This window comes from Emys orbicularis, chromosome 1 (assembly GCF_028017835.1).
Source record: "Emys orbicularis isolate rEmyOrb1 chromosome 1, rEmyOrb1.hap1, whole genome shotgun sequence".
NCBI classification, from domain to species: Eukaryota; Metazoa; Chordata; order Testudines; family Emydidae; genus Emys; species Emys orbicularis.
Window position 1 is genome coordinate 208,390,983 of NC_088683.1, and position 72,089 is coordinate 208,463,071.

At 43.2% G+C, this 72,089-nt stretch overlaps 1 protein-coding gene across 1 annotated transcript; it reads right to left on the reverse strand.

Moving 5' to 3' along the window:
* Positions 1–878: 878 nt before the first annotated feature.
* Positions 879–47,214, reverse strand: C2CD2 (C2 calcium dependent domain containing 2). The gene is made up of 14 exons (XM_065417489.1): positions 46,852–47,214; positions 43,812–43,910; positions 35,365–35,484; positions 34,421–34,525; positions 30,208–30,333; positions 29,760–29,880; positions 26,602–26,710; positions 22,954–23,015; positions 19,589–19,716; positions 18,914–19,085; positions 15,373–15,486; positions 11,322–11,449; positions 9,828–10,137; positions 879–1,591 (listed from the first exon to the last, which is right to left on the reverse strand). The coding sequence occupies exons 1-14, from the start codon at positions 47,116–47,118 to the stop codon at positions 1,365–1,367; spliced, it is 2,088 nt and encodes a 695-aa protein (XP_065273561.1). The 5' UTR covers positions 47,119–47,214; the 3' UTR covers positions 879–1,364.
* Between the last annotated feature and the right edge of the window lie 24,875 nt (positions 47,215–72,089).

Here is a 72,089-nt window from a genome sequence, read left to right on the forward strand (position 1 = left end):
GTAAACAGGCATATATATGAAAAATATGTAATCTGTAAAATGTATCTAGATACAGAAGTTTTAGTCCCCTCTTAGGCAGTTTAACTAAGTGAGAACTACAATTTTTCTTTTATCAGATATTAAAGAAAGGAGCTAACTACAATATCTTTTAAAACACACAAAAAACCCAAACAAACCAAAAAAACCCTTACCATATGACAAAACTTGTAAACTTGTAACTGAAGGAAGGGAAAGAGAAACATTTCAAAAATTCTGTTTTCCAGGCTACTGGTAACTAGCAAATCAGACCATGAACTAATAAAAATCTAAGTAGGATTAAACGTGATCTACACAACATATATTGCTCCTAACTTTGCTTTTGATATGGTTGCTAGTATACTTGTCTACAAAAGTACTGTAGATAAGGGTATAGAGTCCCCAAAATAAAACTGTTGCATTAGCACTTATAGCTTCTCATATAGTGGGGGAAATAGAAGTAACAGTAAGACCTTTTAAATACTTTGTTTGCAAATGGGAACAAAGTAAACCTAGAAAAAAAGGGGTTTTAGCATAATATATGCACATACTTAAATATTCTAGGATACAGATTTGCATAATCATCAATTATTATGGCTAACATCAAAGGTAAATGTCTACCTACACTGATTTAGCAGTTATTACAGCAGGTTGTATTAATCGGCATTTAATTTCCTTTTCCAGAAACAAACCGGTTTCCAAATTATAACAGGAACCAAATCAGGGTCTCTCGGCTTCCACTTTCAGCCTGTCTAGAAACCCAAGTTGAGATCTGCATTGCTACTATTGTTTCTTATTACAGAAGCACAAACCACAGTGGTACGTTACCTCTTTACAGTGGTCCAGTCATCTACCTAGAAACCAAGAAGTCATGTTGGCTAGAAGTTAAAAGTAAGCTAGATTTAATATTCTAAACTTAAAAAAAGGTGAGCCTCCCCAGTCACACCACTTCTACAGTCCAACCCACCTTCTCTACCCCCATCCCTCCCAAAAATAAAAATCTTATCACTAGGAGTGGTAGATTCAAACCTTCTGCAAATCAGGATTGAATGCAGAGTGACAACTTGGATTGGAGTGGGGGGGGAAAACATGTTGTCATCATACAATCAACACTATTTATGCATAGGAGTAGGCTGGTGTGGACAAGAGGATCCTTCTTGCTTAAAGGCTTTTAAAAAAAATAAAGTGTTTTGGAAAAATAAAAGCCAAGTTTTGTCTGCTTATTCTGGAACCACTGCATTTGTGAATATCATTTTATGCATGTCACAATCTTTGTTTACATCTTCTAGTATTGTTTTGTAAACCGCTGATCAATTGATGAGCAAGTATCATTTAGAGAGCTTTAGGTTTTATACACATGGCTCCATGGAAGTGCCATTCAGCTTGTTCTTGCTTTTGTTCTTAGAAAGAATTTTCTTGTGAAGGATGCGTGTTAGTGTTGCTCCCTTCCTTCGGGTTTCATCAGATGTTGGCTGCTGCAGGTAAACAAGGTCATTGTGTGACTGGCTCATTCCTGGATCCTTCTGATGATGCCGCCGACGGAAAAACAGCTTTGCACTTTTTTTCAAAATTCCACCTGCAGAGGTGAACGAGATGGAGAATTTAGATACAAATATGCTTTCCCCGATGGATCACCATTTTATTTTGTTTTAACATTCTATTAAAAAAATCATTTTTAGTGTGCTTCCAATTTTAAATTATGCCCTCTGAAATACTTAATGTGAAAGACAAGTTAGGAAACCAAGAATGTTCTGTACTGGAGCAAGAATATTATGAACGTTCTCTAGGTTAGATAACATCAATGCTCTATCAAAGTTCTGTTTTGTAACTAGTCACAATAACTTAAGTTTGCCTGTACACGATATGTGCTGTCAACTAGATGCTCACATGACAGAATGCATCTACACTGTATGCTACTGTATTTCCAGCAACATGCACATACATCCTCCCTCCGCCCCAAAATGGAACAATTTTGGGAAAGTCTAGGCTCTTAAGTTAGTGAAAGAGCAAGTGTGTGTATATATATTCTTTCACCTCCCCTCAACTCCATGGAAATAGCGCTTTTCATTCTAACCTAATCACTCAAATTCATGAGGACCTACAGCAACTATAGATCTCTATCTATGCACAGACACTTACAGGTAACACTGGTCTACAATTTTTGAGAAGTCATCTGCTTCAGAGATAAAATGTGCTATTTATTATGTATTTTGATGTGCTGAATTCAAATATGACCATTAAAACAACTGATTGGCTACTGTTTCTAAGATATTTAAGTTGTTACATTTTATGTCTATGTATATTGAGTAGAGTTTTAATCATAAATTGTAAACCTAGGTCTTTTCATGTGTTTATGGTTGCTTTACATGATAATATTTCACCTGTCCTGTTTATGTAACACTTTAAAAATCAGCAAAAGGGTTATATAAATAAAATTTATTATGAAACAAAAGGCAAAAAACTATTATGTACATAGTTTAGTCCTATTCAGTGTCTACTCGGCGCTTCTTGGCTTGTCTCTTGTATTCATTCAATGGAGCATCTCTTGTCACTGTCCAGCAATAGTCTGCAAGCATTGATGGGCTCCATTTGCCCTGATAGCGTTTCTCCATTGTTGCAATGTCCTGGTGAAATTGCTCGCCGTGCTCGTCGCTCAATGCTCCGCAGTTCGGTGGAAAAAAATCTAGATGAGAGTGCAAAAAATGTATCTTTAGTGACATGTTGCAACCAAGGCTTTTGTATGCCTTGAGGAGGTTTTCCACCAACAACCTGTAGTTGGCTGCCTTGTTGTTTCCGAGAAAATTTATTGCCACTAACTGGAAGGCTTTCCATGCCGTCTTTTCCTTGCCACGCAGTGCATGGTCAAATGCATCATCTCGAAGAAGTTCACGAATCTGAGGACCAACAAAGACACCTTCCTTTATCTTAGCTTCACTTAACCTTGGAAATTTTCCACGGAGGTACTTGAAAGCTGCTTGTGTTTTGTCAATGGCCTTGACAAAGTTCATCATCAGACCCAGCTTGATGTGTAAGGGTGGTAACAAAATCTTCCTTGATTCAACAAGTGGTGGATGCTGAACACTTTTCCTCCCAGGCTCCAATGACTGTCGGAGTGGCCAATCTTTCTTGATGTAGTGGGAATCTCTTGCACGACTATCCCATTTGCAGAGAAAACAGCAGTACTTTGTGTATCCAGTCTGCAGACCAAGCAAGAGAGCAACAACCTTCAAATCGCCACAAAGCTGCCACTGATGTTGGTCATAGTTTATGCACCTCAAAAGTTGTTTCATGTTGTCATAGGTTTCCTTCATATGGACTGCATGACCAACTGGAATTGATGGCAAAACATTGCCATTATGCAGTAAAACAGCTTTAAGACTCGTCTTCGATGAATCAATGAACAGTCTCCGCTCATCTGGATCGTGAACGATGTTGAGGGCTGCCATCACACCATGGATGTTGTTGCAGGCTACAAGATCACCTTCCATGAAGAAGAATGGGACAAGATCCTTTTGACGGTCACGGAACATGGAAACCCTAACATCACCTGCCAGGAGATTCCACTGCTGTAGTCTGGAGCCCAACAGCTCTGCCTTACTCTTGGGTAGTTCCAAATCCCTGACAAGGTCATTCAGTTCACCTTGTGTTATGAGGTGTGGTTCAGAGGAGGAGGATGGGAGAAAATGTGGGTCCTGTGACATTGATGGTTCAGGACCAGAAGTTTCATCCTCTTCCTCGTCTGACTCAAGTGAGAATGATTCTGGTGCATCAGGAACCGGCAGTCCTTCTCCGTGGGGTACTGGGCGTATAGCTGATGGAATGTTTGGATAATGCACAGTCCACTTTTTCTTCTTTGACACACCTTTCCCAACTGGAGGCACCATGCAGAAGTAACAATTGCTGGTATGATCTGTTGGCTCTCTCCAAATCATTGGCACTGCAAAAGGCATAGATTTCCTTTCCCTGTTCAACCACTGGCGAAGATTTGTTGCACAAGTGTCGCAGCATATGTGTGGGGCCCACCTCTTGTCCTGATCTCCAATTTTGCAGCCAAAATGAAGGTGATAGGCTTTCTTAACCATAGTGGTTATACTGCGCTTTTGTGATGCAAAAGTCACTTCACCACGAACATAGCAGAAGCTATCTGCACTGTTCACACAAGTACGCGGCATCTCTGCTCACTTTGGCTAAACAGAAATGTGTCCCTTTGCAAAATCAAACACGGACAAATAAGAGAGCACGACACTGTATGATTTCTAGAGCTGATATAGGGCAATTTGTTCAGCAGAGAGATGTAAACTTCGTTATGATTGCATCATCCATGACTTCTAGGAATAACATAATGCAATTCAGATCATGTATGACGCAATACCAGCTTCAGATTGCATCATTCATTCTTTTGCCTAAAAAGCAAGTACTGTCCAAACCCAGTCATAGATTTATTCATAGATCCAGTCAAAGATGTATTTTAGTCATTTCTGGTTTAAATTGAGATCCCTTCCCTTTATAACTCACTTATCCTCCGCCATTCCCAAGTCAAGGGTTGTATATACTGACCAATAGCATATCTTGAAAACTAGAGCCAATCAACAATTTTAAGCATCATTTTCGTTCTCAGTGACCCAGAATTAGTAAAGTTTGACTACATTTATTTCAGAAGCATTTTGGCTGTAGAGCAGTGGAAAAGCCAAGGAAGAAAATATTATCTACAACAAAAGCAATGTAGGCATTCACTGTTATTGTTAAGAGGAGCACTAAAGAGAATGTGTTTTCCTTCAGTCCTCGAAAAAAGAGCATGGTTGAAAAGGACAGAGATGCTATTACAGAACAAGGTACAGATGAGAATTGTTTATATTGGAGATCCTTTGAATTCTCCAGCTTTTCAGGGCCAATCCACGAGTATTGTAGACTTCCCTTCCATTTGCTTAGTTTCAGTTGCTCTCTTAAAGCCCATGATACATGCATAGCATTCATTGTGGGCTGCAACATTCCAGGATCTTTGAGTTCTCACATCTCATTCAGGCTGATTTAATCCTTCCAATACACTAGGAAATACAGCATGTGGTATGGGGGAAGAGATATGAAATGAATGGGATGACATGTTCAGAAATACACACACACTCTACCCTCCTCCCCCCAGATATCTAGTGCACAGATTGCTGCTGAAATAGCAAGGAAGCTGGGGGGGGGGGAGGAGAGGAGGGAGAGAGAGTATACAGCTAGTTTATGCACAAGATGAAGTTGGCATTTAAATTCCAAGTTCAGGATCCCCATTGGCATCTGTAAATGCTAACTTATTCAGAGCACTACATTCCATGTGCCTGTACAAGTCAGTGTGTGTATTATAGGTGGAGCTGGTACCTACAGTTAAGTTGCCTAACACTTGCCATTATAAAGGTCCTTTTGTCAGATGCTTATAACTTTGCCTAACTTTAGCTGACTGGGCATGGAAAGTGGCTAAATTTCTTCATTTTTAAAATTTCAGCAGAAAGGATTCAGCTGTTTCAGAAAACGAGGCTAGGGAAACATACATTGTTTTTCCCATGATAAAAACATTCTTGCAAGTGTTTCATTGAGACGCTCTAGTGCCTTTGCATTTGGCAGGGAGCCTGCTGCCAAGGATGTGCCATTTGCTGTTTCCATGAGGGGGAAAAAAAAAGCCCAAATCTGGACTAGTAATAAATCTTTGAAAAAGTCTCACTTTGCACATGCTCAGAACAGACTTGTTAGAATTTAGCCGCCAAACTCTTCAAAATCCCTCTCCAGTTTGTCGTCAAGCAGGGTTGTTAAAATGAACAGACATAAGTAGTTACGTAATAAATTAATACTCCAATTACATGAAAAATACTTTTAATAATACAGTCCTGATTAATGCATGAAAAGGCAACCGTGTCATGTGTTATGCGGTCATGCCAACTACAGCCTGTCTCCCCTCAATAAACTTGCATCTCCCCTCAAACTTGCATATGTAACACAAATCATCAGTAATCTTTACTTTCTGTAAGAAAATGGATTGCTTTTGGGAGCCAGCAGTCCCCCACTTCTAAGAATTCTCTCTTCTGTAAGTGATCCTGTTTTGTGTGTGCACATAGCCTCAACTGTGAGGCTGAAGCATGCAATTAGTCAGTGTCTGATACAAAACCCTGAAGTTAAGAGGAGAGGTCAGCCTACATTGGTATTAAAAGGAAGGTCTAGCAATACAGATTTAAAATGACAAACTTGGTTTTGTGCACAGTGGGGTGGTGGCATTTTCATCTCCTCCTCTAGAGGGTTCATGCAGATTGGAAATTGGCAGTTAAAGTGAAGAACTTGGGGGGGAGTGCAGCTTAGGACCCCAAACAGTGAGCATCAAGTACTCATTATCTTCCTCTCTGGAGCTCAAACTAGTACAAGAGAACAAAATGTGGTCTCCATTACTAACTTGCCAGTGCTGTACAGTCACAATAGCTTGTATCCACACCACTATCTAATCTAACGAGTCTAGCTAGGTTCTTTTATTGGCACCCATCACCATCTTGATGCCATTCGCTTTGCTTTGCTGTCATTACCTATGAATACATAAACCAAGGCAGACAGGGAACTTTTTACATTATACTGTCCTGGAAGTAGGATATGGCTACCATTATTGTCAATGGAGTCTCCTGTCAAATGCATCATATTAAGACATACCCTAATGAAATTCAGTGCAATATCCTTACAGTTAATACCAGATTAGTTGTCCTGTACAACAACATTGTTCCCCACTCCCACTCAAATTGATTATTGAAGAATTGTATTTAGTACATTTTTTGTTTAATTAATGAGTTTCATATCCCATGTCTCCATACTATTCGTGGCTTCGGACTAAAGCCCCTCCTTCTCCCAGTTTTCTCTATTCCACAAAAGTAGCTTTCATCCAGGAAGTGCAATATAGTTATTTAATACATGCCTCTGCTTTCACTCTGGTACTGCTTATACTTTAATGTTCAATCTATACTTCTGGAAGCAGGAGTATCTTTCTTTCAGGAGGTGCTGCTGGTGAAACAGCCAGGTTAGCTGGGCAGTAGGATGGAAGGACAAGTGACTGGAAACAGGTGAAAGCAAATACAAAATCAACTTGTATTCTCATGCAATCCTTTTGTTATTTCTGGCAAGAGAAAGGGAGTGGGGCACGTAGAATCCTTAGCAAGCACTCTGAAGGAGTTCAAGTCACGTTCGAGTCTTAATTGTTTTGCTTGGCTCCATAAAGGCAAACAAACGTGCACTACGTATGTAATGAATAGTACGGTTTTTGAAACGATATTGCAATATTTTAAATATAAAGATATTATAGCTCAAATAATTGGGGATTGTTAGGAAAGAGTGTTAGAAAGCCATAAACAATTTGTAAAACACACACAGTATTCATGTATGGGTATGTAATCATCTGTAGTTTGTACGTGCATGTCTTTGGTAGGCTCCTACAGGGATGAATGCCATAGAAATACAGCGAGATGTCAGTAAAATTGCAGTAATTATCCAAGTTTCCCCAATCTGTTATCTTCTCCCCCACTCCCCCAAATCAATTATTTGTAAGGGTAACACACTTACAATTAGAATGACTTGCTACTACAGACTAAGCTACTAAGAACTCTCTACATAAACAAAGGTATTGCGGAGAGAAGGAAAAAACCCAACCCTGACACAGGGAAGAGAATAACAGGTGAGAAAACAAACGAAAGTTTTGCTTCACTTTTGCAATAAGTGTCTCACAGTAAAGCTACATTTTCTTTAATAAAAGTAAAACAAAAATAACTTACTGTGTAGGCAATTAATTCAGGTTGGCATAGTAGTCCTCTTAAGTTTACAAAAGGCATGAGTAAGAAAGATGAAGTCAGAAAGGTAATAAGAGGTAAAAAGCAACACAGGCAAGAGCAAAAATAATAATGAAAGACAGTACAAATTGTGAACCATTAACATTGTACTTGAAGGATTTTTTTTGGTTAAGTAGAACATTTGGCAAACGCTTCCCCTGCAAAACGAATGCAGATGTGAGTTTTTAAACAACAAACATCTTGTACTAGCATAACTTAGTGGGGGGCGGATGAGGGAAAGAGGAAATATTCCTGTCTTACTTCACAAAAGCCATGATGCTGTCAGAGAACACAACATACAAGATCCCCACAGTTAGACTGTGAATTTCTTTTTTCTGACAGGCTTTTTGTGGAGTGTGACACAAACATCCTCACAATATGTAAGAATGTGACACCTGATTTTTTTTGCACTCGTGTATTGCATCATGAACTCAGAATGTTTCTACTGAAGAGTTAGGAGATGGTGAACACAATTATTTTAAAAATAGAAAAGAGAGTAGCATTTAAGTCTGAGCAGTCAGATTCTACAGAGAAAGAAAAGGAGTATGTTTTTATTGTAACTGCATTTTTAACAACAACCCCACCCAAACAGCTACTCAAATGTAAGTCTTTGTTTTCCGAAGGTAAATTTTGAAATGAGTCCAGAGGCTTAGTGACAGTGTATCCTGGAATCACATATTTCCTAATATTCAGGTCTCAAAATATGAGAGAGTTAAGCACAGGCAAAACCCACCCTCTATAAAAGCACTTCTTAATGGCCAGCTTATGGACACATTTGCCAAACTGCTCATTTACCTTGACAGCTTCAGGTAAGGTGCTAACAATAAGTGACTGCCAGGAAAGACAAGATGGGAAAATCATGACAGAATGGGAGAAACCTCAGCACGTAAAGATCCACGTTATATTTTACAGCAGAGATTATGAATTTAAAGCATGAGAGATAAAAATTTTGTGGTGGGGTTTTCAGTACTATTCCTGAAGGCCATAAAAAAAAAGTCAGAAAAGGTCTTGAGGGGGGATGGCATACATAAGAACTTTGGCAGCTACTGGACAGTGGCCCTTAGACTTGCCTCTCTCCTACACTAGTAACAGGCAAGTGGGTGAGTGGAGTCCATTGAACAGAATGTCCCCAGCTCACCTCCCAGCTGGTTTCTTTCAGGTTCAAAATCCCACCAGCCACAGAACAGAAGCAGTGAGACTCAAATTCGTCTCCAAAGTTAGTATGAGGACAGGGAAAGAAAAATCTAATGAGCCACAAGGCACAAGACGTGCCCAGGTCATTTGCAGCCTGCAGACACACTCAGGCAAGTATCAGTTATGATAACAAAACAATTTGTCCCTCATTTAAAGAAAACAATCACATCCTGTGTGTCACTCTCTTTTGTAAAGATCTGTATTATTGAAAAAGGCAAGAGGGGAGAGGGACAAACTGTTCAATGGGTAGTTTAATATGCACAAAGAGTAAAAAGTTTATCAGGGACACAAATATCCTTTTGTGGGGAGGGTCAGGGGGAGGGGACAGAGGGAGGTTGTGCACAGAGGGGATGGTGGAGGGGATTGTGGATTTGTACTGTTTTCTCTCTTTATTTGGGCCCTCACTACTCTTGATCTTAATTTACCAGAAAGAATTTGCATCAGTGAATTTGCAGTTTGGTCACTGATCTCCTCAGAGAAGCCAGATGACTGAATGGATTTGGAGCAATTTACCCTCTCTCTCCTGGAACAAGTCTTTCCATATCGTGATGGAGAGGCACAGTGCGGGGAAGCCTGTACTGTATTTTTGTGGTTAACTAGAGGATTTCATTCTTCAGGGTTATGAGTCAGGCACTTTTTACCAGCACCAAATCCACTTGGAAGTTTAAGAAGGTAAGAACAGAAAAGAATCACCCGATAGTGCTGCTTGACAAAGACACTGAAGTTCAGCTATAGAAATCAGTACTTTGATACAATACTAGGCAAGTGTCAAGAGAGCTCATATACCTTTAGATTTTTTCACACTCCCAGATTCCGAGACACTTAATGAACTCCCGGACATCTCTTCACAGTCCTGGTCTGAGTGCGCATTGCTGGTCCATTGTTGGCTGCTGTTATCCAAGTCCCACGCATTATGGCTATTTTCCTCTGGGTCAGTGGCAGGTAGCATTTGTGAAGCAGCTAGTGGTAGTTTTTTATTGGGGACTTCTGTGGTAGAATCCCCCACCATGGAAGGGGCTTCCTCTTTACATGAGTCATCCATGGCTGCTGCATAGTCCATCATCAGTGCAGCTTCACTGTCCTGAGATAAGGAGGTCTGCCACAGAGAGAGAGAGAGGGGGGGGAAAAAAAGACACTATTTGCTGGACAAACCAATCTCCACCCCAAGGGTTTATTAATTTTTTGCACCCTGTTTGCATTGCCCAGATACTGCCAAAATTCCACAGTATCACATATTCTCTTTGCTCCTTTTCTAAGCAGAGCACAGAGCTAAATTAACTTTGGTTTTAACAAAAGGATTAGGGCTTGGTTTAAAAAAAGATCCACTGACCAGTAGTGATTACTGCAGTGGAAGACTTTCCTTTGCAAGTAAGCATCTGTGTGGAAGGAACTAAAAAGGTATCAACTTCCAGAAAAATCTAAGCTTTGGTTAAAAAAAAAAAAAAAGAAAAGGTTTTAAGACCTTATGGTGGCAAAGGAACCTTTATGAAAGTCTGCTGCATTCAAGTCTATGTAGTGCCTCGTTCCCATTTTGCAGACAGTTTCAATGCTGCTGCTCCCAGCTTTCACAGCACAGTGCAGACAGACAAGGGTTATGTTAGCTTGCACTGCTTCTCCTCAGAACCCTGCAAGTAGCTGTGAAAAGTGACAAAAAACGGCAGTAAATTTCACTGCACGGCAGCTTGGAAAAATGAGAAGCAGCAGAGGCCTTGGAGCTCTTCAGTAGGGAGAATGAACAAGATGGGGGCTGGGGGAGAGCAGCCAGAAGGCTATATGAGGATAGGGAACATAAAGAGACAAAAGCTTCTTCTCTTTTCCAGCAGCTGGAGAGAGTGGTGGGACATTTAAAAAAAAAAAAAAAAAAAATCAACTACCTCTTTTACAGGGAGCTTAGTCTGAAAGATGAAGCCCCCATGCCCAGTCTAGGGACTGTAGCCCGGTAGCAATTCCAACACCATCTCCTTGCCTCGCAACTGGAATTCTCACCAGGCTGTTGAGCCTGGACATGTCCTCCCCAACCCTAACCACAGCCCCATCTCCCAAGATAACGGCCTCTATCTAATAAAGTTAGTCGTCTAGCTAAATTGTGTCTGATTAACTCTCTGCTTTTAGGCTTAACTTGCAACACTTAATTTCTGAAGCAACAAGGATATAAACCCCAGCTTCTGCAAAAACTGTCAAATGGAAGAGAGCAGAGTGCGTGTTCAAGTATCATACTCAGCAAAGCGAAGAGTCTCTTCAGTGTCGGGCATTAAATACAAGTGTGACTTTGAACTCTACCTTGGACACCCCTGATATGATAATGGTGCTTTTCTTTCTTGGAGATTTCAGCTTCTGCTTTGCAGACTCACTTAACTGTCGAATGGCTGCTTCAGCAACTGGATCAGTGCCATTCAACACCAGCAGCTCTGAAAAGAAAGGAAAGTGCTTTAAGATAAAAAGTAGGCAAGGGTTTAAGTGCAGAGCAAAGCATAAGAGCAGGAAAAGGAAGACAGCTTGAATTTTAAACACAAAAATAGAGAGATCTACAGAAATCATGTAACTAAAACACCACATAACCAAACGTAAGCCAAATGATCATTTTACTATTAGTTTCCATTCCATTCCCAAATCCTTCCTTTGTATCCTGGAATAGGTATGTCATTCACTCTTCCAAGACTGTACATGAAGCTTCAGAGTCTCTCTGGACACAGAATAGAAGAATTGTCAGACTGGAAGGGACCTTGATCGGTCATCTAGTGCTGTCCCCTGAACTCATGGCAGGACTAAATCTTATCTAGCTCAGTGGTCCCCAAACTTTTCAGTTGCACCCTGCCTTACCCCCGTCCGCGCCTCCCCCCGCCCCCTCTTGAGCCAGAGACAGGGCGCGGACGGGGTAAGGGAGCCGAGGCTGGGGGTAGGTTTGGGGCCAGGAACGGAGCCACGGCCAGGGGCTGAGGCTGGGGCCAGGAGTGGAAGCCACGGTCAGGCTGCAGTCGGGGGCCAAGACTGGAGCGGGGACGGAGCTGGGGCCAGGAGCAGAGCCACAGTCAAGAACCGGGGCCACGGCTGGGGGCAGGGCTGGAGCGGAGCTGGGGATGGATCAGGGCTGGGTGGCGCTCCATCACCACCCCTTGTGAGCTAGCCTGGGTCCCGCCCCCTCAGAAGGTTCCTCCATGCTCCCCTGTGGGGGGAGCACCCCACAGTTTGAGGACCCCTGATCTAGACTTTCCCTGACAGGTGTTTGCCTAACCTGGTCTTAAAAACCTCTTTGGGCAATTTATTCCAGTGCTTAACCACTCTGACAGTTTGGAAGTTTTTTCTAATGTCCAACCTAAACCGCCCTTGCTGCAATTTAAGCCTATTGCTTCTTGTCCTATCCTCAGTGGTTAAGGAGAACAATTTTTCTCCCTCCTTCTTGTAACAACTGTTTATGTACTTGAAAACGGTTATGTCCCCCCTCAATCTTCTCTTTTCCAGACTAAACAAACCCAATTTTTTCCAATCTTCCCTCATAGATCATATTTTCTAGACCTTTAATCATTTTTGTTGCTCTTCTCTGGACTTTCTCCAATTCGTCCACATCTTTCCTGAAATGTGGTGCCCAGAACTGGACACAGGACTCCAGCTGAGGCCTAATTAGCGTGGAATAGAGCGGAAGAATTGCTTCTCGTGTTTTGCTTACAACACTCCTGCTAATACATCCCAGAATGATGTTTGCTTTTTTTGCAACAACATTCACTCATATTTAGCTTGTGATCCACTATGACCCCTAGATCATATTCTGCAGTACTGCTTCCTAGGCAGTCATTTCCCATTTTGTATGTGTGCAACTGACTGTTCCTTCCAAAGTGGAGTACTTTGCATTTGTCCTTATTGAATTTCATCCTATTTACTTCAGACCATTTCTCCAGTTTGTCCAGATAAATTTGAATGTTAATCCTATCCTCCAAAACACTTGCAACCATTCCCGTCTTGATATCATCCGTAAACTTTATAGAAGTGTACTCTCTCTGACATTATCGAAATCATTGATGAAGATACTGAACAGAACTGGCCCAGAACTGATCCCTGCGGGCAATGTTCCCTCTAATTTTTTCCATCCATGTGCGGAATGAATTTTGTTATGTGCACCAATATCGAGGTAATGTGCGGCACCAGTAGAAACAAAAAAAATCTAGATATAATATATATATTTTTTAAAGTTACCATAGGGATAATTACTCCAGCCAGGACAGGTTAGGCATTTTAGAACTCACTACTGACTGAAAGAATTAAATTTAAGCATGAGAGAGAAATAAAATAAAATGCACAGACCAGTCAAAAAACTAAAAGAATAAAATTACAGAGAATATATGTACAATTCAGGAAATACCAAGAAGTAACAACAACACAAATATGTGTTGTAGATGAGTGTGAAAGAGAGTGTGTGTGTGTGTGTGTGTGTGTGTGTGTGTGTGAGTGAGTGAGTGAGTGAGAGAGAGAGAGAGAGAGAGACCATGCGCTGTCTTTTTAAGGCACTCGCCAGAAGGCTCAGACCACAGCAGCTGCCAGCAGCTCTCCTGCTCCTGAGCCCTGTCCCCTCTCCCCTGCTCTGTGAAGATGGCGTACATGGGTGGGGGAGGCAGACACCCTGACATCAGTGCCTCTCCTCCTCCCTCCCTTCCCCTCCCCCATTCTGCACAAGCAGGAGGGTGCCAGGAGCAACTGGCCAGGGGCTCCAAGGCAGAGGGCAGGAGCAATGCGGTTGCAGAACAGCAGGGGGAGGGGCATCTGAACACATGCTGCCGTGCGCGGCTCTGCTAATCAAGTGTGTGGCACCTGATTCACTCCTGGGCCACCACGTGACCGCGCAGCTTAGAGTGAACACAGCCTGCAGGATCCCACTCGATATGCCCTTCAATCTTGACTGTGAACCAATGATAACTACTGTCTGGGAATGGTTTTCCAACCAGTTATGCACCCACCTTATAATAGCTCCATCTAGGTTGTATTTCCCTGGATTGTTTATGAGAAGGTAATGTGAGACAGTATCAAAAGCCTTACTAAAGTCAATATATACCACGTCTACTGCTTCCCCTCGTTCCACAAGACTTGTTACCCTGTCAAAGAAATCTATCAAGTTGGTTGAAATGTTATAAATGAAGTAAACAAATAGGCCTTAAAGAAGCCTAAGCCAAAACAAAAACAAAAATATTTAAAGTAATCTGCATGAACTCCAGTCACTGCACTGATGTACAACAGCTTACCTATCATGGATCTTTGTCCTTGGGCCAGCAGATCTTCATCGTCCAGCAAACCCTCCAACTGTTTCAGGAACTGTGTGAATTGGCTCCAGAGAGTGTGCTATGTACTCTAATCTCTACCCCAAAGGAGCAGTAAATTCCATAGCATGTGCCATTTAAAGATGACATAATGAGTCTCTACCATTATTAATTTCTATGATACTATAGTTCCAAGAAGGGAGTGATGTTCACTGTGACACAAGGAGTGAAGGACACAAGGACAGTGGATAAAGGAATTTTTTTTTTTTTTAATAGTGCATTGCAGGAAGACATCCACAAGACCATATAAATAAGGACACTGAAAATTCAAAATATGGAGGGGAAAAAAAGGTGTTTGCACTTATATACACTTGAAGGGTTTGGGTCTATATTTAAATACATTAAAAGCATATGTAACCACATGCCAAAAGTGAATTCAAGAACGGTTCTACCACCACCATCCCTACCTAGTATTTTAAACACACTTCATCTTCTATCTCCTGGGTGATTTACAAAAGGTAGAGAAGCAGGCACAGTGAGGATACACGAGTTGTTTAAGGTCACACAGTGAGTCAGTGGCAGAGCTAGAAGAGAATCCAGTCTTCTGACTTCCGTAGGCGGTCTCTCTCTTCCACTAATTTAGACACAAGGGAGAGTGCTCCTCCTCTGACAGGAGGACTCAGCAGCGGTCCCACTCACAAGGGCTTTTGTGCACCATCCCCTCCGGTGGAAGAAGTTTAGGAACTGTGGATTAGGGAGTCTTTGTACCTTCCTAATTCCATGGAGCCCAGGGATGTGTAGGAAAGAGACATTTAGTTGACAAGTAAAGAGGAGCCAACCTGGCTGCAGCTCCATTGGCTTCCCTTCTCTCCTAACAGCACAGCTCCTTGACAGATTTTTCAGGAAGTTAGGAATTAGTTACACGCAGACTTCTACACTAACTATAATATTTACTAACATAAATGCTATGATACCTGCCAGAAGGCACTAAGGCATGGGTCCTGCTGTTAATTTAATGTTTTAGGATAATCTATGGCATAGCAGAGAAAAAGGGATATAGATACAGGCTTTGGAGGTTTCTCTCTTACCTGTATCCGAAGAGGATAACACTTTGCTGACCGGAGCACCTTGACAATGGATTGCTTGAACTGAGAAATCCTTTTCAATCACTTTCACTTTAGCAGGAGTTTTCACAGGAGAATCTGAGAAGCAAGTTTCTCATTTATTATCTCTCACCTAGACACTCTGGTGATAGGTATTTTAGAAATGTGTATAACAAAAATAATGGGCATCTGAAAAAGTGCTTTTACTGATACAAATTACTATTTGAAAAAACCTGTCTAGTATAATTCTGAGCAAAAGTTCTGTCACTGGTAAATGCCAAATCTTCAGTCTTAAAATGAGCTAATTTTTCTGTTTATAATTTTGATTTTAAAACATTCTAGACAAAAGAGCCACGTAAATAAAACTAAAAAAAAGTTTGTGCAATGATTTGACGACTGTAACTCATATCTACATTTACACACACAACATTTTAAGAGGGTTTTAACTTCGTGCCTGTCACAGAAGGGCTAACAACACTACTTACAGCAAGGCACAGTCTGGACCAACACTGGACAAGCTTCCTCGCACAACATTGCCAATCCACTTTAAAAATATTTATAGCAATCAGGATTAGAAAGTGCCAGCCAGGTCTGTAATAAGCACAGACTCTGGCAGTCTCATCAAGTTGTATGGTAGTGTTGTAATGTGGACAAGCATCCACCAGAAGCCAAACTCATTTTCATTGTGATCTAAGACAAAAAGTCTATTATAAATAAAGTGTAGACATTACTGAGTGCTCTGAGAGCAACAACAACTAAGGTAAGTGACACAGGGAGTTCTTGGTGCTGACTGGCAGAGTATGTAGAGAGTGCATACAGTGTTAAAGGGATCCCCTGGGCTGGGTATCTGCATAATAATTCACTGAAGGGTGATACGTGGGGTCTCTACCAAGAGTTGGTAGCCCACTGGTCATGATAATCATTGAGAAATGTATGTGCAGATAATACTTAAAGGAGTTATGTATCTATACTTAAAATTATGTTTTTAAGGTCTTGGAGTTAAGGGAGGTCACCAAGAGGTGACATACCTCAGAAATATTCCTTTCAGGCAGGAGGTAATTAGTACCTATCTCCCTGTCCGGCCTATTGTGTATTGTATGCCTCGTGCTGTAGGCCTGTTTTCAGGCTCAGGGCACATCTTCACTGGCAACGTTAAAGCGCTGGGCGCGGCAGCACTTTAATGTGGCTTGCGTAGTCGCAGCATAGCGCTGGGAGAGAGCTCTCCCAAAAACAACCACCTCCACGAGGGGAATAGCTACCAGTGCTGGTGCACTGTCTATACTGGCACATTACAGCGCTGAAACTTGCAGCGCTCGGGGGGTGTTTTTTCACACCCCTGAGCGAGAAAGTAGCAGTGCTGTAAAGTGCCAGTGTAGACAAGCCCTCAGTCTGAATTGAGAGATTGTGAAATTGAAGAGAGGAAATCTACAGGAAGAAACAAACAGCAGGGGGTGTCCTGTTTATGAATAAAGACCAAGGACTGGTCTGGTTTATCTTGAGCCAGGTCTATACTTATAGACCTGTATTGGTACAACTACCTCACTCAGAAGCATGAAGAATCCACTCCCTGAGCGATACAGTTATGCCAGCCTGACTCCCTATGCAGACAGTGCTAGGCTGACAGGAGAGCTTCTCCCGCAGACACAGCTACCGCCACGCAGGGAGGTGGATTAACTCCACTGACAGGAGAAGCTCTCCAAGCAGCGTAGTAGCACCTTCACTAAAGCGTTACAGTGGCGCAGTCGCACGAGCACCGCTGTAGCACCGTACGGGAAGACAAGCCCTTGGAGCACAAAGAAACACAGAATCCTTCAAAAGCGAGGTGGCAAACTGACAACATGCAGGTCTCATGAAAGAAGAGTCAAAGCCTGTCTGGCTGTAAAGCGCTGCAGGGATTTTGGGTGAGCAGTACTTTATTAGACATGAGAGGATCTTGTTAAATAAGTCCCATCTCCAGAAAGAGAGCGATGATGCTATTTTATATCTAACCATTTGCATACAATACTTCTACTTGCTACTACTTGAATCTCTATGCTTGGGTGAATAAACTTAGATATGATCTCAGCATAAACATAGCTAAGTGCTGTGTGTTTGGTGGCGCAGCGATCTGAGGTGGAACTGGTAAGCTAGCATATACTACTTTTTTGGGAGAAATGGATTTGTGCATACTGCAAGTGACCAGTGGACCAGGGGCTGGCTGCTCCAGGGAGACACTCAAAGAGTTTAGCGATAGGCACAGTCCAATCCCTGATCAGCAGAGTACCAGCGGTGCCTGTAAGGCCTAGAGAGGAGGGCTTATGTTGCCCGTGGCCAGCAGAGTTAGGAAGCTGACTCCCGGCAGGCACAGTCAAGGCTTCTTCATACTAAAGGCAGGGAGTAGCAAGGTGCCTCACAACCTCGGGTTACCCCAGGGAAGCGTCAGTAATCAAACTGTTTAATAAGGAAGATCCCTGTCAGGAATCCTGGTCAGGTGTGAATGGTAGCTTAGAACAACACCAATCCATACTAAAGAGTTGGGGGCAGAGGAGATAAACAGGTCAAGAAATACAGAAGTCAGAAGTTAATAGTTTTAAAGCAATGCATTTTCCATATAGGTAATATAGTTTACTTATATCCTCTCTCGTGGGTATGTATGCATACGGGGATGTGGGAGGTATAAAGAGGGTGGAAGAAAAGTGGAACAGAGGGTCCTGTGGCACCTTTAAGACTAACAGAAGTATTGGGAGCATAAGCTTTCGTGGGTAAGAACCTCACTTCTTCAGATGCAAGTAATGGAAATCTCCAGAGGCAGGTATTCTTCCCTTCCCCCACGTGACTGACAACAGAAGTAATATACTTGAAGAAAGCATTATGCATGTTAAAGCAAGGTACCCCCGCAATTTTAATTTCTGTTCTGGTAATGCTGTCCTGTGTCTTTTGCACTTGGTCTATTTTTTTTCAAGTTTTCTATACATCACAAACAATCTGACATCTCATAAGAGCGCCTACATTAGCAGCTTGTTGTGTGTTTTTAGAGGGTCATGTGCCATCTTTTCGCAGGGGCAGACAGATGATCACCTTGACAGGGTGTAAGAAACACCCCAAATACAATGGATTTATACATTAATAGCAGCATCATACTATCTACTCTACCCTACTCTTTGAGATTTGTGTTTTCAAAGGGAATACTAAACACACACACAAAAACCCAACCTCACCAAAGAGAGACACCAAACATTCACAGTACCAAGCAAAGGAAGTCATGATCATTTCTCACCTTACTTACCAGGAGGCTGATTCTGCTCCCACTGAAGTCATTGGCAAGACTTCCATTGACTTCAGTGGGGCAGGATCTGGCTTCATGCAAAAGAAATATTTTATCCAAAGTAACCAGGACCACATTAAAAACAAAACCAACCAACACCTAAATAGATCTAGACAATGTTCTTTTTTCTTTCCCCGTCCCCCATAGGAACTATACTCCTAAAAACCAGCACAAACCAAACAATCTTGGATTTGCATTTTAAAGTTTCACTGATGTCTTCACCTGGGCTCAGTGCAGAATGTTTCCCTTCAAGTCGAGGTTTGGTTTTCACAGCAGTGACAGTAGTGACTACAGTCCCACAAGGCATCACGGTTCGATCCTTTTCTATTTTTGTGGCAGGAAGCTGAGCAGGAACTTGCCAGGACTTTGACTCATTAGGTTCTACATAAGAGAACTAAAAAGAGAAAAATTGGTAATTAAAGTAATAATTACACCATAAAAGGAAAGAGAGACACTTTGAAACAGCAGCTGGAGTGGACTAGATCAAAGCACACTGATGAACTGTTAGTGCATGTTAGCAAGGTGCCCACAGACCTTTAAGCATGCACCAGGGTAGTGTGGGGCAGATTGACACCCCAGCTTGCCATGAACTAAGTGTTCGTGTAGACAAGCCCTTAGAAGACTTAAATTATTCCTTAAAGCTTTGTCCATAACAGTCACAGCTTTTGCTTTAAGTAGGTAGGGTATGATTCACTGTTACCCTGCACCTTATGCAGTCACTTACACAAGTACAAAGCGAGTTCACAACACTACCATTTTGATTAAGTAGCACCACACTCAGTTGGCACTTCTGTAAATTGTTACAAAACATGCTGGGCAATAGTATATTGGGCCTGTATTCTTAAAATGGACAATCTGACAGTCAAAATGTCAACCATAAACATAAGAATGTGATACCTCTGCAGTGACCGATCCTAACACAGGGCTATGGCCGCTGGGCCTGCTCGTCAGTGCAAAGCTTTGTTGTCCAGAAGGCTGTTTCCTGAACAAGTCTAAAGGTACAGTTGCCCATGCTGAAAAAGAACCTAAAATAAATGAAAGTGACATAGTAAAGTCTTGTCTGAGCTGTCAATATCTTTGAAGTTATTTTGAAAAGGTGGAAAGCAGAAGCCATTACTACTTCAAACTGCTGAGGCACCTATTATTGCAAGGCATTATCTCTGCAGCACAATAAGGTATTTACTTTATAAAGAGACAGGATTATTTGCAGAGGAAATTTTTAAAGAAGGATCTGTAGTTCTTGCAGGCTAGGTTTTTAGAATAGATATGACACTGCTTGACAGAAAATTAGGCAGATACTGAATCATTAATAGTTCCGCTGTTGTTGTTTTTTTAAATAATTTTTCCTCTGCATCCAGGACACTTGGAGAAAACAAACAAACCAACCAAGAGATTCTGAACACTGATGAGACTGTTCAAAATACAATCCAGCTGAATTCTTTCATTTTCTCCTCAACTGCCCTTGTCTTGTATTTCATAGCCAACTAAGAGTACTTCCTTATGTTGGTCTTAGAGTGCAAGTTTAGAGTCTCTCTCTCTCAGATATCTTATAGTTATGTTAAAGTGGAATTCTATTGTTAACAAAATTAACATGATGCTAAAACTTTGTTATGTAGGTCGATGGGCAAAATCCTAGCCCCTTTCATGTTAATGCGAGTTTTGCCACTGATTTCAATGGAGTCAGGATGGATTTCACTCCATTAAGTAGTCAGGATTTCCATATTTCAGGGTGACAAGCGTTTATGATTCTCCTTACTGCTGTGCTACAGCTTAGCTTCTTCAACTGACACAGAAAGGCCCTTTTAGATTAGTCTACTATAAAAGACGCTCACAACACTGACACCCCTTCTACCCAGTAAGCCCCACCCCATGCAGAATGTTCACCGTGAGACGGGAATGCCATTATTCTTCAGTGTTGCTATCGATTTTACACGGAAGGCACTCAGATGCCATGGTGAAAGGCAGCAGTATAAAACTCTACGATAGATGGACCTACATTAAAGTTAGACGGCTGCCATCATTTCCCACATTCCTCTTACTAAGATTTAACAACCACTACCACTACCACCACCCACATATCCAATTAAATATTACTTTTTCAGAAATTTTATGTCTGCTATTTTATATTTATTTATTGTTAGACTCTTTTTAAGCAAAAAAAATAAAGTAATAAAAATGTGCCATTAATGGTGTATGGTATGTGTAATGGTTGACACATCGTGAAAGACTGTTATTAAAGACACCTACAAAAAAATCTGTCCTGCCCAGGTAAGTGATAATACATACTTTGCCCCCTTACTGTGAAGTGTTAATGGCTCTACATTAGACCGGTGAGAATTTTTTTTTGGGGGGGGGGGGGCCCATTTCATTTGTGTGTGGGTCTTTCCATCCTCCACATCTCTGTATATATGTATTTGACAAAATGGCTATTTCCCCCCTCACATTTGTTTGCTGAGGAAAAAAAAAAAAAGTTACTTTCTGTATGTTTCTGATACACAACCATTTCTCCCCCAAAACTGGCTTATTTCCACTTAAAAATCTGTGGCACAACAGAGCTTTTAAAAACAGCCACAATTACCAAAAGTGTAACAAAATACAAAACTCACCCACCCTTGTATGGTTTTCAGATAGTTTTGTAATTCCTTTTTGCCAACCTTGAATTTAAAAACACATTCTACATGACTAACATAGCACTCTAAATATGGCTTTGATAACAAGTTATTAAATATGGCTTACATAAGTTATATTGGATAAGGGTTTAATTAATAGGTAGGAGGCAGAAGGCTGGCGGAAAGGTGTGTAGTGTTTACTTGGTGGGGTGTGGAAAGTTTATCACAGTACTCTAACTTGGTTTTGAATCATTATTAATCTAAAGTTAACTAAATTTGACAATACAGAAATAGAAGAGAATAGCTAAGACTCAGAAAGGATGCTTCCATTTTTACAGAATAATCCTGACATATTAGCAAACTGACCCATGAGGTGTAACACGAAATTTAGAGTTTCTACCTAAAGTGAAGCACTAGGATAGAGAAATACCGCTCTGGTACAAAGTACCATGGCTCATGTAAAAGTTGTGAAACTGAACATTCCCTTTGATCTTAAAACCTGCCTACGCCATCCCCTCACCAGCAATCCAAGAAGAAGAAAAAAATATGCCTGCGCCTCTCCTGATCAAGTAGCGAGTTACTCTGCAATGGAAACATCTTTCTTGTAAGTAGGGATAAGGAGCTCTAAGCTGGGATGGTAGAATCAGGTATAGTAGCGTACAATTCCCTACAGTCAGTTTGATTATACATAAGTGGGATTAGGTGCTTGGAAACAGCCAGTTTTGGGCAGAAGGGAAGTCAGGATTAGTCGGGATTTCTTTCTATTCATCCACTCAGAAGAGGTGGATGTATTTTTCCCTTCTCTGGCACAAGAAGTTTTATTTGAAGTTTTATAAACACAAGACTATTCAGAGTTGGTAAGCAGTTCCAGACACAAGTGGCAAAAGAGTTTCTTTCTGGGCTATGGTAAGCAGTCAAACTTTTGCACTCTGTGTAGAAGTCCAGGACTGTTCTGCTGACCTGCCAAACAGTAAGTGGGTCTCATAAGCCCATTCAGGAACATAAAACATGAGACGTCTAAGGCAAGAGAATATTAGAGGGTGGAACCATAAAAAACACCAGCCAAGCTCAAGACAGCACTCAGACTCAAGTCTTGTTTATACATTCAGTCCTGCCTTAGGGCTTTGTTAAAGAATAAAGCAAAACCCAGGAATACGGAAAAGCATTTGCACAATGCCATCCCTTGTGTCAATGTTTGGGGACAGAAGGAAACAGTGAAAAACCCATACCCACTTCGCAGCAGGAGGTCATCTAAAACTGCCACTGGAGTTAGCCTTTGATCTATAATTTAAGTAGCTAAGCCCTAAAGCAGAACTGGGTTTACAAACATAAATTTAATTCTGAAATTCTTCCTGGGTTGGCTTTTTTTTTTTTTTTTTTTTTTTAAATGGTCCAAGCCAGCAAAACTCCCGGCTCCTCTTTCAAGGGCTCTCTTGCCCCAGCGACTATCAGCCTTCTTTGTTCCTGGAGTTATTGAGGCGTACCTGATCTGGCTACCAGGGTTAGTCAGCAGAACAGGTCTACATTAACTGCCAACTTCTGACAGCTTCTTACATGATCTTATTCAACTGTGTAAACAAAAGAGGATTTATTTCAAGAGCTCAGTAATGCCCATGAGGGGACCATGCAAAAGAATTCAGTTGCAGTACTTACTATCCAATTTCCCATCTTCCAAGATCTGCAGTTGTAACTCTTTTGATTTGGCATTTAATTCACTGTGGAATAAATAAAATGTTGTCAAGCCTTCAAGGAATTTTCATTCCTACTCCAGTTATTGTACGGAGAATGTTTCTCCCATCTTCATTTTAAATCACTCTTTACAGAAGGCTTTATATTATGTCTCACACCTTGCATATTGCACCATACAGTGCAGTGTTATTGTCCAGCCAGTGGAAAGTGTTAGACAGCATTTACAGCACTCTGCCTTTCAAATACTGTCGAGAAAACATGTGTCCCACTTCTTGAACTCAATTAACTTGAGGGAAGGGAATGCTGGGGTGGAGCCTAACCTTGGGTCTATCTAGCTTCCTCACTAAATTTAGGATTGCCAAAACATTTCCATTATAAGAGGGCCTTTTTTCAGTTGGTTATAAACTTTGCCTTTCAGGATGAAGTTTTCCATGTCTGTGCTCTACCCGAAGACTGAGAAACAATTCCTTCTGCATACAGCTGAGACAACAACAGCTCCCAAATTCATAAGTCAAGAAGATGGAATAGATCCAGTGGTCTATTAAAAGTGGAGTAGCATCCTGCCAATGTAAGATTATTTTAATAAGGGAGGTAAATATTACATTTAAATAAATAGTTTTCTGGCATAGATATCTGACCACTGACTGTGAAACTTCCTGATTTAGAAATCATTGGTGCTTCCCTCTGGTATTTTCTTTAAGAAGGGTCCATATTATTTTGGCACAAAGTTAGAATGAAGGGACACTGTAAGAGGATGAGAGTAAAGAACATGACATGACCAGCATGAATCATTAGACACAATTGCTTTTGGTACAACCTGTGGTGCTTTATGCAATAGACAAAAAAAGACAAAAACAAAAACATCACACCCAAATCTATCAACTGGGCTGTTAAAGTATATAGATATTGTGAAATTTCCTCTAAACTTTATTCTGTTCCTTCTGCAATTATTATAAGAGTTCAGTGGAGAACTTTAATATTGGAAACATGCTTCTATTCAGGTGGGAACTTTCTCAGTACTGAGCCACACTTCCAAGGAAGACACAGGGTGCCAGCAGGAAGGGGAGTAGTGTTGGCAATTGAGTAGGTGGCACTCTTCCCATTGAGCCAATGCACCTCGTTGGGGGTGGTTTTATTTTGTCGGCGGGAGAGCTCTCTCCTGCCAACGAAGAGCAGCTACACTGCATACCTTACAGTGGCACTGCTGTAGCGACACAACTGTGCTGCTGTAAGGTGTGCAGTGCAGACACAGACCAAATCCTGACTACTTATCATCATTAAAGAACTCATAGGACTTTGCAAACTTATCTACCTTAGGCACATGTAGAGCACCCATCACTATGGAAAGCATACCATAACTATGGTGTAATGACCAAGTTCCAGTTAAAACAGTCATCCTGCTCACCTGAACTCCCCACTAACAGATAGCTGAAGCCATCTGCAAATACTGTATATGAAGTTCATAAAGCACTTTGAGATATTTCAAGATGAAAGATGCTATCCAACTGGTTTATTTCTATTACTAATGCAAATGAGTTGCATCATGCTCATCCCAGCAATGTGGTGGCAAAGAATCACATTGTCATGGCAGAGTGTCTGGTCCGTGGCCTTGCAAGGCCACAGTCTTTGATGAGAGAGACGTTTTTCCAGTGATGAGACCAAGCACAGAAAAGAACATAAGTCACTAGACTTTAGGTGTCTTAAGATGGCAGCTTCAAGGCTAATTATTTTTCACTAAATACAACAGCAAGATAACATACAGCAGCATGCACTGGACACAACTCCCATTTAAGTGCATGATAAAAACAAGATTTTCAGGGTTGCATTAAGAAATATTTACCAAGCTTCTCTTCCTGGCTAGGTCAAATTCAGAGCGTTTATCATACATTCAAATCGGGGGAGCTGCATTCTCCACATCCTAAACTATCTCACGTGACAGTTCCTTCACAACCCGTCCACTGCTTCTGCTGCTGCTTCGCAATGCTCTTACCTGTGCTATGCATGCACCTACACATGCAGCGCCGGGAACAATGAGGAGGGAGAAAGCTTCCCTTCTGCAGAGCTGTGCACTGCAGCGCCCCCCACCCCCTAGGACTGAAGAACAGATAGCCAGTTCACTCCACCCCTCAAGCAGGTGGTAAAGCAGCTGCCAGTCCCAGCAGTAGCACTGACCTAATCCTCTCCTAGATCAGGTCTTCATGAAATTTGCCTCTCTGCCCTTTTAGGAGGGCAAAAGGGACAATGGATGCTGTACAGTGACTCCGGGGTGAGGGGGACACAGGGTGACACAGCAAGTGGCACTTTTCTTTTAAGCGAGTAGAAAGGAGGGAAGGTTCCTAAAATGGATTGGGGTAGGAAAGCTATTGATAGGCTGTAAGGGAGAGGGAGACCCCAATGGGAGCCAACACCTTTTGCTTTAATGCTCTAGGAGAAGAGAAGCACCTACAGCACAGTACACACAGCAGCACCTCTTTTCCTCACTTATTATGACAACCTGCTTCTGCTCCCTCCCTTCCTTTTAGCCAGTAAAGTAAAAAGCCTCTGGCCCTATCAGTGGCTTTCTCCTAAACAACACTGAAGCGGATAGTGATCACCTAAGCAGCTGCTGTGTCATTCAGAGTACCGTCAGATAGCAGCTTTATCCAAACTGTCTGTAATCTCTTTTTCCATTCCCACTCCACAGCATACGGCTCTGTGACCTGCACTTACAATAGAACTATACCAAACGCCCTTTTACAGACTAAGCCTTGGTCTGCACTACATAGTTACGTTGACATAAGGCAGCTTATGTCAGTGTCTACATTACAGTCTTGCTCCCGCAGATGCATGTGCCCTACTACACAGATATAAGTCCGACACTTTGGAGGTGGAATTATGTCGGCGTAGTTAGGGAGACACAGCGTCTGTGTAGACACTGCGTTCCTTACATCGGCTGTCTTGTCATTTTAACGGCTCAGCTGGAACTGTGAATTGACAAGAAAGCCAGCTTCCCAGTGGTGCTGCCAGGTCTCCGCTCCAAGCTGGGCTGTCATCCAGGCTCTCGGCTTGGGCTGCTGCCCAGGCTCCCCACTGGGAGCACGGCAACCAACTGGACTAAGGCATGGATCTCCTTTCCAGAGGCAAGAAGCCCCAGGTGGCTTCCCCTCACTCCCAGGTGGGAGCAGGGAGCAGTTGGGCTCCCGGCAGGGAGCTGTGTGGAGCTGAGAGCCCCGGCTCTCAGAACGCCCACACTACCCCTCTTCAGTCGGCAGAAGCGCTCCTAGTGAGGACGCATACCACTGACAGGAGGAGGATAGTGTGGACATCAGCCACCACAGTAATTACTGCGATGGCTGTAAGCTGACCTAACATAGGTTGACTTAAGATTGTGAAATCTAAGGAGGTTTCCTTTAGAGTTCGCTCCACGCCCCTAACATGAAATCCATGTTAACACTTGCTATAACTCAGTACCAGAAAATTGCTTTAAAAACCACAGTTATGCCCTGTCAGTGTCAAATCATCTGAGATAAAACTAATAAGATACGTTAAAAACACAGTTCCTCTTCCAACGTCTTATATAAATTGAGACTGTAGAAACATTTAATAGAAAATGTTATGTTGGTGGTTACTTACAAGATGAACTCCTCTTTCCAAGAGAGGTTAGTGCCATTTTTGGCTACAGAGCTGGAAAATTTCTGTAGAGGATCATTCAACTGAGTTACACACACTGGATTTATGCTGCCTGTATTGGGAAAGGAAAGGAACAAATATCCAACTGTTGACCTCAAGTCATCAATAAGCCTATTTCTCTTGAGCAAGTACGAGACACCTTTTTGTCTAGACCACTGGAAAAAACAAAAAAAGCCCCCCACACCCTAGCGTTATTCCTTCTTCCTACCCCTTATTGTTTGTATTACATTAGTGCCCAGTCAAGATTGGGGCATCCTTGCCCAACGTGTTGTATAAACATCCCAATCCCGGCCCCAAAGACCTTACACTTTAATTTAAAAGACCAGGAGCTATGAGTGTCGGTGTAACAAAATCACGAGAGCTAGAGAGAGGAGGAGGGTAATAACAATCGGAAATGTAGTTACTAAGAGAAGTTAGGTGAACAGTTACATGGTTTCAAGTCACTTAAAACAAAAATTAGATAAATATTTGAAATCCTTACTGACGGTCTAACTGTTTCTTGAGGAACTACTATTTCTTGTGTTAACAGATATTGACCACCACATTGTTAATGAACAATGGATTTACAGATTGCTATTTTTAAAGAGATCATGCCACTCAAGAGCATTGCTCTACTAATACAGAAATGTCTACTAACAAGTTGAAGGTAAAAGTGAATAATTTTACTGTTATTCCAAGTAGGAACAGTTGGTATTATTTATAGCTTCTAAAAAACACACACAAAAAAAGGAGTAAATTTTACAATGCCAAAAGTCACTATTTTTCATCTTTGGGGCTCTGACAACAGGCAAGAACATACACAAATTCAGTGAGGTTTGTGCGCAGAAATAGACAAAGATATATTGAATCTATATTATATATCTATATTTATTTATCTATCTAGATAGATATAAATAAAATTTGCTATATTAGATCAATCTCAGATGTGTTACCTGAACCCCATACACATAAGACAACCTATACAAAAAACATATGTAGAGCCTACTAGCAAAGTAATTGTAAACAATGGTTATTTCCCAGTTAGAACTCAATATACAAACTCATACAGGCATATTAATGTAGTAAAACCCTGTTATGGACAGGTTAAAAATTCATGTTTTAGCCTATCTAGAAACATAGGCAAAGAAACAAGCTATGCAGGTTAATCAATCATGCTACAGAGGGCTCCAACAACATGGTCAGACTCAGCTTAATCCTGCCTACAAATGGCGAAAACAAACTATGTTTTAAAATGTTTTAACGTGATCCAATAACAGTCACTTTCGGAAAAAAAAATCCCTTAGCCTGGCAGCGCTAAGGATTCACCCCATTCTCAGTAGGGAGCCAAACCCAAGCACAGGGTTTAATGACTGTTGAATTCTTGCCTATTTACACTACAAAAGCCACAGAGACCAAGACTACACCCAACCTGAAGCACTTCAAAAGGGGCATCTGTTTGTTTGTTAAGTAACTAGCGATTCTGGATGCTCAGATTGAGGCATGTTAAAAGATTTTCAGAAAGTTCCGATCACCCATATTCGGGGGTGGGGGGGAATCTACATTGAAAAAGCACCCTTTTGAAAGGTTCAAGTTGGGCACACACAAAATTGAGGCACCCAAAGGTCACTGATCAGAATTCAGACACTTCTGAAAAGCTTAGTTGGTGCTCTAGCCCTGGAGCAATGAAGCAGGCAGGCTTGATCATGAAGAAGCTTAGACACTTGAAAGACAGGTTGAAAGCCTACGCCCCAAACATAAGCAGCACAACTTGTTTTAGTGGGCAGTGACCTCCTGCTTGGCTTCATGCTCCATGTGCCCCAAGCCAATGACTGTTTTTTGGGGGGAAAAGTATGTCTTTCTTCAATAAAGTATCCCTGCCTGAATAAACATCTCATGAAGGGTTCTAGTGTTAACAAATTACTCAGAGCACAGCTAAACCAGTGTCATACCAAGTAATATTCAACCAAACAGAAAAGACCGTGAGTTGGATTATAACACCTATGTTGAGTCATCAGTTGTTAAGCAGAGCTTCCAAATGATTTAAGTGGAAAGTTGTATTTAAAAGTGACAGTACAATAAGGGTATTTCAAGGTGTTTTACTTCCTTTTGTTTCCTCTCCCCCAAATGTGACTTTTCAGACCATACAATGCCCAGAGATTTTCTTGGAAATCTCTGGGCATAACAACAATTCATATTGGGCCATATTCAACCCCTTCCCACCAACAGACCTGCAGGGGAGAGGCCCTGACTGAGGAAAGAGAACTAAGGAGGTTTCCTTTAGAGTTCTCTCCACGCCCCTAACAGAATGATTACCCCCACCCTACATACACACAGAATTGAACACAACCAGTGCACTGAATTCTATGTCCTCCTCTTCCCACACCCACCCTTGAGGACTGTACAGATCTTGCCAAAGGACAGAACCATCTTGATAAAGATCCTATGCCTTCACATTGGCAACAGGGCCCTCTGCTCCTTGGCAGTGCAACTCCATTATAGCCACCTTATCAATTACTTCATCTTCTGCTGCCTCAGAATTCCCCGCCCCCCCTTCATTGCAGGAGTGCTTCATGGTACTGAGCAGTGCTACAAACCAGTTTATTGACTATGGTTTGCTGGGGGCGTAGAAGGAGAGAGTCATGATGTGCACAGTGCATAACCCCTCTTGGTTTGAAATAACCCAAAATTGGTTACCTGGGCATGCTGCAAAGGAATCTGCTCCATAGGGTTTTGGGGGAGGGCTGAGGGTCTGCTTCCAATAACGATGGCAGGATGGAAAGGAGCTTGGCAGGATTCCTTTTTGGAATCATTAATTAGTGCTTCTGGGGTTTTATTTTGTTATAATATTATGTGCCAGGACACTTAGCTTTGTGCATGAGTCTTTTAATTATTCAAATTAAAATAAATCAGTTACTCTGCCCCACCTACAGGTTCTTGGAAGTGGAGAGGACGGAGAGGAAAAAGGCCCACCAGTGCCGCAGAGGCAATAGATCAGAATGAGGATTTATCTGATCTATTCATTATATTTTGTTGTGTCTGAAAGTATGACCACTACAGGTTAAAGAGTCACCCTCCTTACAGCTTTGAAGCAGAATATCTGTCTGCAGTAGATTTTGTTTTACCTGCAGCACTGTGATCAGTCAGTGTGGCTACAATGTTCTTCACTAGCAGTTTTAGTTCATGAATCCTTGGAGGTTTCGGAGGGCTGGTGCCCTGGGGGAGAGTTCCTATGTTTTGTACATTCTGTGAAAAGGAAACAAGACACAAGGGATCAGCTATATAAAATACTCAATACCTTGTATACTCACACAGATCAACATGGTAAAAGTCATTTGATATTAAAAATTACAGGGCAGCATTAGCAACAAAGTAGTCACCTAGGAATTTTAAGGTCAAATCCTCCTGTACCAGAGGTTAAGTGGTTTAAAGTGTTTCTCTATGATTTCTGATCAAATAGCACAGTGTTAAACTTGCAGTTCATTCACAGGATTATGAGTGTCCTCTGACCAGACATATTAATATTAACAGAAAACAGGTTGCAAAAATTATTTAAATGTATACAAGACTTACCTGTACCTCCTTTATTATATCTGTAGGTTTTGTACTCAAAATTACAGATGGTGAAACTAAACTAATTAGATTCTGGAAAACATCTCTGAATGGCTCAAATATTGCACATGTCTCAGCCATCTGGCCCTAGTAGGAGAGAAAAAAGAATCATGCTTCTAATTAATCAGGAGAATAAACATTAATGCAGAAATTCACTGGACAGCTGACTAAGCAGTCTATCACTATGTCATAAAGCAAATGTTGTAAGAATGAGAGCAGGTCTAGTGCCAATAGCCAGACATACTGAAATGTCAGACAAATAGTCACTGATCTTAGCTATTAAAAATAAAAAACCCACATTCACAATATATGCATTATAATCACAAGCAGCTCTGAAAGAGAAATGGAAAGGGTAAAGTCATTACTCACCTCAAAAAGAACCTCAGTCATGATTTCATACATATTTGTTATGCTGTTAAAGCTCTTTTACCACCTGAGCAAAACCAGGATAGCAATACAGTATACACAGACAGCAGGTCAGATTATCAAACTAGTACCACTGACTTCTATGGAACTATGCTGACTTCCATTAGCTGAAATTTGGCAACTTCCATTCAGCACACAATGATCATTTTGGTACTTCTTTAGCCCAAACCTCAGTCATGCCTAAAATAGTTCTGTCTGAATGTTCAGGCAGCTCCAGTCAGGAAACTTAAGCTATCATTCCCATCCGCTTGTCATCCAAGAAATGCTTTCCAGTTATTGATGGTTCATTGCAGCACTCATTTATGCTCGGTCCTTTATATTGCAGGCATCAAAATGCATTGCAAAATTTTGCTTATACATGGTAGCTTTGAGGTTACTTATAAAGCACACCGATGCAGTAATTGTTTGCTTGCCAGTGATCTGATATAGGAGGTTTACTTTTAGCTACAATCAATCAGTGGCAGCATGCTATTCTATGCTTCAGTTTTCTTCAATATTTGGAACTGAGGGGATATTTAATTCAATTATTGCACATAGACAGCAATTAGGAAATTCAAGAGCACTGGAAGTGGTCCAGGAAGAATCTAGAAGAGGTTCAATTTCTAATGTACAGAGATGTAAATCAGGCTATACATGGAGACACTGCATAGACCTACATGACAGAGAATACCTATAGATGAAAATATATAGAGGAGTGTCTAAAACTGATATCTCATTTAGAAAGATTATACTGTTACAGACCATAACTTTTAAAGGAATGGAGCCAATTTACTGAGTCTTATATGAAACATTCATGTCTCCTGATTCTTACAGTAAGATGGAAAGAGTATCCTGATGTGTGCTGTGGTCAGGTGGGAACACACAGCCATTTTGTACGCAATCGGAGGACTCACATTCTCTGGCAAAAAGTTAGAGACCAAAAAATGGATATTAACTAGGCCCTGTTGCAGAAGCTAAGCTATTTAGCTGCATTCCTGGCAGAAATATCCCAACAACTCACTAGCGCAACTCAAGATGATCACAATAAAGGGGATGAAAGACCTAATCCTGGCAGATGATGAGTGTCCTGCAACAGTCTGACTGAGTTCCATCAACTCTCAACAACTTTGATGAGAGCCAAGAATGCGCAACACATCCCAGGACTGACCACTTCATTTTGCAAACCTACACGGTGCTTTAGAACTAGCACAAGTTAATGAAATATTCCTGCACTGGTGCAAGTGACAACCAAATCTTCACCATAGGCCTAATAAATTTAAAGTCAGAGTTCCTTCTTGACCACTAACTTGTTGAGGGGTAGTATTAGGTGTGTTTGAACAATCCCAATCTGCAATGTATATACATCTTGTTTCACTACCCGCTTTATGATGTCACACTCTGAAGATGTGTAGTTATTGTTCATATAAAGCACCCTCCACCCTTCAACCTTATTTTTCTCATGTTGTACTGCTGCTTCTCTCTCGTAACCTACTTAAGGGGCCTATTTCTATAAGTTGCATGTTGTTGTGCTCCAATATTTAAAAAAAATACCCCAAAAGACTGCTACAATTAAACTTCCAGTGTCCACTTTGGCAGTGTCACCGTATCAATTTGGTAAGTGTATGGATAACAAACCTTTGTTACACCTGCTTGAAACCCCCTCCCCCCCCAAAAAAAGTTTAAAAAACAAAACGAAAACAAAACAAAAAAAACCACAACCAACCAACCCCTCTTGTTGGGTGTTTCCCCTCCACTCACTGCCCACTTTCAATGAAAATTTAGTTTAATGGAAACTGTTCTCGAAAATTTGAAAAATTCCAACGAGTTCTAATTTTGCTATGAACTAAGTTATGCTAATTGTTATAATTAGCCTGATACTCATTGACATTTTCTGATGCTTTCATGTCCATGTGTGAAGCAGTTCACTTAAAACAAAAAACCTCCACTCACCCAAGTTTAGTTCCAAATGTAAAGGCTTGGAAAGACGGATACCCAATATCATGAGCATTTGGGGTTGTGGGGGAATTAGGTTCATATAAAAGTTTTTTCAAAAAGATTATATTCCACTTCCTTGTTGGCTTCAAGTAGAATATAATGTTTGAAAAAACTTGAACTCCATTATCTGTGCCCCATCTTCAACTGTAAATGTTTACATTCAACCCTCTTTCTGGAATCCAACACAGGAAACATTAAAACTGCATCTGAATAAGTTACTTCAAGAACCCTTAACATGTCATTTTTAGAATATGTTAGAACTGTCGTTCCTAACTGTAAAATATTGTTTTTGTGACTGGGTAGTGCAGTTTCTATGCAAGGCCATATATATCATCTGCAATACTAAAAGTCAGCCAAGTACAGAGCGCCAAGTGTGATTCAGAGTCATCCAGCTTTTGTCAGTGTAAACTAGAATCTTCTTATTTCATCCAGTTTAACTGGTGTGTATGAAGCACTGTGAAGATAAGTTCTTTAAGTGATGATCATTATTATTTTTGCATGTACAAGTATTTACTTAAAAAAAAAAAAGGAACAGAGGGAAAATGTCATTTAAATGAAGGAGCCGAAACAATTTCCAAACTGTAGTTCATTCATAAATGTCAATATTTTGGGGGTTTTCGACTCTAGACCTATAAGATGCATACTCAGTTCCCATTAACATTAAGGAGAGAATGAAGGCTTTAGTTACTTAGATTTTACAGGTTCTTTTTAAGAGCATGTACAACACCCAATGCAATATAACTACACTTGTAAATCCACAGTCAAGCACTTTTCAAAAAGCAGAGTTTTTAAATACAACGGGCCACGCTGTTTCAGAGACATTATGACCTGTCAATAAGTACTTAGTGACTGTTTAATACATGGATATTAGATATTATTCCCAGTGATTAAGGTCATTTAGGTTGCCACACATGCAAAATAAATCTGAGGTTTTTTTTTTTTTTAGTGTTCTGAAGAGTGTTTTGTCATACATCGTTTTTTAATACATTTAGTTGTATATCCATGATAATAAAATTAAATATCCCCCTGCCCCCCCCCCCCAGTCATCATTCAGTCAATACAATTCCTCAGAAGAAGCTCTAACATGCACTGAAGTCAACTTTTTAAGAAGGGAAAAAACACCACACAAGTTACAGTGCAAGACACAAAAAAGTAGGTGTATAGTTTAAAAAAAAAAAAAAAAAAAAGCACAAGGGAACCATTTCCCATTGTTAAGATACAATTTACAATTTCTCTAATCTGATAAATAATAAGTGGAGTGAGGAGAGGAAGGTCCCAAATAATGAGAAAATTAATTTGTAGCTTGAAAGATAACATATGCAAACCAGAAAGCACAAATCAAGTGCTTAGCACTATGGAAAGCCTTAAGATTCTTAGTCCCTCCCCCGCCGCCGCCAAACTAGTCATTTGTCAAGTGGACTCTGAAATAAGGTTGTCCTCTTCTAGTACTAATGCAAGCGATCCATACAGTGACTTAAAAAAATATTTTGATTGGGACACTTATTACAGATGTCCAAAAATGCTTTGAGAAATAATTTTATTTAAGAAGCAAGATTTTTCATGCTTTTAGATTTGGATGAAACCAATGACCCAACAAAAGATTTCTCTGTCAAAACTGATCAACTCTATCTCAACTTAGGTTTAACACTTTAGTATCCATGTAGGGTGCTACTGTGCTTAAGAGGGGACTCAAAATGTGTCCTTTAGTTTTGTTTTAGAGGACTGGTTAAGACAGACAGACAAACAAACAAAAATAAAAAACTTACTGACTGACCTCCTGCACTGCTGTTGGCTGGATTTTAATATTAGTTTCAGGGGCATTAAGGAAGGACCACACAACTTCAATGTCTTCTCCTTTTTCTTTCAGATAGAGTTCCAGCTGTTGAAATGACAGAGGTTAGTTTTTGTCATCTGGAGACTTGTAAATATCTTTTAAGAGAAGCACTGGACAAAGCTCATCACTGCTGTAAACAAGTGCAGTATCACTGAAGTCAGAGTGATACCAGCATTTAATTTAATAAATCTCGAATGATAGTGGCCTAAGAAGAACATAGAATACACTAAAAGGTGAAATAATTTCTTATGAATATAGCCTAGGGCAGGGGTTCTCAACCTTTTTTTTTCTGAGCCTCCCCCCCGCCCAACATACTATAAAAACTCCATGGCCCAGTTGTGCCACAACAACTGGTTTTCTACATATAAAAGACAGGGCCAGCATTAAGAGGTACCAAGCATGGCAATTGCCTGGGGCACCATGACACAGATGCCTCCGCGAAACTACGTTGCTCAGGCTTCGGCTGCAGCCCCACGTGGTGGGGCTTTGGCTTTCTGCCCTGGGCCCCAGCAAGTCTAACGCTGGCCCTGAAACCTGCTCGTGGCCCCCCAAGGGGGCCCAGAACCCAGGTTGAGAACATCAGACTCATGGAAAAAAATGTATTTTCATGGTCCACAATTATAAATGCAATATTATTTATTTGCATTGTCTTCACAAATATTTAGTTTTAATTATACAATGAATTGGGACAAAATTACCTTAAAAAAAAAAAAGCCAACTTTTGTGGACAGCGCTAACAAATATTTAAGCATTTTGTAACTATGAGGTTCAAAAGTTAAAACAATCTTTCAGTTTGACTACAGTGTATGTAAAAAATTTGGGCCAATTAGTTTTTTTGGATCTGAATGTAATATTTAGCAAGGGATATAATTAAAAAACGTTACCTGTAAGTGAAGTGGAGACAGTTTCACACTGTATGACTGACATTCTGTGGTAGTAGGTGAAGTATGTGACACATGAACAATAAATTGAATGGAGTCTCCCACTACATTACAAGAAACCACCTAGCGGGGAATAAATAAATAAGGTTTTCATTCAAGAAACTTTCTACCTTGATCAGTTAGAAAAATTATGAAGTTCAGAAATGCAGGGGACAAGGACACTAGACTTTCATTGCTGGAGACCAAAGTTCAAATCCTGACTGTAGTGTAAAGCATTTACAACCACTACCTTTCTCAAAAATTGGAGGTTTTGACACAATCAATAAAATGCTCCAAGTAAGTTCCTTGACTGTCAAACATTCCCCCCTTCCCCACACACACTTTCAAAAAATACAAAATTTTAGTCAAAGATCAAATTTTTGCATCAAAACATGATGAAATCCCAGTTTTTTTCATATTTTGATGTGAAACTAGCCATCTTGTGAAAGTTTCACAAGACATTAAGATTTCTGGGTCACAAGATGGCCTGAATAAAATAATGAAGTCGCTTTCACAGCTATCACAAAGTTGAATTTTGTTGCATCATCCTAGTTTCCCTGTTTGCAAACATAACAAAAAGCCATCATATAATTTGGCATAATTAGCCTCCTCTACTTAAGAGATCTTTGGCTGAACCAGAAAAGGTGTTGAAATTTAGTACTGAAGTGCATTGGCAGAGTTTGGGGTGAATATTCAAGAGACAAAGCTTGTACAGTGCCTGCCTGCAATACATGTTGCTTAACCCAAGGTAGCCAGTCCATTTGCTTTTATGAACAGTAACTTTATTTATATACCTCAATATATACCTACAAATGCAAAATCTCATCCTCCCTCCTCCCCCAAGCCAATTTGGTTCAGGAACTGACTTTCTACATTCAAAGAACTTGCAGTACACATTTCACAACACAGAGGAGCCCCAGATATAGACGGTAATTCACTAAGAAGGCAGAATCACATCAGCAATCTTAAGTGAATAGACATCACAGTCATGCTCTTATAATGCAAGTACACTAGCTCACATGAAGTCATCAATTTCTGATTCAGGATTCGTTTCATAGGAACATTTTAAGTATGCTATTAAAGCACAAAGGTAGAATTTGTTACTCTAAATATAAATATATGGAGATATACCTATCTCATAGAACTGGAAGGGACCCTGAAAGGTCATTGAGTCCAGCCCCCTGCCTTCACTAGCAGGACCAAGTACTGATTTTTGCCCCAGATCCCTAAGTGGCCCCCTCAAGGATTAAACTCACAACCCTGGGTTTAGCAGGCCAATGCTCAAACCACTGAGCTATCTCTCCCCCTACAGTCCCTTTCCACACCCTCAAAAATATTCTTAGGAGGAGAAGACATTCATTATTTCCGTCTCTTTCCCCCACCCTCCAAAAAAGTCTGTTTTCTTGATAATTGATTTACAATTCTTATTTGCATTACAGTAACTCCTCACTTAAAGTTGTCCCGGTTAAAGTTGTTTCATGGTTACGTTGCTGATCAATTAGGGAACATGCTCGTTTAAAGTTGTGCAGTGCTCCCCTCTAACGTTGTTTGGCTGCTGCCTACTTTGTCCACTGCTTGCAGGAAGAGCAGCCCATTGCAGCTAGCTGGTGGGAGCTTGTAACCAGGGTGGACCGGCAGCCCCCCTATCAGCTCCCTCTATCAGCTCCCTGCTCCCCTAAGTTCCCTGTGCTGTAGCCGCCCAGCAGGCTATCAATTGCCGGCAGTTCAGCTGTCCCTCCACCCACTGCCAAGTGCTGCTCCTGCCCTCTGCCTTGGAGCTGCTCCCAGAGATTCCTGCTTGCTGTGCAGGGGGGGAGGAAGGGGCTAATGTCAGGGTGTCCCCCTCCCCCCTGCTCCTGCACCCCATTTACCCCTTCTCCATATAGAGCAGGGAGGGGACACAGACGGAGAGAGACATAGGGAGCTTGGGGCAGCAGCTGCTGTCTCAACTTCCTGATCCACTTAAAAAGACAATGCACTTAAGAGTGGGTCAGCTTACTTAAAGGGGCAGTGTGCATCTCTCTCCCACACACAAGGTGTGTGTCTGTCTCTGTCTGCTATGCTGTCTCCCCTCCCTCGTGTTCGTACTGCCTTGATGAGAAGCTACATTAACAATGTGTTAATCCTTGAGGGCTCAGCCAAGTGCTAGTTCATCATTTAGCAGCAAGGCATTCCCTGGGGAATATCCCACCCTTTTCCACCCTCTAACTTCACCACCTCAACCAAGCTTCACAATCATCATCGCTGTGAACAGTATTAAATTGTTTGTTTAAAACGTATACTGTGTGTATATCTATATACTATATAGCTTTTTGTCTGGTGAAAAAAAATTTCCCTGGAACCTAACCCCCCCTATTTACATTAATTCTTATGGGGAAATTGGATTCGCTTAACATGGTTTCACTTAAAGTCGCATTTTTCAGGAACATAACTACAACGTTAAGCGAGGAGTTACTGTATCTATTTCAACAGTTGGTTATATAGTCCATAGGGTCACTAGTACAACTTCATAATAATAAACAGTTTAAAATAAACAGCAAGCCAAACAAACGACAAATACTCATTCTCAATCTGCTTATATCTCTCAGACTCAACCCAGAAGTCCTCAGTTTCATTCTGTTTCAAACAGAAACACCACAACACTTCTTTCAAAGACTGAGGGTACGTCTATACCCAGCCGCTAGTTCGGCGGCTGGCAATCAAACTTCTGGGTTCGACTTATCGCGTCTTGTCTGGACGCGATAAGTCGAATCCGGAAGTGCTCGCCGTCGACTGCGGTACTCCTGCTCGGCGAGAGGAGTACCGCGGAGTCGACGGGGGAGCCTGCCTGCCGCGTCTGGACCGAGGTAAGTTCGAACTAAGGTACTTCGAACTTCAGCTACGTTATTCATGTAGCTGAAGTTGCGTACCTTAGTTCAATTTGGGGGGTTAGTGTAGACCAAGCCTGAGAAAGTTCTTTATAAAAGGTCATTCCTTCTCCTAGGAGGTCTAACGTGTATACACTTACTTACACAGGTAATATAACTGTTTCCTTTATCCTGAAATGTGAAAGTCACGCCTGCTTAGACCTACACCCACTGGAATGGGTGCTCCATCTTTTCATTCTCTACCTTGTCTCAATAGAATTAAAGGTAAAATAGCCAGTATTTGTATGGTGAATTTATACATTAAACAGTGTTCTTATCTTCTAGCTCTGGTTCTTTTCTTATTCCCTTCTCCCCTGAGTTGTAATCAACAACAGTGGTTCTGAGCCACAAACTATTAAATAAAAAAAATCTGTTAATTTCAAGATCCATCACAGACAAATATTTGCAGATTTGTAGTTTTAATTCAACAAGTTTAGACACTATTTTAACGAGAATGTGTCTATATAAATAAGAGTGTCTAAATTATTTTAAGTTTTCCCTTTCACAATTTACAGAAATTTTATATTTCTATCTCTCAGTCTGATTTTAACTTTTTAGATGAACTTTTTCCTCCGGTTCTCCAGATACACCTCTACCCTGATATAACGCTGTCCTCGGGAGCCAAAAAATCTTACTGCGTTATAGGTGAAACCGCGTTATATCGAACTTGCTTTGATCCGCCGGAGTGCGCAGCCCCGCCCCCCCGGAGCGCTGCTTTACCGCATTATATCCGAATTTGTGTTATATCTGGGTAGAGGTATAGCTGAATTAGTAGGGGAACTTGTGCCTCAGTTTCAGTTTGCTCCCTCCTACCTCTCTAGAGAGCTATAAAATGTAAGCTACTCTTTTCTCCTTGAAGAAGTGGCAACATGCAGTTAAATAAATAAAATAAAGAGGTTTAGGTTTATTTTAGTTTGTATATTTGTTTTATTTCAATAAAATTGTTATGTACAGGTACTATATAAACTCACACACTTCACGCGTTGTTCCAAATGTTGCCCACGCCTCTGACATTCTATTCTTCCTACCCCCTCTAAACAAGTGGGACATATCCCATAATGAAATGGATTTTAAGTGGTAAATTCTTAGCTTCCCAGTAGCAGTATATTTAGGGTTTGTTAAGATGACTGGCTATACGTATTTATTAAAACTCTCAGTGCATCACTAGCATTGGCTGGCCTTTTCTTTGAAAGAAAAGAAACAGGTGCTACTATACAACACAATTTTATTCCCAGATAAATAGCTTAATGAAGGTTGACTGCATATCAGTAATTTAGGAATAAAAATCCTTATAAGAAAAACCACACCATTAGAAAGCCAGAAAATTGAAGTTAAGGTTAAATTTACAATAAACCCCAGTGTTTGAAGGTATGCCAATTTATTCTTAGGCACTCAAACTATCTTAACTCTGCACTCGGAGTAGTGACCAGAGAAAGACAGGGCTCTCTTCTTCTTCCACAACAGTTTCATCTCAGCCAGATCTCAGAAATACAAAAATCAGAGACCTCATCCAAGGCCATGCCTGGGTTAACCTTATTAGTCAGTGACCTTCAATAAGCAGCATGAATCACAGATCATGTTTCTCTCCGCCAGTAACCCAGAGTCTCTCCTCAGGAGTTCAGGGTAAGATGATGGGATGGATATCAAACATCTCAAGCGTGTTTTAAAACTAACGGATTGCCTTTTGCATGACTGGTCTTTACCTGCTCCTTCTCTCTCTTGGCCAGCTCCAAAAGGGATTGAAAGGTTCCAACCACTACAACGGTGCTACCCTATACCACCAGCTCTTGGCAGCATTGCTCAACTCTCTCAGCCAACCTACAGAACCAGCACAGTTGCAATGGCAGAGTAGCTTAATAAGGCCCTCAAGAGCAGGCTGCAAAGCCCAGCTGAAAATCACATGGCTGATTAGCCCACTAAATGAAGCTTTCCTTTCTCTAAACCACTTCCTCTCCCCCTCACCCCAGGGGGAATGTTTAGAGTATGAAGAATATGTCAAGCAGGCAATGTCAATGTTTTGAAGGAAAGGGAGGGATACTTTTCATTGTAGCTTAAAAACAACGAAATGGATTTCAAAACTTGCTCTTGCCTAGGCCAGATCCTTATGTGCTAAGTTCCAGACAAGAGGAAAAAAACCAAAAGCAAAACAAAAAACTTTTACTGCCAAGTAATAAGCCTTCTGGAAACAGGTGATGGAAATGCTGACCAAGTCAACTAAAGCAATGCAAGTACTTCTAAAAACAAGTCACTTCATTCTATACAGTTAGGCCCTGTCCAAACTATATTTTTAATTGATTTTGTAACTGGTTAGAGGCTTGGTCACCTTAACTTGCAACAAGTCACATGGTTCACTTGACACCATCAGATCAGGATTAAACAAAGACTGTGAATGGCTATCCAACTACAGAAGCAGTTTCTCCTCCCTTGGTGTTCACACCTCAACTGCTAGCAGAGCACCTCACCCTCCCTGACTGAACTAACCTCGTTATCTCCATACTGATTTATACCTGCCTCTGGAGATTTCCATTACTTGCATCTGAAGAAGTGAGGTTCTTACCCACGAAAGCTTATGCTCCCAATACTTCTGTTAGTCTTAAAGGTGCCACAGGACCCTCTGTTGCTTTTTACATGGTTCACTTTGCATCCACCACAGCCACTTTTCTGCCATTACAACCATGTTTGTTTGCCCACAGCTGGCATCCGGCCTAACCATCAGTGCTTCCCGGGAAATGCACCAGTTTCTTAAATTTTAAGCTCTTTAAGGAAGGGACAAAGTGTGTTGGGATATGTTTGTACAGTGCCTGGCATAATGGGGCCCTGATCCTAAGTGGGGTCTCTGGATCTACTGCAAAAACAAACAACATTCTGGCCAGATATCCACTAATACCTCAATAGGAGATATAGTGCCCTGGTAGACTTGTTCACAGAGTAGAACCTGCATCATGTGGACTAATGCACTCAGGCATGTCCTCCTGCAGAGAGAGCTGAGAGGAAGGAGACTAATCACACAGAAGAGATACACTCAACACAAAAAAGAACCCCATGGTGTTTATGCATAATATTATGCATATATGTATTTACTTTTCTGTCGTTTTGTCCTTTCACTCCAATTCCTCTCTTGCATCCACTGTTGAGTCTTGTCATAATCCTAGTTGTGAGCTCTGAGGAAGGGACTGTGTTTTTTTAAATTAGGTTTGTAAAGCACATGACATAATGGAGCCCTGATCCTTGACTGAGGCCTCTAGATGTTCTTGTAATACAATCATAAATAAAAGGGTGCCAAACTGGTTGCAAGAAGATAGCCATGTGCCAGCCATGGCCTCTGACAAGGGCAAAATGCTCTTGGCTGCCACAGCATTGATAAACATGTGGGGCCTGGTCACACACCATGCTAGTAACTAGTTACAAACTCAAGTTGAAAGTTGCAGCGCGGACAGGGCCTTAAAAAAAGGTTTCCATTCTGTATTATAGAATTTCCCGTTCTAATTTAATGTAGACCAGTTCCAGGAACAGAACAATACAAAAGAGCTACTTATTTCTCCATGAATTTACTATCAATGATCTTTGGATTTGCAATTAATGTTCTACAGGAAAACTACCAGAGTTTGCTAGGGAAAAAAAAAACCCATGCATTTAAAAAGGGAGTGAAAGTATCTATCAAAGGGCTCCTTCTTTAATTTACAACTATTGTGCAGAGAGGCAAAATATATTTGAATTTCATGCAGTGTGTGTCTTAAACCAAGAAGAGTAAAGAAATTCATAGATAAGGTTGAAGCCATTTCCATAAAAACCTGCCTATATGATTAAGACAGTGTTCAACCCAGTCCTGTCTATATCTGACTTTTTCGCCAAAATGTTTCTCAGTGGAAAATGTAGATTTGTCAACACCAAAACTTATCATCTCAACTAAGCTTCCATCAGAAAGGTTTTTAGATCCAGGATGTTTTGTTTTGGGGGTGTGGGGAAGGAAGAGAAGGAGGTGGAAGAGAAAGGAGAGAAATGGAAGAGACCCAGATCAATGCCTAAATGAGATATGGGAAACCCAGGTTCTAGAGCAGGTATATCCCAGGAGAGTGCCCTAATCACCAGGCTATTGACTTTTCTGGTCTGAGCTGGTTCTACTTCCCCCTCCTCAAAATCCCCCAATCTCCCTCTTATGTGTGCTCCACAAAAAAATATTTATATAGATTCATAGATTAAGGCCAGAAGGATCTACCATAATCATCTAGTCTGACCCCCTGTATAAAACAGGCCACAGAGCTTCCCTGATTGAATTAATTCCTGCTTGCACTAAAGCATCTCTTAGAAAAAACATCAATCTGATCCAGTGGTGGCCCAAAGTACAATAGCCATAGTACTAGCAGATCCAGCCTCCGGAGGATTCCCCCTGTGTTGGGGAATCCTCAGATAATGTGAAGCCAACAGAATACCATCCTAGCCCCAACTGCTGGAGAAAAGGGAGATGCAGATGGGCATCCTTACATCCTGGGAGTTAAGACTCCCCTAACTTACTCTGTGGACTGGCTGAGCCATCAGCTAGCCTCAGGATTAGGGGTGTAGAAACACTCAGGTCTTACTCTGAATGCAGATCTGCCATATCAAATGATCTGGGCCCTTACCTTCCATTCAACGAAGAATTTGTTATTAAAAAACAAACAAAACCAAAACCAAAACAAACCTCAAATCGGGGAACCTAAAGTTAGACTACTCCGACTTATGTGCATAGTTCACAGGACTAACAGGAAGAGAGAAGTAATAAGAGAGTGGGTGCTTAGCACCTGTGAGAATCAGGCCACTTTGTGTTAGGGGCCTAACTGTAGGCATTTAAGTTTGAAAACTTAGTCATTAGCCTCTACAATTTTGTCCAAATTATGCCACCCAATGCAACTTCCACTGAAGACAGTAGAGTTGTGCTTGTGCATCTCATGGAAAGAATGTACATATTCAAATGGCCACATTCAGTCTTGTTTTAATGTTGTGTGCTTCTTAAAAAAAAAAAAAAAAAAAAAAAAAAAAAGCGTTCATATGCTAGTTCTCATTTAATACCTTTTAGGGTGACTTTCCAGACCCATTAAAGATCAGGACAAAATTCCCATTGAGTTCAACGGGGCCAAGATTTCACCCTTAGACTTTGTACCTACTTGGCCTATTCTTATCTGGTTGCAGTTAAGTAAAACTTTTAATCAACAAAACATTCTCCAGAATGTTCCTTTCCTTCCCCACCCTAAGCAGACTTTAACAGTAATGGGAGGGGGAAATAACGGGAAAACATTTGGCCATGTGACCTTAACAGATGCATACATAAAACTAAGAATGAGCTCAATTTTGTGATCAATTGCTAGTAGCCCTGAAACACACTCTGAAACTTATAATCGGCTCAAATAAGCATGCACAGGGTTTACAACAGTCCATAACTCAGAAAGTCCATTACCAAGCTTGACAAAGCTTAGTATTTTAAAAAGGAGTAACGATTTTAATCTATTAAGAGAAAACATTAAAGTTTACCTTCTCTTGGGCTGACTTTACAACACTTACAACCCGTCTAACTGCTAGCTCCAGTGGCTGAGGAGTTGTGTCTTCTTCAAATGTAAGCAACAACGAATCCTAAGAAACAAGTACACGTTTTAATAAAATAAATTATTTTCACTTCAACATAATAGAGACACACTGTCATTAAAGTTTTTGAAACCATCAGATAATAGAAAGTGTGAGTTTTCATATATAAAATTGCAGGGGGGGGTTAATCCTATCCACTATTCTCCACTACATAATGCAAGGAACATCCTGGAAAACCTATGCTGAATTTCACTCTCATAAGGCCTGATTCTGACTCATCTTGACAGCAATGGGAGGTGAGGGCACTCAACATATTGCAGGTAATTCTATTGAATTCAATGAAGCTACTCTCATGAGTAAGGTTTTCTCACAGTTACCATAATATAAATAGTAACAACTGTTTTCAGGATCCGGCCTAATAACTCTAATACTATTCTACAGCATGTTATATGGCTGGCTGCATGATCTATCCCAAAATGAAGAGCTACCAAACAATTGTTTGAAAGATCTTTAAAAACAAAATATTGTTGTGTTTTTAATACTTAACAGAAAAACACCCCACGCCTACAACACTGACCAGAACCTAGGAAGAAGAATATGATGTAAACGTAACACACACAAAGAGGGGGAGAAATAGATCCCTAAAATCCACTGCTTTGTGAAGTCACGTTTTCAGAAACAACAGTAATTACATTTTACTCATGCTGTGAGTGCTCATTGGCTGCTGCTGCTGCATTAACAGACTTCCCAGGTTAAGTTTTGCTTTGGTATAAGAGTACACATGGAGGAATTTCATTAGCGTTGTGATGTTGACATTGTTCTGAGCATTTGGGAGCCTAGCTGAGGGAGTAACAACATATTGCAGTGTCAGGCAGTGAATTCATCAAAAGAAAAGGCTACAGAAGCTCTTTTGGGGAGGGTGTGTGTGAGAGGCAATGTTACTTTCTGTATCTGTTTGCCTACAGTGTGGTGTTAATTTCTGTCTCCTGGAACCTGTATCCAATTCATAACAATTCTTAAAATATTTATTTTTGCAGAACTCTGTCTTTCATCCTTTATCATAACACCCATAGATTTCTCACACCGCACTGATATTTTAAGAGGACAATCAAAAGTATTTCCTACCGACCTTCCCCATTTACAATGATGCCTGGAGAATTTTAAATTTCACACACACATGCACACACGCACACATATGGGTTGCTTAGAAATAATAGATTGCTAACAAAAGATCACTGGCTTGGGGAGATGGTGCTGAAGAATACACATAAAAATCTACACTCAGAAACAACATTTCCCAGATGGTTAGAATTGGGTATTTCCAGCGACACAGCAAAGTTTCAATTTCAGTCCAGGAAATTAGGTTGTTGTGGCCTGACCTACCCTTGCATCCCCCCTTCAGATCCAGAGGTTTTTTGTTTTTTTAATACTATATATAAAGTTTTACGTCCTTTACACAAAGATACTGGGAGTAGAAAGGTAGGTCAAATGTTGTGCATGCCAATTCAGACAGTTTTTTTTTAAGTTTTATATAAAATTCAAACATAAGTTGCATGATTGGCATAAGGTTGAACATTATCTTATTTTACTCTATTCTGCTCCACTCTACAAGACTGAGATCTGCCAGACAAACAAAAATAAGTTAAACAGAAGTAAACATCAAAAATCTGAAATGTGTTCAAAAACATACATGAGAGGGGCTGGAATTGACCAGTTTTGAGAGTTATATAAGGGGAAAAGTCTGGCTCATGATTGACAGAGTCATGTGACAAGTCACGAAGTTTCTACTGTTTACCTCAGAGGTACAGGACAATTATCAATTGCTATGCAGAGTCTATCTTGATTGGTTAAGAGGTCAGTGACACCCTCTCTCCTGCACTTCTAGCCATCTCCCTTCTCTATATATATTTTTAAAGGAAATAGTGGCTAGAACAGGAAAATTTCTAGATTTCACTGGCAAAGATATTCTGAATAAGTGTAACCATACACATATTTACTTCTTGTTTTGGCAAACATGGTAAACAGTGGGCAAGGCAAAGCAGAAGTCAAATAGTGACATTCACTTCAACATAATAAAATCAGGTAAACATTATGTATGTTTTATTAACAAATGTATATACAGTTAGCATTTTTCATAGTCCCCAAAAGACTTGATTCACGGTTAGCAAACGTAAGAATAAAACTAGAGTCTAGTAAAGTTCTAGCATGTTATTGGGATAGACAACACTTATTTAGCTCTCCTGGCAGACTCTACAACGACAATTGTGCTCTGTAGGGGAGGTGTAAGTCTTTGGGTCGGATTCTACTTTCAGTTACAGGAGTGTACATCCAGTTCATTGATGCTTTATACTGTACTCCTGATTTGTACAGCTGTAATGGAAAGCAAAATTTGGCTCTTGCATTTCCAAATTCATATGTATTTACCAAAATAGATTTGCCTTTTTAATGGAATGACAGTTCAAAAAAGTGGAAGGAATCATACTGATTTGGTAAGAAGTGGGAAGAAAGATTTTAGTTTAAAGCTTCCAGAAGGCAATTATGATGAACAGTGAGTGTTCATTTATTTGGAAGGGAAAAAATAACTTGATAATGTCCTTACACTGTAGTCTTAAAAATCTGAGGCTCGGTTTTCAAATTACTCTCCAGAACTTTAACCTACACAAAAGTGCAGGTATAAAAGTCACAACAGTATTTAAAATACTACATATAAGATCCTTTTGGAATAAGAGACATAAAGCCATTTTCCCACTCCCCTTTCACCAGGTTCACTTCGATTTGAAACTCCATAAGAGTCAACAGGGTTACACCCCCATGAAATAGGACTGGGGAAACAGATCTACATTCAAAACCATGAGATCTCAAGGAACAGATACTTGCAATAAGTGCAGATGCCCATATTATGGTAACACGGACGATTGCAACGTCGTTTTCAGTGCAAGACTTCCACTATTTTTGTTTTCATTTTTTTCCAGTATACACGGCCACTTACCCCTCTCACTTTGGCTTCTGCATTCAGGGCTGTTATCCAAGCTTTCTGCCACTGGGTCCTCCAGCTGTTCAGAGACAGCACCCAGGCCAATAGGGTGTCATTTCCCTGCAGAAGTTCATCCGACGACGGCGGTTTCCTCCTGCTGTTCCGCAGAGCGACCAGAGCATATTGCACCAGGTAGATGGCCAGAGTGACCAGGGCAGCCACAAACAGAGTGACCAGGGTAAACCACTGGATCTCGTCCACCCAATACGCCGGCCAAGCCATGACTGCACATAACCAGCCGGCTGCCCCGCTCCGCCCGTACGGTCTTCGCGTGCCAGGGTCCCTCCCCTCGCCGGGGGAGAAAAGTTCAAGGCATTTGCTTCTCCCGCGCTACCTCAGCCCGATCGCTGAGAGCACCGAGCTCGCCCTTTGCAATCCAATGACAGACGCCGGCTGGAGCACAGTCCGGCCCGAGGACGCCCTAGGGCAGAGCAGGCCAGAAGAGCCGCCCTTGAGCCGGAGCCACCCCGCAGCCGGGAGCAGAGGGAAATGACCGCCAGTCCCAGCCCGTGAAGGCGATGCCCGCAGGGGCCGCTAGGGTCCCGGGGCCCCTCGCCAGCAGCCTGCGCCGCTGCGTCCTCTGCGCGCTGCCCAGCCCAGGCTGCGCGGGGCGGGGAGCCTTGCAAGCGCCGGGCCGGGCGGGCACCGCTCTCGCATGGCGCTGCGGCCTCTCCAGCGCGCGGGGCGGGCGCTGGGCAGGACCAGCGCCCGCCCCGCGCGCCGAGCTGCTCCGCCCCCGCTTCAACCTGGAGCCGGTGGCCACCGCCGCTCCTTCCTCGGCCCTTCGCAGCCTGCGCCCCCTCACATCACAGCCACAGACTCCTTAGTCCTTAAAGGCGCAGCAGCCCCCGCCAGCGCCCAGCCTGTGCAAACACTCAGGTGCGCTTGGGGTGACAGGGTAGGAAATGGGTGCGGGGGGCTTCGAAGCGGCCCAGAAGTGTGTAGCGATGGGCTGCAGTGGTGTCGTTCGTGCAGATCGGTAACAGAGAAGCTGTCCCTCCTTGCACGTGTGTGTAGCAGACATGGAAATACGGTGAGGTCACCGCGTTCATTGCTTTCTTCATGCAGCCCGCTCGGCTTGGAACAGCTTCCCCTCGCCACGTTCCCACGGCAGCTCTGAAAAAAACAACTCTTCGATGCTCTTCTAGAAGCCACCCGGCTGTAGTGACATTGTGCCCCTCTGGGCCAGCTCTCCTGTTCCTTGGGGTGGAATCATTGACCCACCCTCTCCCTGGCTGGGCCAGTCTATGTCAAAAAATTGTGGCAATTTATGAGAATTTTTAAAACATTTCCCATACAAAAACTGTGGTTGAAATATCCAACACTGGAAACATTTCAACCAGCTCTATATAAACTGGTTTTAAAAACCCAGCAAAAATGATTAAAAAAAGATTGAAATGTTGACCAGCATTGGTCAGAATGGAGTACCACCATGGCCGGATCAGAAAGCATGGAGCCTGCTCACAGACTCCTTTGTCCTTTGCAAGCCATAGAGCCAGCTCTGCAGGGGCACAGGGGAGTTATGATGCAGGCCAAGGGTGTGTAGAGGTCAGAGCCAGTGGGATCACAATTCGGACAAGGTATTCTTAGTATTCCAGTAGCACACAGAGATCCCAACCAAATGTAGGGCCCCATTGTGCTAGGAAACATACAAATCATAATATAAGATAAAGTTTATGCCTGAACAGTTTGAAAATTAAATACATAAGTCTAGTTGGGAGGACAAGCGGAGAAACAGAAAGGTGAAGTGACTTGCCCAAGATCATATATCAGACCCATTAACAGAACTCTTTCCTCTTGGGCACAGATCCTGTGTGTATGTATGTAGGGCACAGTGTTCTAAAAAAGCTGTCTCGGTATTCTGAACTCTGACTTTGAGTTGGAGTATTTGGGGAAGAGTTTAATTTCCCCCATTGGCTCAAAGTGACATTTGTTTTCATGCTGGATTTGTAATTCTTCAGTTTTACAGTTTGTTTTTCTGTCCTAATTTCTGCACAGCTTGATAGGATTTAGTGACGCATCCTGATGTTTGCTTCTTCCTTACACCAATTACACTAATTTTAGTAGAAGCCATTGTTTCCTCCGTCATTCACTCTCTGACCATGCCTACCCTAGTTAATTAACTGTTCCTAATTGAACTGGTGGAACAGAACCAATTGAAGTCCAAGTAAATGAGTGTACCCACATTAGACACGGTGATTTGTGTTCTGTACCATTACAGTTTTGCTCCATGTTCTCACTAGTGCTGTTCTAAATTGCTTTCGTTGCAATGCCTTCTTGGCATCTATCCCACAATTTCAAGCACATCGTCCAGAAGCAAGGGATTCTGAGAGATTTCAAAGGCCACCAGTGCACTATTGGATAGTAGTGGGAGGGCTACTTGAACCATTGTCCATCTACTGGCATTAAACATTACAGACCCAAACACTGCTTATTCAAACACTATTCGGCTGTTTGGAGCACTTGTTGCAAGGTTTTACATGCCTGCTAAGTGGACCAAACAGTTTTTAGAATTGCTCTAGTGTAGACAAGTGCTTTAGGCAGGGTATGTGATGAGAATAACTGCTTCAATCTATGTGGAACAGATGGAAATGTAAATAAAGGTATTGGTCAGGACACAAATGGGAGGCAGGTGCCCAACTTCCATTGACTTTCATTGCCCTTTTTGCCTTTGAAAATCTCCCCTGAGATTGCTATATCACTGGTAAACATTTTGAAAGGGATCACCCCCCACTTCTTTATAACAGCATATGACATTTTAGGACAGCCCCCATAATAACACCTTTGAAAGAGTAACATTGCGCAATAGCATTTTTGGAGAGAGTGGGCCACAATAACCTTCCCACCCATCCACTTCACAAGATGTTGGGTTTTTGTTTTGTTTTTTTTGGCAGGCAGGAAAGAGGGAAGTGTACAAGAGTTTACTATACATTTTATCTTCTTCCACCATCCCATGACAGAGGGAGGAATCAAGGCTCAAGTATTCTTTCCTCCAATCTCAAAATCCTGAACGTCTCCTTATCGTTTATGGCAGGGGTGTCAAACTCATTGGAAGAAGAGGGCTGAATTCTACTTTTAATTATGGCTCATGGCCCAGGGTATAAATTCAGGACTATATACTCTCAATAAGACATTGATGTCAATTGGCAGTTTGCACAGATATCAAGGAAAGGATATGGTCTTTATGCAGTAACTAAATGTTTTGTTGTTATTTTTCAGTACCTTATTGTCACATTCATCTTCAGTATGCACCCTTTTTCTTTTAAATATGTTCCTGTTTAAGCCTACTGTTGTTTATGCTTTTTGTTTCTCCTTCTTCCTTTCTCAATTTCTTCTCCCTCCCCTGTCTTTGGGAATCTCCTCTGTTCTCTGCAGTCTCTTCTTCCCTGCAGAAATTCCAAGTTTCCAACCCTGTGGGCTGCACTCCCATCCTCTTCCCAACCTACCCACTAAAATGATGAGTGATTAAATAGTTGATGTTGGCACTGAAGTGTCATCCAAAGCAGTGGTTCTCAACCTTTTTTTACCCAGGGACCCCTAAACTTAAATTGACAAACTTGCAGAACCCCAACTTCCCATCATTATTTTGTTGCTCATAATTTGTTTCTTTCACATTATTTTAATAGTTATCCTGAATATTACTGTAGAGAAATTATTATTTGAACAGATCAACAAAACACAGCAAATTAAAATATTGACAGCTTATTAATGCCAGAGAAGTTTTCAAACTGTGGGGCATGTCCATCTAGGGGGGCTCGGGGAGGGAGCGCCACCTCCACTCCCTGACTCACTCCAGTGGGCCACCCAGCAGAAATCGGGGGCAAGGCCACAACTAAAAATTGCACCATCACTGCAGAAGAGAGATCTCCTGCCATCAGAATGGGTTGCCTCACAGCCATTGACTCCACAGGCAGCAGCTAGCCAAGGAGACACACCACTGCTCTGCTTTGCTGCATCAGCACTTCAGGGAGCAGGGCCAAATGTGCCCCCCTACCACACGTCACCTCTGGTTGCTGGTACATTCGTGGACCCCCTGGACTATACTGGCGGACCCCTACTGGTGTGCGGACCACAGGTTGAGAACCACTGCAAAATCTATATTCCAATCAGCTTTAGATTATTACCAATGCAGCTAGAAAATCGAAGCTGAGATTCTGGAGAATCTGAATAGGTCATGGTGACCACGTAAATAAATTATGTGCTGGCCATATGTTTGATGCCCCTGCTCTGTCTTCTCCAGAGTCAGCTCCTAGTCTTTCTGAGAAAGCCTGCAGGTGGCAGCAGCCCAGGATTAGAGGCTCTGCAGCCTCTGCTTCATGTGCATGCTCTCAGGCTGCTGTTTACCCTCCCACACCCGAGTCTCTGAGATGCTTATCTGCCACAACCACCCATTTCCAAGCAAATGAAAAGTGAGAAATAGAGACAGAAGGGCTGTGCATGGAACAGGGATACATTATTTAATACATTATTTTAAAATAGCAAACATAAGTTGCCAGGGTCCTTAAGTCTATGGGAGATTTGCCTGAGAAAGGACTGCAGGATTTGGCCCTATTGTAATCTACTTACGTATAGCGTAGTATCCACTTGTACCTTTAAACTTGTCAGGGCAAGGACTTGTCATTTATCTGGCACAGTTAATTTGCTGTATGGGGATGGGAAAGATGGTGTAGGACACAGGACATGAGGGTTCAATTCCTGGCTCAGCTATAGACTCCCTATAGGACCGTATGCAAGTGACTTAACCTGCCCCATACTTCAATTCCCCATCTATACAATGGGGATATTATGTCCCTATATCACAGGAGTGTTATGAGGCTACAATCTCATGATGAATGAGGTGATAAGAGTTAGATGTAATAGAACATTGTATATAAATAATAATACAGTAATAACTGCCCCCAGAAATATGACCAGCTGACACATTTGAATATATATTATTACTCTCAAAGTTTTATAAAATCTGTTGTTATTAGAAATGTTTTAATTTCAGATGTAAGGATGTTGTGTTTTGCTTTTTTTCTGTTTGGCTTTAGACATTCCCCTGCAGTGGTAGCAATTCAAACACTGCACCGTTGTGCTAGGGAATCAGAGGCTGCAAGGGGAGCTTCCTAGAAACTAACTAGAAGCAAAAATGAAAGCGACTAGCTTAATTTCATTGCTCAGACTGAATTAAGTGCAAACTATGTATTTGTGCTCTAGAGAGCAGGTATGAGGAGTAACACCTACAGGGGCCATCCAGATCTGACCTATCACACAGCTACCTCTTGCCTGAAACCTTCCTGAGGCTATGGCAATCTCATATGTTTGTGCTATCTGTGAGGCTTTGCAGCAACTGGTGCCCCCCACTGCAAGATGGCAGAAGTTGGCCACCTTTCCAAAAAGAGAGGGCAGTTTGGAAATGTAATGTCTACCATGATCTATTGGCTGTGTGTCAGACAGGGACATGGACAGAGAATAGCTCCATCTGACACCAGGGGCTGGTGGTGGTGTATGTGTGTAAAGGACAGGTTTCCTGGAAGAATCAGGCCCTCAGAGCCATGTAGATGGCATAAGCCTAATGCTGCCACTGCCAGAGTTTCACTCCCTAGAAAAAGTGCAAATTAAGGAGCCATTTATTCTGTGAGCTGTGTGGCAAACCCAGGACAAACAGCTACAAAGGGGGGTAGTAATCAGTCCCAGGGGGTTAAAAAGGCCTCTCCCAAGCCACTGAAGAGAGAGAACCATGGGGAAATAAGGTTCAGCTGGGCAAGGGGTTACTAGGGAACTAATTAGGTTCAGCTGGCTCTAACTGCTTGGGACCTTTTTAAACCCTCCCCGGCGTGGAAGGAGGGGGGAGAGAGAGTGAGAGAACCAGGGAAGCTGCCAGTAAGTTAGGAGCAGCAAGGCTCTGAACCCTTCCTGCAAGGAAGGCTGCACTCTGTCCCCAGAAGGGAAGATAAACAAGCACAAGGGGCTGACTGAGAAAAGGAATAGCCAAACCCTGTGCTACCTGCAAGGATTTGCCTTGCCCAAGCCTGTGTCTCCAAGGCTAAAAAGGACTGAGCCTGCTGAGGAGAAGGTACTTTGCCACACTTGGTGTCAGAAGTGGGATGGAGTGAGGCGTTGTGGCAAGCCATCTCAGGGCAAGGTAAATCGCACACACACACACACACACACACACACACACACACACACACACACAAAATGGAGGACGTAGTGAAGGCGTTGATTCAGGCCACTGCGGCCCAACAAGAGGCTACCAGAGTACAGATGACAGCCCAGCAAGAGTCAGTACGTGTCCAACAGGAGACAAACCAATTGCTGATGAACCAGGCGGCCCAAGATCGAGCCACCCTGAATGATGTAGTGAACCAGTTGAAAGCCCTGACCGCGCTGACGCATGGGCCCCAGGGGACCCGGCCGCTACGCGCAAGCAACTATTTACAGAAGATGACAACGGATGACGATATAGAGGCGTATCTCCTTGCATTCGAGAGGACGGCACTGCGGGAGGCTTGGGCCCCAAGATCAGTGGGCAGGCCTCCTGGCTCCATTTCTGTGTGGGGAGGCTCAGAAGGCCTATTTCGATATGACCATAGAAGCAGCTATGGATTACCCCCAGCTGAAGGCGGAAATCCTGGCGAGGTCAGGGGTGACGCCGGCCATAAGGGCCCAGCACTTCCACGAGTGGAAGTACCGGGACGACAAAGCGCCGAGGTCCCAGCTATTTGACTTGATCCACCTCGCCCGGAAGTGGCTCCGCCCTGAGACCCATGGGCCGGAGAAGGTGGTGGAAATCCTGGTGTTGGACAGGTACATGAGGGGGTTGCCGCTGGGCGTACGAGGGTGGGTCCGCCAAAATGATCCCTCCTCGTATGATGAGCTAGTTGCCCTTGTAGAGAGACACTTAGCAGCCCAAGAACTTTCTCGGACCCCCGGGGAAGGAAGGCGCCAGAATCGGAGACCAGTCTCTGCACCGAGGCCCCGGTTTGCCCTAGCGCCAGGCCGGACAATGGAGGGGAGGAAGGAGGCAGAAGAGCAGCCCGTGGTCCCGGAGAGACTTGAGGACTGGGGGAGAAAGACTCGAGAGATAAAGCCCGGCAGCCCGAAAAATAGGGGGCTGCCCCGAGCGGGGTACCGATGTTATGCCTGTGGCGAAATGGGGCATATCGCTGCCCAATGCCCGAATCTAGGAGAGCCTATGCAATGCGAACTGGGAGATCTAGGGGGACCATGTGATCTAATAAGTCTAGTCGGGGTTGCGATGGTCCCTCATAGATACACTAGGCCAGTTAAGATGAATGGTATAAAGACTACAGCCTTAGTAGACTCGGGAAGTGCAATCACGTTAGTCTTGGGGAAGCTGGTCAGACAAGACCAACTATCCCGGGCCAAACGCTCGGGAATATCCTGTGTGCATGGGGATGTCAACTATTATCCAACCATCCCCGTAAAAATAGAAGTTTTCGGAAGCCCCACTAGGTTGACGGTGGGAGTAGTTCCAAAACTCCCCTACCCTGTCCTTATCGGACGAGACTTCCCGGGGTTTGATAGCCTACTCCCCGGGGAGAAGGTAGAAGAAAATAATGACCCTGGGACCCAGGGCGTGGCCCAGATCGTTAACCCTCCCCCGACCTTCCATGAATTTAGCCAGGATTTGTTCTCCCCGCCGGGGAAGTCCAGGAAGACTAGGAGGGAACGGAGAGCGGATAAAAGGAGGGGGACGAGGGTCCTGACCCAGTGCCAGAAGTCTACGCTTGTAGGGGAAAGAAGGGGCTCGACTGACAGTGGGACTGGGTCGGCGATCAACAACCCTATCGCCGGACCTGGTTCCCCAGGGGCTTTCCCCGAGGGGGAGACGGAGGTAGACCCCCCCGAGTTTAGACAAATGGGGACCGCACGCGGGAATTTTGGTCAGGATCAGGCCAATGATCCCATATACCACAATATTCTCAAAGAAGTAGTCGAGGTAAATGGGGTACCCGTGGAGGGGAGAGTTAAGGGCGCGGGGCCATATTATATGATTAAGAATGACCTGCTATACAGAGTAGTCCGGGTCCAAGAGCAAGTCATACAACAACTCTTGGTCCCACGGAAGCATCAAAGAGCTGTAATGGAGCTGGCCCACAGCCATCTGTTCGGGGGCCATCTAGGGGTAGATAAGACCCTGGATCGGATTCTACAGAGGTTTTTTTGGCCTGGCGTTTATGCAGCGGTCTGGCGATATTGCACATCCTGTCCAGAATGCCAGATACATGGGCCCCGACCCCACTTAAGGGCCCCTCTGGTACCTCTGCCAATTATCGAGGTCCCATTTGAGCGTATAGCTATGGACATAGTAGGGCCATTGGAAAAGTCAGCCCGGGGCCATCAATACATTCTGGTAGTACTAGATTATGCCACCCGATACCCCGAGGCCGTACCCCTACGGAATACCACGTCCAAGACCATAGCCAAAGAATTAGTCCAGATTTTTTCCAGAGTAGGAATACCTAAGGAGATCCTGACGGACCAAGGGACCCCCTTTGTGTCTAAGCTGATGAAGGACCTGTGTACAATGCTCCACATACGGACCCTTAGAACATCGGTCTACCATCCCTAGACCGATGGCCTGGTCGAACGCTTTAATAGGACATTGAAGAACCTGTTACGTAAAGTGATTAGTCGTGACGGGAAAGACTGGGACGCCCTGCTGCCTTACTTGCTGTTTGCCGTATGGGAGGTACCTCAGGCTTCCACTGGATTCTCCCCCTTCGAGCTGTTATACGGTCGCCACCCAAGGGGCATACTGGACCTGGCTAAAGAAGACTGGGAAGAACAGCCGAACCCTGGGAGAAACGTTGTTGAACATGTGTTGCAGATGAAAGACAGAATAGCCCAAGTCACCCCCCTTGTGCGCGAACACATGGAGAAGGCCCAAGGGGCACAACGGACAAACTACGATCGCCGAGCAACGACCCGGAAGTTCCAGGTGGGGGACCGGGTGATGGTGCTCATACCCACGGCCGAGAGCAAGCTCCTGGCCAGGTGGCAGGGGCCATACGAGGTAATAGAAGCGATAGGAGAAGTCGACTATAAGGTCCGACAGCCGGGCCGCCGGAAGCTGGAGCAGATCTACCATATAAATCTGCTGAAACCTTGGCACGATAGAGAAGCTCCGGTGGCTGCGCTGGGGGTGCCATCCCCTAAAAGCAACCAGCCCGACCTGGTGGGGATATCCCCGGAGTTGACTCCGGAACAACGATCAGAAGTGATCAGCCTGATCAAACGCAACCAGGATGTGTTCTCCGAAAAGCCGGGCAGGACTACGGAGGTTCACCATCACATCCTCACAGAGCCTGGAGTGAAAGTGAACGTTAAGCCATACCGGATCCCAGAGGCCAAGAGAGAAGAGATTAGGACAGAGGTCAGGAAAATGCTGGCCTTAGGAGTCATTGAAGAATCTCATAGCCAATGGTCCAGCCCCGTGGTTTTAGTGCCTAAGCCGGACGGCAGTATGAGGTTCTGCAATGACTTCCGCAAACTCAATGAGGTGTCCCAATTTGATGCCTACCCTATACCCAGGATAGATGAGCTGATTGACAGATTGGGAAAGGCACGGTTTATGTCTACCCTTGACCTTACCAAGGGCTATTGGCAGATCCCCCTGGCCAAGGCCGACAAGGAGAAGACAGCCTTTGCAACGCCAGAAGGTCTATATCAGTACACTGTTCTCCCCTTTGGGTTGCATGGGGCCCCCGCTACTTTCCAACGGCTAATGGGCAAACTGTTGCGACCCCATGGAAAGTACGCGGCAGCCTATCTCGATGATGTCATCATATATAGCCCCGACTGGGAGACTCATGTGGAGAAGGTGGAAGCGGTCCTGGACACCCTCAGGAAGGCAGGGCTGACTGCCAATCCCTCCAAATGTTCGATCGGGTTAGCTGAGGCTAAGTACCTTGGGTATATAGTGGGGAGGGGCATGGTGAAGCCCCAGCTCAACAAGTTAGAAACTATACAGAAGTGGCCCCGACCACTCCGGAAGAAACAGGTCAGAGCATTCCTGGGACTAGTGGGGTACTATAGGCGGTTCATTCCCCACTTCGCCACCAGGGCATGCCCATTAACGGACCTAACAAAAGCTCGGGGCCCTGACATAGTAAAATGGTCCGCTGCGGCCGAGGGCGCTTTTGCGGATCTGAGGACGGCCCTCTGCACAGACCCCGTACTAGTAGCCCCAGACTGGGGGAAGGAGTTTATCCTACAAACCGACGCCTCTGAAGTAGGGCTGGGAGCGGTGCTTTCCCAAATGGTCGGAGATGATGAACACCCCGTCCTCTTCCTCAGTAGGAAGCTCCTACCTAGGGAACGGAAATACGCCGTGGTGGAGAAGGAATGCCTGGCTGTGAAATGGGCCATAGAGAGCCGCCGCTACTATCTACTTGGACGGAGATTTACCCTTGTCACGGACCATGCCCCTTTGCAGTGGATGCACCAAAACAAGGACAAAAACGCGAGAGTAACAAGATGGTTCCTGTCGCTTCAACCCTTCCACTTCACAGTACGACATAGGTCTGGGACCCGACATGGCAATGCGGATGGCCTGTCGAGAGTGCACTGCTTTCTGACCCAAGTAGCCCAACCCCGTAGTGTTGAGCGGGGGGGGGGGGGATATGTGGCAAACCCAGGACAAACAGCTACAAAGGGGGTAGTAATCAGTCCCGGGGGGTTAAAAAGGCCTCTCCCAAGCCACTGAAGAGAGAGAACCATGGGGAAATAAGGTTCAGCTGGGCAAGGGGTTACTAGGGAACTAATTAGGTTCAGCTGGCTCTAACTGCTTGGGACCTTTTTAAACCCTCCCCGGCGTGGAAGGGGGGGGGGGAGAGAGAGTGAGAGAACCAGGGAAGCTGCCAGTAAGTTAGGTGCAGCAAGGCTCTGAACCCTTCCTGCAAGGAAGGCTGCACTCTGTCCCCAGAAGGGAAGATAAACAAGCACAAGGGGCTGACTGAGAAAAGGAATAGCCAAACCCTGTGCTACCTGCAAGGATTTGCCTTGCCCAAGCCTGTGTCTCCAAGGCTAAAAAGGACTGAGCCTGCTGAGGAGAAGAAGGTACTTTGCCACAGCTGGAAAATCCATCAGTTATGAAATGCTGAATTCTCAGATTCTCTGAAGTACTTCCTGTCATTCCAGAGCAGCAGCTGGCAGCTCCCAATCAACAGAACAGCAGTTCTGCACATTAAGTACCACCCTTTTTTAATCTCTTACAAAACACTGGTCCCCAGTGTCATTTCCAAGTAATAGTAGCTGTTTGTTGTTTTATATTTTTACCTGTCAATCGGGGGAGGGGGAGGAAGAATTATGACTCAGCAAACATTTAAACATTTGTCTTTTTTTTTCTGAAGCAATGTGTCTGTATGAATTTGAAATAGTCTTCCATGAACAGGCAGGATCTCACTCATCAGAGTACAGCAATGGGGATGTGGTTAAAGTAATTAAGTGTCCATAATATTGTGTAATTTGGGCCTGGACTTCAAGGCTCAGATTCAGCCAGTACTTGGCAGTACCACGTATTGGTACCTCTCTCTAGTTGCTATATTGTTTTCCAAATTCTCAGCTTGTTTTTTCTTAGTAAGTCTCTAGCTGATTTGGTTGTGAAGAAAATCTCAGAAAAATAAACTGAATGTAAGGCCACGTCTACACTAGCAAGCTTACAGCTGTACCGATGCAGCTGTGCCGCTGTAAGATTGCTCGTGTAGCCGCTCTATGCCAATGGGAGAGAGCTCTCTCATTGACATATTAAACTACCTCCAATGAGCAGTGGTAGCTATGTTGGCAGGAGAGTGTCTCCCGCCAACATGGTACTGTGCACACTGGTGCTTCTGTCGGAGTAACATTTTGCTCAGAGCGGTGTTTTTTTCACACCCCTGAGAGACATAAGTTATACCTACAGAAGTGCTAGTGTAGTGATGTAGAGATGAGTCTGCAGAGAGCCTGAAACAATAGCTCTGAGAGATGTGAACTACCCCATTCATCTCAGTGAGGTGTTAACTCAGATGTCCAAATGATGGTAATTTAAGCTTTGTCCATAGTTTTATTTCTCATGTCAGAAAGGAGAGAAGAGGATCACAGATCAGCACAACATGCTGTGAGGGACAACATGTAGGTGGTGGTTGGGAGATACCACCACTTATCTTTTCCCCCAAATCAAGAAGGATCGAAGCTCAGTGGAATGTAGCAGAGCCTGTGGTCATAGTCAAGCCCCACTGAGCCCAGATCAAGGAGGCCAGTGGAGCTCAGAGAGCTGCATGATCATATTTTGAATAGCTGCATAATCTACTGTAGCAATGCCTCATTTTGAAAACTCACATGGGCAGAGCTTGGAAGTGTATCATCATCTTTTTTTCCATCGAGTTTGGTCCCTCCTGGACTCTATTTATTGATACAATGGGACTCCTATAGGAAGCAATCATTACATAGGAAGCACAAATTCCTAAAGTTATTATTGAAAAATATTTTGAAATAGAGCATTATGGGGGCATGGATGGTGTGTGATTAGCATTTTATTCTATTCCATTCCTCAGCTGGCCTGAGCCTACTAGCACTGCAGTTAATGGCAAAACTCCCATGACTTCAAAGGGAGCAGAATCATGTCCACAATTATTTAACTAATGATGTTGTTTTATTTTATTTTACGTGTAGCTTTCACAGTAAATTCATTTACAAATCATTTACATAATGATTATGCAGGGATAAAAACACAATAAAAAATTCTTACCAGTTCGTCATCCCTATACTATAAGGTCTTCTTTTACTAACATGAGAGAGAGAGAGAGACAGAAAGACACGTAAGAGAGAAAAACATAAGCCTATGAAGGCTATATGCTGCATGCTGGGCTATTAATGTTCAGGCTAGTTCACAAAGAAGCCTTATTGGAAGATATTTGGCAATCTATATCCAAAAAGGCTAAACAAACTGTAACAAACAAATAAAAGCAACAAACTCAGCAACAAAGGGTACGTCTACACTGCAAGCGAAGATGTGATTGAAGCCCTGGTAGGCCTACCTGGGATAGATTTAATCTAAGTAGCATGAGTAATAATAGCAGTGAATACACAGCAGCATGGACTTTAGAATGTGCTAACCACCAGAGTACAAGCTTGCCAGGGGCCCTGTGTATTCTGGTAGCTCACCTGTACTAAAGCCCATGCTGCTGCATCTTCACTGATATTATCACCCCAGTGCAGAAGGCCCTCGTGTATGTCTAAACTGCATAGTAAACCTGGGCTCCGACTCAGGGTTAAGCCCAAGCCCCCTACCATCCACACACAAATCTTTCTGAATTGGGCCAGAAAACCCTCAGGACCTGAGCCCAAGACTTGCCGTGATGTGAGTCCAAGCACAGGCAATTTGCAGTAGGGACACAGTTCAAGCCCAGGTTGCCAGACACGCGTCCGGAGAATCTGCTAACACTATCCCACAGTCCCTTTGGCCTGTGTTTTCCAGCCCTTCTATCTCAAAACTTCCTGTTTGATTCCCAGGAACTGGAAGTGACCTCCCGGTTCAGATACAGCTGCTCCGCATTAACCCTTCCTTTCCATGATGACCGCTTAACGGGAAACACAGTTAACCCTGTCTCGCGTTAGCTATGGCCAGCACTATGAAGAAGCCCTACACCAAGTGCTCTGCTAGCTGGTCAGAGGAACACAGTCAGATTTTGTTTAATTTCTGGTGTGTGGCAAGCAAGATATTCAACTTCAGCTAGAGTGCAAGAAATGAACACATGTACAAAGGTACCTCAGAGAGACTTGCGGCTTTGGGGATTCACTGGACCCCTGATCAATTCAGAGAGCAAAGCAAGTAAGTCAAGACTGACTACTGCAAAGTCAGGGATGATAACCACTGCTCAAGGAACTCCCCAACTATCTGCCTCTTCTACAAGGAATTTGACCACGTACTGGGAACTTTACTGAGCACTGAACCCTCAGTGGTGCATGACAATCTGCTGAGCAGGGCTGACAGGCCAGAGCGATGTGTAGCTGTTGATTGTGGGGGGAGGGGCACAATGTAAAGGTTCGGGTGGGGGGGAACGTGACCACCCCACATGTTTCCTCTGGATCTAGGATAGAGGTTTTCAAACTCTGAGGCATGCCCCCTGAGGGGGGCATGGAGGAACATTTGAGGGGGGGGGCAAGCGATGACACCAGAAGGCTAGGGCCGGTGATGCCAGACAGCTCGGGCCAGTCCTACATGGCAGGGCACAGGGAGGGAGCACCACGTTTACCCCTTGACTCACCTCAGTGGTTCACGTGCCCCCCCCATGTCATCTCTGGTTGACACCCTAAAAGCCCCCCCAGTCACAGGCTCCACTGGAGGAGAGGCAGCAGCCGCTAGATGAAGCTAACAAAGTGACCCTGGTGCTGACACAGGTCCCTGAAGAGGCTATGTCACTGGAGTAGCTAGAGCTGGATCCATATTTGGAGGACCTGTTTGGGGACAGCTCTGGGGAGCAGCCCACAGCGGAACACGCAGCTAAAGTGCTGCAGCCAAAGCCTGAGACTTCTATGTTTCTGCTGCCATGTTTGTTATTATTAATATACAAATGGGAGAGATTTCTGGGTTATGACCTTAGAAAATTATTATTACAAGCCAGGAGATGTTGCATGCTTCTGTTCAGTTCCTTAGCATCCGCCCTCCCCCCCCCACCACATGGGATTCAAAATGGACACCGGGAAGTGTGGGGGGAAATGTTAAACAAGCAGTTATCATGAAATTTTTACTAGATACACACTGATTGTTAGAAAGCTGAGTTGGGGTATTAATATTATGAGTCTTACATTCCCTTTCCTGCTCCTACAATTCACCATATAAATCAGCCACGCTGGACTGCCTGTAGTATGAGTGCAAACAATACTGGAAGGTGTTTTAATTCATGGGTGCAAGTATTATGAGTCCAAACTGCACCGGAGGTATTTAGTCCATGGCTGCCTGTATTATGAGTCCAAATGATAACAGAGCGTGGTTGTCTCTGTTATGGATCCAAATGGCTGGCAGTTGGGGCTCTGCATGAATGCAGGGTGCTTGCAAGGAGGCTGAATTACATCTCCATGCTAAATCAGCATCTTGTTGATTTTGCCATTAATTTTCTCCCATTCCTGGCTCCTTTTTTAGTTCTTTTACTGTGTTTCTTAATTTGAGGTATACATTTAAGTTGGGCCTCTATTATGGTGTCTTTAAAAAGCGCCCATGAAGGGCCAAGGACAACAGAGGCACAGGGGACACCAGCAATAGTGAAATTGCTGTGCAGGAAATGGACATAGTTTGGGTGTTTTGCACTCTTGTACATTTCATATTTACATGCACTAGTCGCCTCTTTTTGCACTGCTTTTGTGTATTGTGTTCTGAGTTTTGATGGCAGCTGGTCTGCCTTTCAAGTTTTTATATTGCTAGTTCTTATTTAAATGCATGTTTAAAATAAAGTGCTTGATTTGCACACAAGTTTCATTAGCAAATTTAATTACATTTATTAAAGTGGAATGTCATCCCAGTAATCCATAAGCTGTGGGTAGCACATGTCCAGTTTCTATAAAATGCATAAAAAATTCCCTCCACCATATAAGCCATAAACTGTGTGTTGAGGTTCATGAACAGTGTTTACAAAATGCATAGTACAAATTCATAAAAACAATCTTCTAGAGCTGCCCTACATCCAGAAACAGCGAGATGAGTGTGGCACAATTAAAAATACTATTTCATTCCCCTTCATCCATGGGACCATTCAAACATATTATGTGGCTGCACAGAGAATCCCTGCTTTTTGTTGCCCATGGGGATCCTGCACCAGTAGTGACAGGTGCACCTTCTGGCTCTGTGTACAAATCCAGCAATTCAGCAGTGTTGTGAGTCCATTCCTGGTGAAATGGCTCACTTTTGTCCTCACAGACATTGTGTAGAGCACAGCAGGCTACAATAATGTGGACAGCAGAGGTGACACTGGCATCCAAACAGTTTTGAAAGCAGTGCCACCACAATTTCAATCTGCCAAACACACATTACACCACCATCCAACAGCTACTGAGCATGTAGTTAAACTTTCTTTGGCCAGACCCTCTGAAATCAGGGTATGGTTACATAAGCCACAGTAAAAGGACATCCGCTAGAATAACAGTGACTCCATTTATAACAATGTCATTCGGAGGGAATAATGTCCCAGCTTGTCCATGAAGGTATAGTCCCCATCTCTGGAAAACCTTTGTATCATTCACTTTGCCAATACATCCCACATTGGTGTCCATGAACCTGCCTCTGTGATCAACCAGGGCCTGCATTACAATGGAGTAGTACCCTTTGTGGTTTATGTACTCATGTGCAACTTGCAGAGGGCAAACTATTGGCACATGAGTCCCATCGATAGCCCCAGCGAAGTTTGGAAAGCCTATTCTCTCCAAGACAGCAATTATTTCAGGAACATTGTTTATGCCCCCCATCTTTGGGTACATCACCTCGCAAACCTCTCCCATGACAAACCCCACAGTTGACTTGCCAACACCAAACTGGTTAGCTATGGGGTAGCAGTCTGGGGTAGCCAGCTTCCAGGTGGTTATAGCAACTGGCTTCTGGACCAGCATGGCCTCCCTCATGCATGTTGTCCTGACTCTGGAGGATCAGAGCAGGCTGATCACACAGCTCCAGGAACATCTGCTTCTTCATGCAAAAGTTTTAGAGCCCTTGCTGGTCATCTCAGGTCTGCTTGACAATGTGATCCCGCCAGTCTGTGCTCATGACCCAGCTCCAGAAGCACTATAAGGGGAATCTGGGGTTATGGCAACAGGCATGAGCAAGATCAGCTGGGTTGCCGCTGCCATGTCTGTACCCCCTTCTCAAGGAGGTGTCTTTGATTGAATATATACCACCACTGAAATGTCCACAAGCATCTCTCAGATGCTGTGCCTGAATCCTGAAATAAGAGTGAAAGCATGAGCAGGAGAAATTCTTCCACCATTGCTGGAACCATGTTGATGAATCCAGTTGCAGGGAGTGTGCACACCCAAAAGTGACTTGGCTGGATGCACTGGTGGGCTAAAAACAGGTCTCGTCAATCCTGTGGGATTGACAGATAAGGTCTCTCACAACAGACCATGAACCAAGCCCTAGAGTGGGAACAGCTACCAAGGGCACTAAGAACCCTGGCATATACCCCAGAAACAACAAGGTCTGACTCGAATCTGTGTGGTGCAGTGTGGATGCATTGGCACAGGTATGAGACTCGAGTAGCAAGGGAGTGTGGATGCCCAAGCACAAGCTTGGAAAGAATGGGTCTGCAGGCCTGGGTTCCACAGACCAGCATTTACTATGCAGTGTAGACACCCCTTGAGGCCTTATGTGCCATGTAAGCCTCTCTGAAGACATGAAGGGTGTCTTATCAGGAGAACTGATGCAATTGCACTATGCAGTAGAGGCAAGAAATGGGAGAGGGGGAGGTGGAGAGGAAGAGGTGTACCCCTCATGCACTGTATGGAGCGGAGCCCAGCTCCACATGGGGAGAGCGGATGTTTGAAAGGGGAAAGGCCAAAGGATTTGCCACTGCACAAATCATCCAATCCTTCCTCTGCTGGAAGGGAGGCTGTTAGAGATGCAAAAGCTACTCCAATTGATGACTAGGGGAACCTCTTCAGAGTGCTTGACTGATGCTGTGAGGCAGTAAAGAGGATTCCTTTCCCCTTTCCATCTCTGGAGATCCCTAGCACCCTTCAGATTGGGTGTTAGGCACAAAAATTCATCCTGAAGGTTTAAGTGGTGCATATGCCCTATAACAGCCCCTTCTGCACTGGGGGGGAATTTGACTGTCACAGTTCAGGGCAACTGCACCTGTATTCCCCCTCTGTGGTCCCTTGACGGCATCCACTCTAGGTTTCCAGTTCCTCAATTATCGCCTCTCTTGGGCGGAGATCCAAGTCTCTCTCCCTCCTGACTGGGATTTTCCAGGCTGCACAGTTCCATGCCAACACTGTGATAGCCCAGCAAGCCAGATTGTCTAATTAGTCTGTGCTTTGCTTTCTCTTCAAAGGCAATGAACAGAGTTATTACCAGTACCTATAAGTTGCCACACAGCCCTTTATAAGCAATCACATTTATTTTTAAGGTGACAGCATTACAGAGAAAACATATAAAAACAATGAAACTTCCTATGCACATGTTAAAAACTTACCAGAGGTCACCCATCAGTCTTATCGGGCATCAGGAGGCTAAAAGCCTTCTACTCTTTCCCAGGAAGGACTGCCCTCCAACCTGGGACAGGAGGTCCTATCTGTTTGCTGGATGAGAAAGAAGGCCCTGTCCATTTAAACACAGGCTGTTTATCCAACAGCTGTTTATCCCTTTCTTTGTCTGTTGGTCTCTGGATAATCCAGTTTGAACTAGTATAAATGAAACTCTGCAGGTGGTGGTACCTCTCTGGAGGTGTTACAACCTGAGTGAATTTTCCTAATCACTCCCCGTTTTTAGTTCTTGGAGCAGCTGTGGTCACTCTCCACCATAGAATTACACACAGTCCCTGGCCCACAATGATGCATAAATGTAATAGAGTAAGAGCCCCAAAGACATTACAGGAAATTGCCATATTTGTAACAAATACATTAAACATTAAGGCTAATAAAAATCCATAAATATATGAAAAAATGTATTAGGCTCTCAACAGTCTACTTTTCATGTAATTCACTTGGTTGTGGAGTCTCATGTATGAGCTACAAGAACATGTCTGGTGGTGTAAAAATCATGAGATGTATGTTTATTCTTCCATGTTCCCCTCAGTACAGGTAGACACAGCATTGCAGCATCATTTGAATAAAATCAGCCTTTACAGATATGCTTTTTCACCGGTGGGCCTGTGTTGCCTAGGCAATAATTAGGAAAGTTGGAATACTTTTATCCTGAAAATACCTCACTTATTTGTCCATTGTTCCTTGTCCAAAACTGAAGCAACATTCACCCCCAACAAACAGTTGTGCTGCACCTTTGAGAATTGTTTGAGATTAAACAACTTCAGACGGATGCACAGGACATATCTTTTGCACGTATAGTGCAGGGTGAGAGGTTCGCACACATTAGGAACACTTACAGGCATCACTTAAAACAATTAGGATGGGAAGGACCTCACCTCTGTCATCATCACATGACTATACCAGAGGAAGCTGTTGAGAGTTCTTCCCAAATATTTTGAATGATAACTCGATGCCTGTTCCTGTTATCCCTCCATTTGTACAAAATTATTTGATGTCCCTGGGGGAGGCCAACTGACTAGTGTAGTCTCTGTTAATTAGAGACGGTCCTGGTTTGCACAATTCAGATCTGTATCTGGATTCATATTTTTACTCCCCCAAATGTCAGGAACATTCACATATGGAGTTTTGGTTCATTCATTACAGGCATAGATCCCCTCATCAATTAAATCTGATCTGGATTTAGATTTGAAACACTCCTGATTTCAGAGGGCTCAAACCAAGGGGTTTGGTTTGGGCCCATTTCTATTTGTAATGTGGGCTACAGGGCTTTTAACTGCTCGTGGCATCTATCCATCAGCTTAGAGGAATAGAAAGTTTCCTCTTTAAATTCATTCTCCTCCTCAATGTGCTTCAGATCCTTCAATATGCAATTGGGGATTTCTTCACCTTTTCACCCTAATGCCAACCAACAGCTAAAAAGGTAACTGTCTGCCCAAACAACTTTGCATGCATAACTAAAAATATACTGTATATACTTGTTCATAAGCTGAATATTTTTGGTAAAAAAGTGAAGCATCAAAGAGCGGGGGTCGGCTTATAAATGGATCTACACCAAAATTTGATGATTTTAAGCTCTATGGAATTATTGAATTGAATATCTAATACATTGTCGTTTTGTTTACCTGGAGCGTCCGCAGGCATGGAGCCCCTCAGCTCCCAGTGGCTGTGGTTCGCCGTTCCCAGCCAATGGGAGCTGCGGGAAGTGGCAGTCAGCATGTCCCTCGGCCCGCACTGCTTCCTGCAGCTCCCTTTGGCTGGGAACAGCAAACCGTGGCCACTGGGAGCTGAGAGGCTCCATGCCTGCAGACGCTCCAGGTAAACAAAACATCCCGACCCACCAGTGGCTTACCCTGACGGGCCAGGAGCCAAAGTTTACTGACCCATTTATTGATGTCAGTACTGCAGCCTTTTAAAGTTGCAAAGGCTTTGTTTAGTGGACTAGATTGGCTTGAAATGAATACTAAAAGAGCAGTACTGCAGATCTGCATGACATTTGACCCATGCATTTCACAAAATGCTACACCTTACAAGCCAATCAGAAAAATACAATGAACGATAGTATTATAGCACTGGTGTCAGTTTGCTACTGTGTAATTTGATCTCTTCATACATTTCTACCAATGGACCTCGTAAACCTCAAGCCAATATGAAAATATAACGCGCAGAATCGATGGAATCTCTAATAAAATTTAAATAGCCTGTTATTGCCATAGACATGCCAATCTACAGGGTTGCTTTGAAATAAACAAAGAACAATAATAATGTGACAGTGATAAAGCAGGTGGCATTCTTATATAAGGTCCTACAAAATCTATAATTATAATAATAATGATCTATTTTCATACTAGTATTTAAAATGAACAACGGTGAAATCAAAAGAAAATGGTCTGCTTATCATGCAGCGTTCAAACTTAAAGTTGTTGAATATCAGCATCAAACAATAATTGCGCCGCTGCTTGTGAATTCTGTATCAATGAGAAGCAAGTAAGAGAATGGCGAAAAAATAAAACAACACTAAAAGACATGCCAAGAAACAAGAAAAAATGTCCAACGAGGTGCGCTTCATTTTTTGAGCTAGAGAAAGATCTCAGTAATTGGGTTGTTGAATGTCGACAAAATGGGTACATTGTCACTAGAACTGGAATTCATCTGCATGCTCTGCAAATGTCAAAAGATGACAAATACAAGTCAGTAAAGCTGTCAATGTTTGTTGCATCAGCGGGTTGGTGTACTCGCTTCATGAACCGTCATGGTCTCTGTCTTCATCAGTGAACAAATATAGTGCAAAAGCTGCCGAGAGATCTGGAAGAAAAAAATCTAATCTTTCCAAAGGTTTATTATAAAATATCGAAAGGAATATGCATTTGAGCTGTCACAAATAGGAAATACGGATGAAACACCGATGACATTCGATCTCCCAAGCAACAGAATGGTAACCGGTGTTGGTGAAAAAACAGTTTTAATTAAAACCACTGGCCATGAAAAAATCCATTTTACGGTGGTTTTATCGTGTTTGGCAAATGGATCAAAGTTCCCTCCTGTTGTTATTTTTAAAAGAAAAACCTTGCCTAAAAACATGTAATTTCCTGCTGGTGTCATTGTACGTGCACACGATGGATGAAAGCGGGACTACTGAATGGCTGGAAAAAGTGTGGAATAAGAGACCAGGAGCACTTTTCAAGAAACCTGCTATGCTCGTTTACTTGGAACGTCTGCAGGCTCAGCTCCCCTCAGCTCCCATGGGCCTCGGTTTGCCGTTCCCAGCCAATGGGAGCTGCGGGAAGTGGCTGGGAATGGCAAACCGCGGCCACTGGGAGCTGAGGGGCTCCATGCCTGTGAACGCTCCAAGTAAACAAAACGGACCAGGAGTCAGAAGCCAAAGTTTGCCAACCCCTGAAATATAGGGTTGGCTTATGAAAGGGTCATACAGTTTTTGCTATTTTTACCTATCCATCTTGGGGGGTTGGCTTATAAACGAACGGGTTAATGAATGAGTATATATGGTAGTTAGACTTCATAAAGCTGACTAGACCATATGAGATGACTGCATGACTAACATGACATTGAATTTCAAGGAAGCTTTCAGACACATATCTCCAGGCCTCAAACTGTCCTATTTTCAATCCACGTAGGTGCGCCTTGATAATCTTTGAAATTTAGTTGCATTTTGGACATTTCTGGCCTACATTTTCAAAAATGTCCACTAATTACGGGTGCCAAACTTGAGACAAACTATATGTTTAAATTCAGGCCCTCCAAGTCACTTTATGAAAATATGGGCCATCTGTTTTTAGGCCCTTAATTCCTATCGGTGCCCACTGAAATGTTTCTGAAAATATAGCCCTGTGAGCAGCAGCTAGGATGTATAATGCAAATATATACTCTATCATCTGGATTAGTGTTTCCCTTCATTAGCGTGGTCATGAGGGCTGGTTCAAGCAAATCTAGTGTCCCCTGCACATTGACTGTGGCCCACATTTCCAGAGCCTAATGTTCTGAACATGCCTTCCTGCCTCCACATACTTCAAACACTAAGTCATGCAAACCGGGGTGTTGGAGAGGGAAGGATGTTCACTCCTATGAGGGACCAGGGGACAGAGAATAAGTAGTGTTTCTAGAAGTGAGGAGTATGTTTATGGAAGAAGTTATAGAAAGGTAGATGGAGGTTTCCTGTTACACTGGAAGAGTTGGCCCAGCCAACTGTGATTCTGTGTGGATTCCAATTATTATCACCATAGGCAATGTAAGCATAAAGGGGTTTCACGGAACATGGTGCTGGAGCATGAGAAGTAAACATTCCACTAGCACTGGTAGCCTTGCCCCCAGGACCTGTGGGCCTCCTGTAGCCACTGGTTTGGTAGCATTGTCTGAACCACACCTGGTTGCCATCACCCAATGCAAGGTTGCATTCTTAGCCCTGGTCTACACTACGAGTTTAGGTCGAATTTAGCAGCGTTAGGTCGATTTAACCCTGCACCCATCCACACGACCAAGCCTGTTTTGTTGACTTAAAGGGCTCTTAAAATCGATTTCTGTACTCCTCCCCGGCGAGGGGTTTAGCACTAAAATCGACCTCGCTGGGTCGAATTTGGGGTAGGGTGGATGCAATTCGACAGTATTGGCCTCCGGGAGCTATCCCAGAGTGCTCCATTGTGACTGCTCTGGACAGCACTCTCAACTCAGATGCACTGGCCAGGTAGACAGGAAAAGCCCCGGGAACTTTTGAATTTCATTTCCTGTTTGGCCAGTGTGGCGAGCTGATCAGCACAGGTGACCATGCAGTCCCAGAATCGCAAAAGAGCTCCAGCATGGACCGAATGGGAGGTACTGGATCTGATCGCTGATTGGGGAGAAGAATCCGTGCAGGCAGAACGCCATTCCAAAAGACAAAATGCCAAGTCCATGGGGCCGGATGCGCTGCATCCGAGGGTGCTAAAGGAGTTGGCGGATGTGATTGCAGAGCCATTGGCCATTATCTTTGAAAACTCATGGCGATCGGGGGAGGTCCCGGATGACTGGAAAAAGGCTAATGTAGTGCCCATCTTTAAAAAAGGGAAGGAGGAGGATCCGGGGAACTACAGGCCAGTCAGCCTCACCTCAGTCCCTGGAAAAATCATGGAGCAGGTCCTCAAGGAATCAATTCTGAAGCACTTAGAGGAGAGGAAAGTGATCACGAACAGTCAGCATGGATTCACCAAGGGCAAGTCATGCGTGACTAACCTAATTGGCTTCTATGAGGAGATAACTGGATCTGTGGATGAGGGGAAAGCAGTGGATGTGTTATTCCTTGACTTTAGCAAAGCTTTTGATACGGTCTCCCACAGTATTTTTGCCAGCAAGTTAAAGAAGTATGGGCTGGATGAATGGACTATAAGGTGGATAGAAAGCTGGCTAGATCGTCGGGCTCAACGGGTAGTGATCAACGGCTCCATATCTAGTTGGCAGCCGGTTTCAAGCGGAGTGCCCCAAGGGTCGGTCCTGGGGCCGGTTTTGTTCAATATCTTCATTAATGATCTGGAGGATGGCATGGACTGCACTCTCAGCAAGTTTGCAGATGACACTAAACTGGGAGGAGTGGTAGATACGCTGGAGGGTAGGGATAGGATACAGAGGGACCTAGACAAATTAGAGGATTGGGCCAAAAGAAACCTGATGAGGTTCAACAAGGACAAGTGCAGAGTCCTGCACTTAGGACGGAAGAATCCCATTCACTGTTACAGATTAGGGACCGAATGGCTAGGAAGCAGTTCTGCAGAAAAGGACCTAGGGGTTACAGTGGACGAGAAGCTGGATATGAGTCAACAGTGTGCCCTTGTTGCCAAGAAGGCTAACGACATTTTGGGCTGTATAAGTAGGGGCATTGCCAGCAGATCGAGGGATGTGATCGTTCCCCTCTATTCGACATTGGTGAGGCCTCATCTGGAGTACTGTGTCCAGTTTTGGGCCCCACACTACAAGAAGGATGTGGAAAAACTGGAAAGAGTCCAGTGGAGGGCAACAAAAATGATTAGGGGGCTGGAGCACATGACTTATGAGGAGAGGCTGAGGGAACTGGGATTGTTTAGTCTGCAGTAGAGAAGAATGAGGGGGGATTTGATAGCTGCTTTCAACTACCTGAAAGGGGATTCTAAAGAGGATGGATCTAGACTGTTCTGTGATACCTGATGACAGAACAAGGAGTAATGATCTCAAGTTGCAGTGGGGGAGGTTTAGGTTGGATATTAGGAAAAACTTTTTCACTAGGAGGGTGGTGAAGCACTGGAATGGGTTACCTAGGGAGGTGGTGGAATCTCCTTCCTTAGAGGTTTTTAAGGTCAGGCTCGACAAAGCCCTGGCTGGGATGATTTAGTTGGGAATTGGTCCTGCTTTGAGCAGGGGGTTGGACTAGATGACCTCCTGAGGTCCCTTCCAACCCTGATATTCTATGATTCTATGATTCTAATATATATGCCAAAATCTCCAAGGGCATGATGATGGACAGAGGCTATAACAGGGACACACAGCAGTGCTGCGTGAAAATTAAGGAGCTCAGGCAAGCCTATCAAAAAACAAAGGAGGCAAATGGTCGCTCCGGGTCAGAGCCCCATACATGCCGCTTCTATGATGAGCTGCATGCAATTCTAGGGGGGGGGCCCTACCACTACCCCACCACTGTCCGTGGACACCTGCAAGGGAGGAGTCTCACGCAACAGGGATGAGGATTTTGTGGATGAGGAAGATGAGAAGGAGGAGGAGGATAGCGCACAGCAGGCAAGCGGAGAATCCCTTCTCCCCGGCAGCCAGGAACTGTTCATCACCCTGGAGCCAATACCCTCCCAACCCTCCCAAGGTGGGCTCCCGGACCATGAAGCCGGAGAAGGCACCTCTGGTGAGTGTACCTTTGTAAATATAATACAGGGTTTAAAAGCAAGCGTGTTTAATGATTAATTTGCCCTGAAGACTTGGGATGCATT

What these genes read in the sequence shown, in the direction of transcription:
- C2CD2 (XM_065417489.1), bottom strand. Translation starts at nt 47,118, where the DNA reads ATGGCTTGGCCGGCGTATTGGGTGGACGAGATCCAGTGGTTTACCCTG. An exon ending in TGTCTCCACTTCACTTACAG is followed by an intron (nt 34,526 to 35,364) that starts GTAACGTTTTTT and finishes TCATTTCAACAG; the next exon opens with CTGGAACTCTATCTGAAAGA. An exon ending in ATATAATAAAGGAGGTACAG is followed by an intron (nt 29,881 to 30,207) that starts GTAAGTCTTGTA and finishes TCCTTTTCACAG; the next exon opens with AATGTACAAAACATAGGAAC.